Here is a 72,089-nt window from a genome sequence, read left to right on the forward strand (position 1 = left end):
ATTTGATAAAATCCTCTGAAAAGATTATTCAACTCCCCAGGTCAAGAGAGGTCAGGTCAACACTGGTAATTCAAGGACTTGGTGATGTGCCACAAACAGGCAAGTGAAAGTGACAGCAGGGATGGTTGCTTTGTTTTAAAATGGAGCTGATATTTAGGATTTACATTTTATTTTTTTAAAAAGCTTTCTACATTAACATTATATACTAATCTCTAATAAAAACAAGCCTAATTGCCTCCCATTTGGATACCAATCGTAAAGGTCTGGTTTTTCTATAAAACCACTGCTCATTCTTAGATTGCAGTGTATTCATAAACAAACTCCTTGATGTTATTTGTTCCATTTTTTCTAGTTATAGAGAATGTAGCATTTACTTGCATAAAACTGAACTCAAGCATTAAAGCTAAGTAGAATTAAACTGGAGAACATTTTGTTCTCCATACACAGCAGGAAGAGTGTAGCATGTCCATATTACGGCAAAGAGCAATGAAAATAAAAAATAAAATCACAACAATCTACATAAATATTAGAATTGTATTATTTTGTCTACCCAAAAGCTGTATTATTTTCTGACATAACAAAATCAATAACAAAATTCACAAACCTCTGCCTTGTGTTTAGAACATGTTTATATTTTTGTGGTGGTATGCCTTTTGAGAGCTAATAAAAACATCATGATTTGGGGGCCTGGACTGTCTTGCCTAGGGCTAACACTTGAATAAAAGAGGAAAGTTCAAAAGTTCACACAAACACAGTTCTGAGAAAGGGATCATTCCATTGTAGCGTTGAGTACATGAATACAAATGGTGCCATCACAACTTGTTCCTTGGACGTAAGCTCATCAAAGTTCAATTTTGTTTCAAATGAAAGAAAATTAATAGTAGGCTGCATTTGTCCTTAAATAACTCAAGTAAATTCCCTGAAAATGACTCAGCTCTTCCTTATTTTTATATCTTCCTCCCCCATTTCCCCACCCACACATGCCCCCCCCCCCAAATGAAAGCAATCTTATTGTTCAATAGCTTTTTTTTGCCTTTAGTCAAAAACATACTAAACCTTGCTTTGAGTGGTAATGCCAAATAACGGAGCCAAGGAGTAAGAGAAATAGAGACTAGGACAAAAAAATTTCAAGTTAAAGGAGGGCTTCTATATCACCACTGAATCTGAACGTGCTCTAAAATCCTCTCCAAAATATCTCAAGGATTGGGGACTGCTGTCAAACAACCTTATGCAATGCTTTCTAAATTAAAAAAAAAAAAAAAAAGTTACAGTTGCAAGGATTATTACTATCATAACTGAATGCTGAGTTTGAAGAGTCAAATGTGTAGAGCCTTTTACTCTTAGAGGAAAAAAAGACAAGAGTCAGAAAATTTAAATAGAATATATGAAATAATTGAATGTGGAATAGAGGGAACAAAAAATTTTCCACCTTTTAAACTAAGAAATAGGTGGCAACATACTTATTTTTCTCATTCATATTTTAACAGTTGAACTTTTCCCCAAAACTGGGGAGCAGCTGATGGCTTATGTCATCTAACTCTCTTATATGAAGTTAGCAAAAGGTTATTTTCTCTTCTGGAGAAATGAGGTTAATAATAATAACAATAACAGCTAAGTTTTATTGAAAGCTTACTGTCAGTCTCTTTACCTGAATCAATTAATGAGTTCTCTCAATGAGCTTATAAGGAATACTAGAATACTATATTCATTTGGCCAAAGAAACCAAATCTCAGAGAAGTCAGGTAACTTCTCCCAAGTTATAAAATTCAGAATCATAACCCAGGCTGACTTCCTTCCTCCAGAGCCCTCTTCTCCTTTCTCCTGCACAGCTCTTATCATTAAGCCTATGACCTTCCTTTGTACCATCCACCAAACCTGGAATTTTTCTCTTGTCCTTCTTTAAACTTTATTTTAAATGTGCATCACTCCTTAGTAATTATAAAAATTCCAGTAAATAAATTGAAGAACAGTTTCTGACGTTGCGTCTTTTCTATTACTAGGTTTGTTTGCCTTTGCTTCCTATTTCTTAGAATTGACAGAAATAGTACTATTTCTTTCAATGTTGCACCAACCGTCATCATAGGCAACATCCACAAAGATTTACTCCTACTGTTTGAAAACATTGATTTAGCAAATATAATGTTCTAAGCACTGTTGAATAAATTAATAGGTAAATAAAGAGATAGGCTAACACTAGTGTGTGAGGGAAATACGTGTCTTATTAAATTATGTCCTTGAAAGCAACAGCAATATTTTAAAAATTTAGTAGAGGAAAAGCATATTCTGATTTGATGATTGAAAAAAAAAATCACAAGAGTAGAAGAGTGAGACTGGATGCAGGGAAATCAATTAGGATTTTGCTGTCCAGTCTAGGCAAGAAATAATAAAGGTTGGATCTATATCACAGTAAGAGGACTTGAAAAGTAGGGTAGATACAAAATCTATTTAAGAGAACCCAAGTTGGAGAGAATCAGACTGAAGCCACATATTGATAATGAAGAGGAAAGATGCAAAATACATCTCAAGAACAGACATTAGTTCAACCAGCTCAGGGTCTCAAAACAATTAGCAACGTGGGTTTTCATGCCTGGGAAGAGAGCTAGACAAGAAAGATGAAAGGAATACAATCACCCAGAGCTATTTTTTCTTACCATAAACAGAGATTTAGCAGATTAGAAGATAAAAGTGAAAATAAGAGCCTCTTATCCTCCTACCTGCATTTCACCATAGTAACTCAAGTTTCACTTATCTTCATACTCCCCCTGGGCCAAAAGAGGACTGGGAATTTCTACTCTGTAGCCCAGGAAACACAGGAAGAAAAACGTGGGGCTAATTGTTTCTGCCTTAAAAGAAGTTTCCATGGCCTCCCCTCAGAAAAGACAATCCAAAGGCCAAGAGTAAGTTAGCCTTAGATGTTAAGTAAGCCCTGATGTTCTTGTAATGCAAGACAGAACACCTATCCAACTATCTACCACAAATGAGCACAATTCTAGCTGAGCTACCCCCCAAACTCTTGCCACATTTAACATTATTCTTTGAGCTCTAGAGAGTTAATTTTAAAAAGCTGAGATGAGGCCGGCCCGGTGGCTCAGGTGGTTAGAGCTCCATGCTCCTAACTCCGACGGCTGCCGGTTTGATTCCCACATGGGCCAGTGGGCTCTCAACCACAAGGTTGCCGGTTCAACTCCTCGAGTCCCGCAAGGGATGGTGGGCTTTGCCCCCTGCAACTAAGATTGAAAACAGCACCTTGAGCTGAGCTGTCTCCCAGATGGCTCAGTTGGTTGGAGAGCGGGCTCTCAAACACAAGGTTGCCAGTTCGATTGCTCAAGTCCGCAAGGGATGGTGGGCAATGCCCCCTGCAACTAGCAATGGCAACTGGACCTGGAGCTGAGCTGCGCCCTCCACAACTAAGACTGAAAGGACAACAACTTGAAGCTGAATGGCACCCTCCACAACGAAGATTGAAAGGACAACTCGACTTGGAAAAAAGTCCTGGAAATACACACTGTTCCCCAATAAAGTCCTGTTCCCCTTCCCCAATTAAAAAAAAACTTAAAAAAAAAAAGCTGAGATGACTTATTTAGTTTGCATAAAAGTTAATTTAAAAGGTTTCACTTCGTGTCTAGATAACATTATCAGATTAACTAAATCATTTTTAATTATAAATTGTTTCTTCCATTTTCCAATTGAACTACCTATATAAAACACAAAAATATAAAATCATAACAACACTAAAAGCTAAAATTGATGGACATTTTATTGTTAGAATCGATTACAAATCCCATGGATGAGATTTGAGAATCACAATGGTGGCAATCCCAGATTATCTAATTTTTTTGTTTGTTACTATCTCTTTTCTGTTAGGCTACATTATCAAAATAATATATTAAATTATATTAACAATAATGGAGAGAGGCACAATAGAGCGAAGGAAAAGAAAGTGAGATAAGTTATGGAATTTAAACCATGGGTTCTCAAATGACAATATTTAATTATTGAGTCTGACAATTAGATACAGACTAAAAAATTTTAATTTGAATATAACACTAGTGAAATTCTAAAATAAGGCATTTGCCATTACAAATACTGGAGAAACACATGACATTTAAAAAGACATACAAAAAGGAATATCAAAGAATTAACAAAAGAATTGCAGAAATACAACAGAACAGATATACCGATTGCACAGTAAACCTAAATGGCTGAAATTCTGCATTATAAAATCAGTTTAGCTAAAAAAATTAAACAAAATCGCACAAGTAATTTAAAAGAAAAATTACAGGCCAAATATATAGAAAAGGGCAAATAAAAAGAAAGAAAGGCGTCAATAGGAAAATTGGACAAAGGAAAAATCAAGGTAAATACCTGTAGTTAAATTACATAAGGAGGATCATTTTATATTGATAAACATTTCAATTCATAATAAAATGATGGCTATCATTAAGATTTCTGTACTGGATAATGTTCTTCTATAATGTCAAACATGAAAATTAGAATACACTAAAGAAATTGACAGAAATGATAGTATTATAAGTCTATAATCCCCACTTCTTTGGATTTGGGCAAATTTAGCAGGCAAAAATCAAGCTACAGAGGATATTAACTATGTATTCATTTCAGTTAATGCGTGTTATACAGACAATACATAGTATGTAGTATACCAGAAGTATCACTCTTTTAGTAATAAAATACATAATTCCAAAATCAATGAGTTTGACTAAATTAAATATCACAAACAAAAATAGGAATATTAGAATAATATTCGAATGAATAATATAGAAATGGAATAAATTAATTTTTGTAAAAAACTGAATTAAGAAAAACACTAGCAATCTAATAGAAAAATGAGCAAAGGACTGATTATACACAAAAGTAAAACAATTTATCTTTAAAAATACTGAATAAATGTAATTTTTAATTACTAAGCCAACTGAGGATGCCATAGGCTGAGCAGTCTCAAAAATTGCTGGTGGTAAAGCTTTCAGGGAAAAAATTGAAAATATTTGAGACTTAATGTTCACACGTTTCTTTTTTATTTAGTAGGTACCCCATGGAAAATGATACAAAGTACACAGAAGATGTAAGCACATGAATACTCATTGCAATGTTATTAACAAAAACAAAAAATATCTAAAACAAATCTATAATCTCTGATCTGAAGCCCTTGGAGAGGAATTTTTTTGAATACATCATTTTTTGGGTTTTAGAACACATAGACTAAACCTCTGAGGGTTTGGGGGAACACTCCATAATCCATTAATATTTCTGCTGTAAAATATATAACGTTAAGTGTGATCAACACAGATAATAAACATCTTCACATCAGTTTAGGTGAATCTTGCCACCAAATTAGATCAGGCCAGTTCAGGTGCTTTCAGGTGAGTTACAAAAACACTTTTATTTTTGCAGCTGTTTGGATTTTGAAATTATAGATAAAGGATTATAGATAAGGGATTTTGAAGTTATAGAAAAGGGAAGTGTATTAATGAAATATTTGAAGAATTCATGGGATAGAATATGAGTAGGCAAATAATAATTACATAGTCAAAATGTTTTATAGGACAGAAAAAGGCTCTTTTATATATATTTGGTGGAAATGTTAGTATTTGAAACTGTATATACAGTATAATTCCAATTTTTAAAAATATATATATGCATAAAAAGATGCAGATAAAATACTAAGTTAATGTTAACAGTAGTTCTCTCTGATTGTTAGGGTTATGATTGATTTTTTACTTATAAGTCTTATCTACATTTTCTAATTTTTTAAATAATATTTAATTCCTCTTATCTCTAAAAAAATACATGGTTAAAAGAAACAAAAAAATTGTGGAAGTAGCTATAGTGTAACTTAAAATGGTTCTCATGTATTTAAAGTGTTATTATTAGGATAAATCTAAGTAAGTATTCTTGAACTCATAAAAAAAGAGAAGCATGTATTTTGCAAAAAAGTCTTAATTTCTTGGCTATAAAGGTGATTAATAGCAATAGTAGTTCAGTAAGGAGTGTTTTGGAATCACTGTCCCTAGCCCTAAGGAAATTGAAATGTTTTACAACTCCTGCCTATATGCTTTTATTTATCATAAAGATGTGTTTTATGTTCCAACTTCCCCCTTTAGAAGAATGTTGATAAATTGGTGATGGTGTGCTATATAGAGTTTAAAGAAAAAAGAGTAAGGAATGAGAAATTAGCTTCAAGAGTCTTTCAACCCCTTTTTACTATTTTCATCCTGGAATGTGGAGAAATGATAACATAAGAAAGTACTAACCTGTGTGTTTGCTCAGTAAAGTTCTCCATTATTCAAAATGCTATCTTGAATATATACCACAACCTCTTTATGACCCTTCCTAGTTTCTTAGCATTTGAGTTCTCAGTCAAAAGCATTAAGCATTCATTTGCTTCTGTAATTTTCCTGTTCAACACATACCTCCCAAAAAGCTTTTTCTTTGAAGTGACAGAAAAGTTACCATGAATGACTCAGGCTCTCTGTTCTATAGAGACATTTGAATTGAAATACTCTTAAGACTGTCTCAAAGCAGTATCTCCCAGAGGGTACTAAATGTTCAATATTTGTTCCATTTCCCCAATCCTGTTGTAAATAACAGCTTATGATCTCATCTTGTTAGGCCATCATCACCACTTGACTCACACAGGGAGAGTTAGTAACTGGTTAGGAGTGAGCACCAACGCAGCTATTTTTAGATATTTAAAACACAGACCTCTAGCTAACCTGTATCAATCCAATGAATCACATTCACTTGGAAAGAAAACATGCAAAAGCTGCTCTCTAACCCTCCCAGATTCTTTTCACAAATTAAGTCTGCTCTAAGCCCCATGTTTAGGGCAGGTGACTCCTGGCTAGTTGTCACAACTTAATTGCAGAATGGCTTGAGGCATCTCCTTGTTTTGTTTTGTCTGTAGATTAATTCAGATACAGTTAATACAAATTGGTAAATGGGAGCCTCTCTGATGGTATATTTGAAGGTAGAAAGTAATCCTATGAAGGGGATATGATCATTTTTAATGAACTTTAACAATAAGAGTCTTTAGCAATAAGAGAAGATAAACTTGCAAAAGGGTGAAACATGTAGTTGCAGACTCCTTGGATTTTGGAAAGCCTGAGAATTTAAAGCTGTAGGTCCTAGAACTATAAATAGCTACCAAGAACCAAAGACACGTCTTAATACCAGGGGATGTTCTAGGCTAAGCAATGCATGCTGGAACCAGCTTGCACTGGCTCAGCACAATGACTGTGCTCATTTTTTTTTTGTAATTCCACATTCAGTGATGACACAGTGACAGCCTGAAATTGGCCATGGTTGGAGTGGTTAAACACAGAAATCATCAAACACTACAAATCAGGGCTCCCCCCAACCCCCCGCCGATGCCATAGTTAAGCATTTGCTAAACATAGTCCAAGGTTTATAGTTTTCAGAATTTTTAATAAAGTAATTAGTGGTAGGTATGATTGTACACTCTTTCAAAGTCAGTACTGTACAATGAAAAACAAGCTCTACACATGAAGCAGAATATAAACTCCACACATGAAGCAGAGGATGAAGGCATACTCTGATTAATTGAAGATATACATTGTAAACTCTAGGGCAACTACTAAAAAAATTTTTAAGAAGTACAAATAAAAAGTCAATAGTGAAGACAAAAATGGAATCATAAGAAAAATCCTCATTTAACTGAAGAGAAAACAGAAAAAGAGCATACGAGAAATGAAGAACCGATGGAACAAACAGAAATCAAGATCGTAGGTTTTAATCTAACCATACCAATAATGACAAAATGTAAATAATCTAAACATGCCAATTAAAAATAGAGATTGCCAGATTGGATTTTTTTAAAAGTATATTCTATTTGTAATAAACCCCATGAATATAAAACCACAGCTAGGTTAAAAATGAAAATGATGGGAAAAGATACACCATGAAAATGCCAATGAAAGAAAGCTGGAGTGCCTATAATATTATCACACAGTTACTTCAGAAACACTACCAATGTTTAAGAGGAATATTACATAATAATAAATTGGTCAAATTCTTCAAGAAGGCCGAGCAATTCTAAATGTGTACTCCCCAAACAACATAGCCTCAAAATACATTAAACAGAAACTGATAGTGCTGAAAAGAGAAATGGATAAATCCACAATTATAGTGTGACACTTCAACACTCTTCACTCAATAATTACTGGAACAAGCAGACAGGAAATCAGTAAAGATATAGGAAACATAAGCAACCCTATCAACCAATCTGTCAATATAATGTCATATTATTGAATTTATAGAACACTCTATCCAACATCTAAATAAGCATTTCTTTTAAGTGCAAATGTAACATTCAACAAGATAGATATATTGTGGTCCATAAGACAAACTTTGGAAAATTTAAAAAAACAGAAATCATACAAAATATGTCTTCAGACCATAATAGAATTAGGCAAATCAATAAGAGAAATATATCTAGAAAATTCCCAAATATTTAGAAATTAAAGCTGCAATGAATATCCTCATATATTCATCATTGCAACTGAGTGCTATGATTTTCTTAAACATGTGATTTTAAAAAGTATGATGACCCCTATAATGCAAACAAATTACTATTGGCATACGAAGTCTTTGTTACTGTTGTTATTTTATGGGACTAATTATACCACTTCTCAAAATGATTTTTGGCAGAGTTACCTCATTTTGAAACTAAAATTCAAGAACTTTTCTGACACCATCCCAACACATACCTTTTTCTACATGAGAACCTCGTAGTCATCCTTTTAGACATGACTCAAACATCCCTGAGATGGTCTATGCATGCCCACTCCTCATTATCCCCCCAAATTAGACTTTCCTTCCTCCATGTTCCCATAGCTCTCTGCACATACCTCTGGTAACACATCTGGTGTCCTCTGCCTGGTGAACGCCACTTGTCCGTCAAACTTCAGCTCCAGGTTCCATGCAAGCATTCCATGACTCCGCTCCCTTACTCACCTTTACTGGGTTGGGCACCCCTCTTACATAAACCCAAAACACTCAATGATTAGTGTAAGGTTTCTCAACAGAAGCACCATTGAACAGTCTAAGATGGACTAATAAACAGATAAATAAACTAATCACAGTCAGTATGATTAGTGGCACTAATTCAGTGGTTCTCCAGTGGGGAATATTTTGCTCCCCAGAGGACATTTGGCAATGTCTGGAGACAACTTTGATTGTCACAACTGGGGTATGTGGCATCTAGTGGGTAGAGACCAAGAATACTGCTAAACATCCTACAACGCACAGGACAGCCCTGAACAACAAAGAATTATCTAGTCCCAAATGTCAATAGTGTAAATGTCCACTTGTTCATTTGACCTATGCACCGAAATTGTCTAATCCTTGCTTTTATGGTTAGATCAATCAACAAAAGAATTTCTAATGTAAAGATGCTATAAAACTGACAGTTTATAATCCAGGATTTCAAGATACAATATGAGAAAGAAGAGGTGCCTATTTGGGGGGGGGGGAATATATATATATATATATATATATATATATATATATATATATATATATATATATATATGTGTATATATATATATACACACATATATACACATATATATGTAAATGGAGTATAGAATATTACAATTATAGATAGCCATCTACATATAAACTTTTCATAATTTATTTTAATGAATTTGTTTCTGCTTTAATAAACTGAATATAACAGAAATAAAAATGGTGGAACCAAAACTATAAAATGCTAGAAGAATAGAGAAAAACACATTCTACCTATTTTAAGATCCAGATTAAAATGCACATGATCAAGAGGGAAGAAAAAGATAGTAGATGAATTGTGATCCTATGGAGTGGTCTTTTTAATAATAATTATTTCCAGGAAGATTGTCTAGTATATAAGATGCTAGTCATGCATAGAATTATTATTAGGCAGAAAATACTTGTCTTTTATATCTTAATTTTACCAGGAAACATGCTCCATTAAAATTAATCAATTATAAAAACTAACCCATTAGATTAGGTAACTTTTTATCTAGTTTGTGATCTTCAAAAATTATTACAAAAGCAGCACATGTGCATTGTAGAAAATTAGAAAAATGTAATTAAATCAATCGTTCACCCCCAGAGCCACCACTACTCATTACCCTAATGTCTGTATTTCCAGGTCTTAAGACTATATTCAAAATTCCCTACTTAATCAAAAAATATTACATACAGTTGGTTGGTTCTTTTAAATACCAAATGTAGGATCAAACTTACATCCGGATTTTATGTCTCTTAAATTTCAATCACAATCTCTTTTTCACAATAATGACTTTCCAAAAAGCTCCATCCACTTATCTCCTACAGAATACCCCTAGGTTAGTCTGGTTTCTTTACTGTGCTATCATTTAACTTGTTAGTCTATATCCTGCATTTCTTATAAATGGCACATTATATTAGAGGCTTAATAACTCCAATTTAAATATTTTTGCCTATAATAATACATAGGCAATGATGTGTACTTCATGTGGCATTATATCAAAAGGCACATGGTATCTGATTAACAGCCATTGGTGATGCTATAATTGATTGATTCTTATACTGAGTTATTTTGTTTTTCCCTCCAGTATGCAGATAAGTTTTTCCCCTTGTGATTAAAAAACAATGTGTGAGGTTTACTTTTAGCAATTACCTAATGGCCAGTTTCTAATCAACCATTTACTTAGTGGTTTTGACAGCAATTACTAATCTTTCCCTTAATCTAGTAATATCATTCGGGTCTGTGAAATTATTTTTTTCTAATGCTACAATCCTCCTATGCTTTATAACTGGAATTTTTCTGTAAAATGGCATGTTTCCTCAAAATTTGGGATATTTGGTTACCCTGTCAGTGAGGATGTAAGCAACAGAATTCCAACAGACACCTGGTGGGAATATTTATACCACACCTTTGGAAAATAATCTGGCATTATCTAGGCAAGTTTAAGACACACACACATAAGCTAAGACCCAGCATTTCCATTTTAGGTATAGCACTTTCCACTTAGGTATTCCCCACTTAAAATAAGAAACCTATTTTTGTAAATTAGACATTTTAAAAATAAATCATTTATAGTATATTTCTCAATATTTTAAATAAGAAAATTATAACCTTTTATATATCAATTCAAAGCCACTGTCCTAAAACATAACTAACTCACAGTAAAATGCCTATATATAAATAACAAGCTGTTATGTTCAGATGTAAAATAACTGAAATGTTCATAAAATAATTAATAAGGTTATTTCAAACAGTTATTTTGTACGCAGCAACATGCTGTATTAGTTTGGTTCTCCACAGAAACAGAACCAAGTGGATATATGTAAAATGTCCAATTGATATATCTTATGATATATGATTTATTATATGGAACTGACTCACGTGATCATGGAGACAGAAATCGGAAGATCTATAGTTGAGACCCAGGAATCTGCTGAAGACCTAGGAAGCCAATGGTATAGTTCCAGTCCAAGTCCAAGTCTGAAGGCTGGAGAAAACCAATATTCCAATTAGAAGATAGAGCAAATTCTCCTTTACTCAGCGTTTTGTTCTATTCAGGCTTTCAATGAATTGCATGAGGCTCACCCACATTGCAGAGGGCAATGTGTTTTAACTCAGTCTATCCATTCAAATGCTAATCTCATCCAGAATCACCCACACAGCTATACCCAGAATAATGTTTAGTCAAATATCTGGATATGCCCTCAGTCAAATTGACACATATAATTAACTATCATATGATGCCCTTTGTTGATTCTGGCTGCACCTTTTGAAACATTAACACTCAATAATTCTATTTGGATATAATTCAAGACTTCCCCTCAGCTCGTCCCCAATATACATTGTTTCATTTAAAATGTAGTTTTGAGTTGAGGGACATAAATACGAATTGTTCATATTTTTATGAACAAGTGTATTGCAAAGACACCGACCTACATTCTAAAATTTGGATATCAAAATCCAAGAGATGTTTCACTAGGGAAATGTTAAAGTATGCCAGTACCTACCCTAAACACATGTAAACATATGCACCAGAATACACATGTAAGAATATTTGTAGTAGCATTATTTATAGTAACCAAAAACTGCAAACAACCCAAATGTCCACTTATAGCAACATGAGTTGTGAAATACAATGGAATAGTATATCACTAATAAAATGGCATGGCCAAATCCTGTATAGTATGGATGACATTGCAAATACAATATTAAACAAAAGAAGATGGATACAAATAATTCCAACAGTATGATTCCATGTATACTAAGTTGAAAGCACCAAAGCAGACCACTGTTTAGGGATGCATATATAGGTTATAAAAACATCAAGAAAAAGGTATGATTAGTATTTTGACAAAAGCATTTGCAAAGGCGCTTGCACTTAGAAAGTGCTCAAAATTGTCACAGAGCCAGAACAATGGATACTTCCAGGGTGAAGGGATAGGGTTATAATTAGCCACGAACTAGGTGAGTGTTCTTGGATGCTGCCAAAGTTCTATTTTTTTAACTGGTTTACACAAGTATTTGTTTTATAAGTATTCATTAAACAATACAGATATATTTTATGAATGCTTCAGTAAGTATATATATGTTGTATAATAAGAAAAGAAAAAGAAACGGAAAAAGTTAGGTTAGGCCTTGATATAGGAGATATGATTGCAGGATGCTGCTGGAGGGCACCAATCTCTGCTTGCTGTATCTGACCATGTGTCAACACATATACAATTGAACTGAAGAAGATAAAAAAAAAAAAAAAAAAAAAAGGCAGTTAAAATAAGCCAGGGACAAAAGCATTTGCAAAGGAGCTTGCACTTGGAAAATGCTAAAAAATAACATTTTTTGGATTGGAACTTGACAGATGAAAAATCTTTCATATGAATGAAAAGCTTAGAAAACTTGTCTAGAAAGATAAAAACCGAACGCCTTAGTGGGAACATAATAGGCGCTCATAAAATCATAAAATGGAAGAATACTGTAAACATGGCTTTGTACAATAAATTCTGCAGTTTTCAAAATACGAGAATGCCAATGACATTCAAAAGAAGTTATTTTCAACAATTAAAGAAATTGTATTACACAGAAGGCCATAAATTTACAGTTCATTATTACTACATATCCTTAAATTTTTGTACGTGACAGAAAAAAATGAAATAGTCAAAATATTCAGCATCAAAGAAAGTGTTCCATCACTTCATAACTGTTTTAAAATTGAGTTAAAATAAATGTTTCTCAACATTTGAACCAGGCTCTGGCACGTGAGGCAGAAGTTGAGAAACATTCTCCTAGAGACTTTTGATTTCCCATAGAGTGCTGCCCTCTGCTGGGAGAGCTATGTCACATCCGGTTCCATAAAGACCATTTTTCTGTGGTACTTGATTTTTGAAAAAATTTCCACGTTCATTTTCATGAATGAAACATATCTATTTTCCTCCTCAAACACTTCATTTGAAATTACTGTCAGTTGTAAACAAGGTGGAAATGACTATGATGTTTTCAAGTATACTAAGAAAATCAATCTGTTTTTACATTTACAAAAAAAAACCCATAAAATGGTAAACTATATTATCTATTGTACTGCATTACTCCGAGTACAAGAACTAAAATCTAAAATATTTTAAAGTAATTTTAAAAACCGGTGGTCAAGGCTAGATATCTGAGGAATTAAAATGGATTTTAAAATAACATGTTCTTAAATATATGGTTTAAATTACTATTTTATAATTCAGCAGCCATCACAAGAAACACTTTTCTTATTTCAATGATGCTACCATTACTCAAAACCAGTTTTGAACAGTTTGTATAAAACTGCCTTTAAAAGATATTTAGAATAAGCATAAGAATTTTATAATTACTTTTTTTTTTTGCTAAAAACATTACTAAATTTTATTGTCAGCATTATTTACAAACTTAATTTTAAATGTAATTCTTATTTTAAACCAGATATGATTTTTGGAACTAAAGATTTCCTGTCACTGAGGGTATTCAAAAGAATATGATGAATGATTTTAAGAAATTCTGAAAGAGGGATTTCAAATAAGCTTTTCTTGTCAGTAACTATAATTTTTATCAATAACTACAGCATACATATGTGTATATATGTATGCTGAAAGGGAAAATAATCATTTATATGTAAACTGTCAGGTGTCAGTATGAATGTAGATATATATAAGAGAATGTCATTCCTATTGTAACAATAACAAGCCAGATAACCTATAAAATCATAGTTTATTAAAAATTCATCAGAATGCTAAGGATAGGGGGAAAATATCTAATGAAGTAAAATCTAGAAAGTAAAATCCAGAAAGTGAAGAGATCCAATAGGTCCTTTCATGCTTAGTGAAGTAGTAAGAAAGGAGAAAGCTGTCAGATACACGATAAGAAGAAAACTGCTGAACTTTCAAGGAATGTTGGAAGACTAAGTGTGGGCTGGCATGATGGTTTAAAACCCTTAGGACATAGAGTGTGCCATTTATCAACACTTTTTCATAGGCCTTCACAGATTGGTCATAGTGGGGGCAGGATCAGAATGCTGCGAGAAACTTTTAAGCACCTGGGCTTCACACTGATACCAGGCAACAGGCCCCTAACTTCAGTGGAAGAGGGGCAGGAATGCTGAGAGCATCCTGCTCCACCAAGGGACAGTGTGCAGGACCGTATGAACTTTGAGGGCAAGAAAGGAAAACTAGGACAAGCTCTGTAAGTTCTCTAGGTCTTACATAAGTGAGAGGCAGTGATAACCTATGGCTGGGAGAAGGGCAGGAAAGCTGAGAGAGACTCTTCTCTGCGGCGTAAGCATGGGGTTGCAGGCTGAAAGCAGCATAGGAAAACTAAACTGAACTCTTTAGGTACTTGGGGACTCAGTGGGTACAAAACAATGACTGATTTTGGATGGGGCAGAGGCAAGAGAACTGAGAGATATCTCTCTGAGATGCAGACAAGCAGGGTCTAAGAAAGGTTAACGTAAAGCAAGAGAATGGAAAGAAGTCCTCCAGAGACTTAGGTCCCAAGTATGGCTAAAAAGAAAATTCTGGCCCTTTGTACAAATTATTTGAAGGCTGTGATGAAATAAATAGGTAAAAAAAAAAAAAATAGCCAAGTCCAGACTTGACTATTTTGAACTAGATTGATTCATCTCTCAACATTAGTGGCCTGTCAGAAGGGATGTGCCCTTTTCTGGGTATAAATCTTATTTGCCTCAGTTTCTATTGTTCTATTATCAATATCAAACCACCAATCAAAAACATGAGACATGAATTAAGTGTTAGAATTATCAAAGAGGACTTTAAAATAACAACAATAAACATGTTAAGGAACCTCATGGAAAAAGTGGATAGAACATGTGAACAGATAGGACATTTTAGCATGAAGATCAAAACTATAAAAAAGAGCCAGATGGTAATCCTAAAAATGAAAAATAAAAGACAAAGGATTAATTTAACAAACATATCAAATGAAAGACTCAGTGAATTTGAAGACAATAGAAGTAATCAGAATTAAACACAAAGAGAAAAACACTTAAAGAGAAAGGGGATCAAAACATCCAATAACTGAAAAATAATATTAAGTAGGCTTTCATTTGTGTAGTTGGAGTACCAGAAGAAAAAAGAACAAAGCAGAAGAAATATTTGAAGAGATAATGACTGACAATCTTGCAAAACTGATAAAAGATATCAACCCAGAGACCTAAGAAGTTTAGTGAAACCCAATAAGAATAAATACAAAGAAAACCACACCCACTAAGTATATCATGGTCATGCTGCTGAAATCTAATGGATAAAGATAAATCTTGAAATCAAAGAAAAAAAGAAATATTGCATACAATGAACAATGATGAGAATAACGGCTGACTTCTTATCAGAAAAAAATGAAGAGGACAAGCAATGGAATGGCATCTTTAAAGTACTTGAAAAACTGCTAATCTCAAATTCTGTATCTAGTAAAACTATCCTTTAAAAATGAAGTCAAAGTAAAGACATTTGGAAGCAGGCAAAAACTGAAAGGATTCATCTCATGTCCAATAGACCTGCACTGTAAGAAATAATAAATACTCACCAATGCTTTTTCGGGGTTTTTTTTCAGTCATTTTTCTGTTTCATTTGTATAGTTTTGCTATGTCACCAACTTCAATAATCATTTCTTCTGCAATGTCTAATCTATTGTGTTTCCCTGAAAATAAGACCTAATCAGAAAATAAGCCCTAGCATGATTTTTCAGCATGACATCCCCTGAACATAAGCCCTAATGCATCTTTTGGAGCAAAAATTAATGTAGACCCAGTCTTATTTTGGGGGAAACATGGTATCATTAATCTCATCCAGTATACTTTTTTTCATTTCACACTGTAGTTTGCACCCCTAGAAGTCCAATTTGAGTCTTTTAAACATCTTCTGTCTTTACCTAACGTGCACAATATTTATTCCAGCTTTTTGAACATTGGGAATGTAGTTACAGGAATTGTTTATTGTCCTGGTTTACTATCTTCTGTATCACATCTGGATTTTGATTAATTGATGATTTTTTTCCTCCTTATGGATCATAGTATCTTGCTTCTTTGCATGATAATTTTTATTGGATACAAGACATTATGAATTTTATCTTGTTGGCTTCTGTATATTTTTGCATTCCTATAAATATCTTGAGCTTTATTCTGGGATGCTGTTAAGTTACTTAGAACCAGCTTGATCCATTCAGGTCTTGCTTATAAGCCCAAGGCAGCATTTAGTTTAGGGTTGATTTTGCTGAGGCAAAACACTTTTGAGGACTCTACCCGACACTCCATAAATTAGTAGGAGTTTCTCCCTTCAGCTGGTGACTTCTGTAAGCCATGGATATTATTCCCTCTAATCCTTTTTGGTGGTTCTTTCTCCAGTCTCAGTTTCCTCACCCACGTGCACTGATCAGTCAGGTGGACTCACAGAGGAATCTGCAGATCTCCAGAGATCTCTCTCCCTCTCTCTGCATGGCTCTCTTCTCCATGATACTCTGCCCTGTGAATTTTGGCTTCTTTGGCTCCCTTGGACTCCCAGCTTTATCTTCTCAACTCAGGGAGACCACCAGGCTTTGTCTGGGTTCTCTCCCCCTGGTTGCCTAGGAAATCTGCAGACAATCAGCTGGAGTGGTTGGTTATAGGTCTCATCTCATTTCTTCATATAGTGAAGGGAATCACAACCCTTCTTTGCCTAATGTTGTATGTCTTGAAAACTGTTGTTTCATGTATTTTATTCAGTTTTTGTGGTTTAGATAGGAAAGTAAATCTTGTCCCTCTGAATTTACCCTCCATCTTGGCTAAAAACATAAATCTTTGTATCATGGATTTTGTTTAACATTCTAAATCTATGTTGTCTGCACATTATGACTGAAATGCTGATTTTTCCTTTCAGACACTATCAAGGAGGAATCCTTCTGTGTCCTATATGATATAAAATTTAGAAAACAATGTAACTAGTAAGTATGGACTTTTCAGTGAGTGAAACTTCAAAAGCAGAGGCACACACACAGAAAGAAAAGGCATAATGACAGGACATTGGTCCTACAATATTCACCAGTTTACCTACTTCCTTCTTCTTTGACCTTTAGGATTAGATGCTCATGCATTCCCTGTGATTGCTTTCACTCTGGGGAGGGAGTAGCTTAGGATGTCTAAAAACCCTTTTAGACATCAAACATTTTGCAACTTTGCAAACTCTGTTTTGTGCAGGAAATGTTGCCTTGTACACTTTCTCTAGAATTTCTCTAGAAGTGAAGAAACACAAACATACACAATTCACGCACAATCTATTGATTCCATATTAAGTTAGTGTCTATGTTTTAAGAATTTAATTACCTGAAACTAATCACTGATGCCTTTTTTTGTACAGCTCTCCTTCACTTCCAACAAACATATTCATCACAATCAATAATTACGAAGTGATTCAAATAAAAAGTACCATCCTGTCTTCTTAAATACACTGAAAATAAGGCAACATGAGCAGTTTACAAATGCTTCTATTATTTGCAGTAGTGAGAATAGGCTACCAGCTGGTGTTCTACTAACTAAATCATTTTACTGACAGTTCAGAAAAGAAGGATTGGCTAGATGTGGGTTATGCGTTACGATTACATGATTCAGTGCTATGCTTAGGGTTTGTTGCTTTGAAGAGAGTGGTTATACAACTCCAATGACTAAGCATCTTAATTTGAAATTTATGTGTTGCATGCCAATGAAATAGAAAAAATAAGGGGACTGTAGAACATCCATAGTAAAGTATTTTTTCTATTGCTTCCATCTCCCATTTTAAACAATATTTTAACAGCCTCTCATGAAGTTTTTACTCTTCAAAATATTTCTAAATTTACCATTTTAAAGTAAGAATAGCATATATTAAATTGTTCTTTTAAACATTTTTTAGAAGTCAAGCAGTTTAATTTTGCCTCTCTCAACTATGTTTGGATCTATTAAAGCAAAATGAAGTTTAAAAATGAGAAGACTATTTGGATAAATTCAGGAAACACTTTCTTCTGTGGCATTTGAAGAAAAAAAAATGTAGAAACTAAATAATCTTTGGCTTCTATATTAAAGAACTTTATTGAATGCTGTGACTCTGGATTTCTCCACATCATTCCCTTTTTAGCCATATTCTATAATTGACCTCTGCATTTGGAGGACAGTCAGGCCTATTGGTCAAATATCAGATTAAAATTTAGGATCCTTGGAGCTGGAATGCTAGTTTTCTATTTCAGAGCTTTTCAACTTTTGTTCATCTTCGACAAACGAAGGATGATGCTCCCAAGGATAACACAAGGCATTCGCATTATCTAGACTTGCCTGCTGTAAAGTCCAATTCTCTGTCTTTCTAGAAAATATTGGGAGGCAAGTGAACTAAATGACTTTATTACAGGATTAAACTTGAATCTTATAATTTCTTATAGAGTACATCATCGGGTAGAAAATAATTGATGTGTGGTAGTTTCCAAGTACTCTACGAGGCAGGCTCTCCCAGAGGTAACAGAAGGGCCCATAGACCATATTAAGATCATTGAATCACTTGGTTAGTTGAATCAATTGAAAATATACAGCAAGGATCCAGGGGAAAGAAATGAGGTAGGTTAATATACCTAGGATAGGGTTCAAGCAGGATAAAGATACCATGCTACCTGGATCCTACGTCACGCAATGTTCATATGTCCTCTCTTTCTCTCCCTCTCCCTCTTCCTGTCTCTCCCACTCTTCTTTCTCTCTCTCCCTCCCCACCCCTCTCTCCCTCTCTCCTCCTTCCCCACCTCTCTCTCTTTTCTCTCTGCTACATCAGCCTTCTCTGGTCCTTACAGTAAGGACCAGAGTTAAAGGTGAGAAAGGGGATTCAGCAAATGGAAGGTGCCTGAAACCAACACACACTGCTCTGTTAGATGCAGAAGGAAGTATTCCTGGTCAGTAACCTGCCTCAGCAGGCCAATAACCTGCTGAGGTGCCCAAGTAAAAAACATTTGTGGCCAGAATGGTGTCGATAGTGGGTAACCAATTTAAGGATATCATAACTGTCTTGAATATTTCATGCTTTATGAATGTTAGATGCCTACTTTTTCCTTCTATCCCTCCCTATATTTGTTCAGCACACATATGAAGTCTGACAATTAAGTTCGTGAACTCATCCTACAGAAAGTGCTACATACCTCATTGCTGAATATCACTATGGTCACCTTTGAAGTACTCCCCTTGGGAAGCTATGCATCGATGCCAGCACCTAGTCCACCCTTCAAAGCAATTTTGGAACTCTTTTTCTGGAATGGCTATCAGAGCTGTCATCGTATTACCCTTGATGTCCTGAATGTCATCCAAATGTCTTCCTTTCACTATTTCCTATATCTTGGGGTAAAGAAAGAAGTCATTGGGAACCAGATCAGGTGAGTAGGGAAGGTGTTCCAATACAGTTATTTGTTTACTGGCTAAAAACTCCCTCACAGACAGTATAGTGGGAGCTGGTGCATTGTCATGATGCAAGAGCCATGAATTGTTGGCGAAAAGTTCAGGTTGTCTAACTTTTTTCATGCAGCCTTTCAGCACTTGCAAATAGTAAACTTGGTTAACTGTTTGTCCAGTTGGTACAAATTCATAATGAATAATCCCTCTGATCACAAAAAAAGGTTAGCAACATCATTGCAACAAGTTCACGAACTTAATTGTCAGACATCGTATGCACTAATTTATCTATGCCTATTGTATCCCACAGGATACATGTTTAGTTTTATCTAAGAAAAAAATATTCTTAAATGATGCAGCAAATATGCACAAACATCATTTGCAAAATAACTATAACACACCAGTATATCATTCTTCTATTTTAAGAAAATGTTACTTGATCACCTGTCAGTACCAGTGACTTGTCTGTGTTGAAGATTTGACAACGAAAGACACAAACATGCTTACCCTTTCAGAGCTTACATTTTAGTGAAAGCAGCATGGTGAAGGAACACTTCTCCAGTTCGTATGTGTGTGGGTCTGGATGTCTGCATATGCATTCACATATGTGTACATTTGGGTGGCTGTACCTGTGTGTGTGTTTGTATGTCTGTGTGTATTGAACACTTAAACTTTTGATTAGCCAAGTTCTACTACTATGTATAAAGCCACAAGACCAAGCTCTAGAAGTATTTGAGTACTGAGGCTAATAATGAATTACATTGCACTTTCCTAACATACTGTGTTTCCATGACTATAGAATACATGGGTTTGAGTACTGGCTCTGCCACTTACTATTTGGGTGTCTATGGAAAGTCACTTAATCTTGATGAGTCTTATATTATACATACAGTTTCTGTAAGGATTTAATGAGATATTATGAGGGATGTGGTGGGTAAACTAGAAAATTACGTACAAATACAAGGGAATTTCCATATTATTATGCCAATATGTGAAATAAGCAGTAGTGACTTATAGAGATATATCTACACATAGATACATAGATATTTATCTATATATAGCTATACATACGCATCTAGATACATACATAAATTTTTGTCACTATTTTGTTCCTAGTCCCAAACTAGTAAGTTAATATTTTTTTTTTTGCTTATATTGTATCCTCTAAGTTTAAGTTTATATTTCCTTGTGTACCCAAATCTTCAGGTTTATTTCTTTGCTCTTTAATAAAGACATGAGATCACCTGGAAGTGGGGTTAGGGAAGTCACATAATGAAAATGCATCATTTAGCTTCATTCAGTCCCATTTTTGGTTTTCATCAATAGTCACCAAAGTCAGTAAGAAAATTCTTACCAATCTTAGGCTCACTCTATTATCTCAACTTTCTCTGCCCCATCCAAATGCCCCCACATTCTTCTAGCGTCATCCTATTTGAACCCTCTAAGTAGACTGTGCTCCATGTTGAACATTTTTTCCTTTTGTAACCCTACGATTTGCCTGCATCATTACATAAAAAGGCGTAACCTCAGAGAACCAAAGCAGTACTCTTATTTCATTAGCATTCCCTTTGCACCACTAGACTACTAATTAAGAAATTCATAAGTATTCATATTTATTCAGGCTATTCTACATTTTATTTGCTACATTTGGTTAGAAACATTTAGACACATTAAACCTGTTCTTCCAGTCAGAACAGATATTTGCTGTATTTGTAGATAAACCAATTGATCCACAAATACAGCAAATGATTTGTTCCCATTTTCAGTTTTCGTTTATTTCTTTACCTAAGTCTTTGTATTTGGACGAAGAGGAGTAATTGTTCTAAGAATGAATTTTTGAATTGTTACTGTTAGCTTCTTTCAATGGTAATATCCTCAAGTTATATTGGGAAATACAGTACAGAAATCTATGAACCTGTGAAGTTAGCATCTTTGATAAAGAGATGAGATGAGATGGAGGGAGGGAGGGGTGACTTGAAGCTCCACCACCTAAGGAATGGTTGAAAAACTGATGGATGATTATTCCAGAGAAAAGAAAATTGTATGGGCTAGGAAACAGCTTTTGTTAGAACATAAAAGAGGAATTTGATTTACTCTACGTTGTCTCAGGAGGCACAACTAGAATTGACATGTGGAAATTATAAGGAAGGAAATTGCAGCTCAAAAAAAGGAAGACTTGCTTAACAATTATATTTTTTTCAAAATTAAGTTATCTGATTTTGGAATCCTACCAATGGGGCCACTTAAATTACAATCCATACATCTTCTGCATACCATACAGATCACAGAGAATGAATAAAACCAGCAGTGACCAATGCCTGCAGCATGACTAAAACAGAATAAGACTTCAGTTTTCATGTAACCAGGAAAATAAATATGTAGAAACCAGGAGAGCCACTCCCGGAGCCCTGTATAGAGGAGCAAGTGGACACTTGAGGTGTGGAATACAAATATAATCATTTTCCAAAAGACAGGCTCCCACCCTGAAGGCAGAAATGCTGAGAATAAATCTTATATCTGGATGTTCAGAGTTCTGGCTATGGGGAATTGAGACAGAGGGCCTTGAAAGTGCATACAAAGTTGGAAATTGTACCCCTTCTCTGAAAGAGTATGAAAGACGTGGAAGCGGGAATGGCTTTGAAGAAGAAGGATTCCCAGGGATTTGGGGGGGTAAAAGGGACGAAGGAAAAAAGTAGTAGAAATCAAAGGTTCTACAGTATCAAATGACTATCGCAACTTCAGAAGACATTAGCCTCTCCTGCAGCCCCAACTAATGAAGGAATCTGCACTTCACCATACCAGCAGAAGAGGGCACTCCTGAGCTAAGAAAGAAAAAAGCCACCAAACATCTTTTTCTACATACAACTGTTAATTGCTGGCCTAGGAAAATATAAGATGTTCCAAAATTAACAAAAAATAAAAGACAACACACATACTAAAGCTATTTTAATATAAAACAAAAAAAGCAAAACATTTCAGATGATGAAAAGTATTCCTAAAAATACCACAAAGGAAAAATTATAACAAAAAAATGCCAATCTAAATGAAATATCCATAAACAATCATTTGCAGGTGCGAAAAAATATCTCAAATATATTTAAAACTTCAAAATAAAAATGAACATAAAAACAGGAAGATGTGAAATGAGAGTTGACTGTACTCGGGAACAAAATTGAAGAAAAATAAAAAAATCACCTCTGAAATAAACAAATTAGATGACATCCAAGAAAGAACAGCTTAGGCTGAGAATACAATAAGGAATACATGCAAAAGTTAAAAGTGACAAAACAATGAAAATGAAACAGAGAAGTAAAAAGGATCTGCAAGAAAGTGACCGGGAAGACAGGAAAAAAGTGTAAGTAAAACGATGAGCATTAATGAAAGTATTAGTACAAAGATAACAAAAAGAACAAAACTGTAAATACAACATCTAAAATATGTATTTTATTTATATTTAACATGTGATATTAAATATTAAGATAGATAACATATAAAAACATACAGAAAACATAAAAAAATACAATATATAATACACAGTAAATATTACTTAAAATAATATGTAATAATATCAATAAATAAAAATGGACTTAACTGATCTATTAAATAAAAAACAATTTCAGACTGGCTCATGTAGCAAAACCCAATTGCTGCTAAACAAACACAACTGTTAAATAAACAGACCCATTTAAAACAAACTAATTCATAAAAGCTAGACCAGGTAAATGCAAGTAAATTTTTAAAATCCAGATATTCCATAAGGGAGACTTTAAGCTTAAAAATATTAAATAAGACAGAGAGTTTACTTCATAATGGTAAAGGATACAATTCACAGTGAAGAAATAATGGCTATGAATACATATTCACCAAATAATGCAGTAACTTCCTTAATAAAGCATAAATTACAGAAAATACAAGGAGAAACAGACAGAAGTACCATAATACTAGGGGACTTTAATACTTCACTTTCATTCAAAAACAAATCAAAAGAACGGAAAAAAAAGTAAATATATACAACCTAAATAATATAATCAATAAGGTAAACATTACTGACACATACCAAAAAGAAAATATCTTCCTCTCAAGTGTACATAAAATATTCAATGAATTTGACCATCTATAAGAGCACCACAAAACCTCTAAGTTCCGTAAAGTAAAATAAATACCACATTCACTGATTACAAATCAACACCAAAAAATTAATTAAAAACAAAAAACAAAATATCCTTTAATGGAAAAGTTAAAACCTTCTATTAAACAAGTCTCTGGAAAAGAGGATAAACATTTCAGAATTTCTAAAGAATTATCATAATAAAAACACTACATTAAAGAAACTATGGAATACAATATAAGCAGTGATCAGAAGAAAATTCATACCCTTAAATACTTACAAGAATAAAATGAAAATAAATTCCCAACAAAGAAAGTTAGAAAGAAACACAATAAATAAACCTAAGGAAAGTAGAAAAACAAAAATAACAGCAGACATTAATGAGGTGCAAAAGAGAAGATAAATATACTGAAAACTCAAAACACTGGTTCTTGAAAAAGTAAGCAGTAATATAGACAAAGCAATAGCCAACTTAGTTAAGAAGGGAAAAAGGAGAAAGCATACAAATACAAAACAAGAAATGATAAATTTATCATTGAAGATTTATTTAAAAATCGTAAGATAGTAGTTTACAAATATCTATGCAAGTAAACTAGAAAACCTAGATGAAATAAATTTTTTAGGATTATATATAATCTTTAAATATATTCTGTGAAAAAGGATTAAGTATGAGAAATGCTCCACAGTAAATAAGCTTCTTTGATTCACATGTTATATCAGCATATTAAAGGTTCTAAGATGTCCTGTGAACCTGCTTAACTTTATATTTAACCCACTAAGATCTAGTGTTATGTTGACTCAGTTATAAAGGAAATTACTATACTTTAGAATACACTTTAGAAAATGCTACTGAAAATCCAATCTGGTCAAAATTGTAAAAGTTGAAATAGCTTTTTTGTTGGTCACAAATTGTCTTTCTGTATGTAGCAATAGTACCACCTTCTGGAAATCTAGGGATAGCACTGCCATATTTTTCAGAATTTAAGAGTAGTCATCTGTTTGTTACAGCATCATTTGACAAATAAGCTAAGACTTTGTACTTTTACATTCCCTTATATTAAAACAAGACAACACACAAAACAAATAAAAAGTATTGTCCTTATGCCATCATTGATATGTAGTTCTTAGAACCATACAGGAACTAAACCATTAACAGACGTGTTGGTATGGTATATTTTTCTATTAAAAATATATCGGAAAATAAAATTATGGGACTGACCTCAATAAGTGTGTAAAATGAGGAACAAACTATTTTACCTGTAACTCTTGAATTTTCCTTAAATAAGATGCAGAAAAGCAGTAAAAGTAGAAAATAAAACATGACTTCCAATCTACTCTGGTATAAAACGGATAGTGCTATTTATGACAAACAGAAAAATTAAATATTCCTTTGCCAAATTTCTATTTTAATTAAAATTTCTACATTTTTGTGAAAAAATAAAGAGCCTTATAGTCCCCTCAATTATTTTATCATATCTATTTACTGATAGATTTCTATGTGCCTTCCTAAATATATGGGGCTTTTTACATTAAGTTTTTCTTGTGAGACCAAAAATAAGAATTAATTTTGGTAATGGTGTTGTTCTGTGCATCAAAACTTATTTATTGAACAAACTCTTTTAGAGCACTTTTTTGTATCAGTCATTCTCCTAAGTGTGTTAAAATATGAATTTATTTAAAGCTTTTAAGAAACCTGTGAGGTAGGTATTATTAGTTATCTTCATTTTATAATTAGGGAAATTCAGGCACACAGAAAATGAGAAACATGCCCAAGATCACACAGTAATTAAGATCTGAACCCAGACTAATCTGGTTTTAGGGTCCATGTACTTAATGACTTAGCTATGCTGCCTCTAACAATTTATTATACAGATGTGTAAAAGAAAAAGCAGCTAGAAAATTTTAAATATAGGAAGTGTAATTTGTTGAGACTGTAACAAGGGCCAGTCCTCATGTTACGCAAACTTGCTTAGGACTTATACCAAGGGTCACAGAATACGAAGGCACACATAATCCATCAAAAAAAAAAAAAAAGTGAAAAACTGTCACACTATATAGTAAAAATGAAATCATGATGAAAGTCATGAGGAAAATGAGACTACATGAAAACTTTTCACAATATGTAACAAATACTCAATAATTAAATAAATATGATTCAGCTACTGTGTGCAGATACAATGCTACAAATTTTTTTTCCTTGTAAACAACAGAAATTTGTTTCTCACAGTTCTGGAGGTTGGAAAGTACAAGATCAAGGTGTCAGCAAATTCGGTGTCTGACAAGGGCCCACTTTCTGGTTCATAGTTCATTTCTCACTGTGTCTTTACATGGAGGAAGGGACAAGGGAGCTCTCTGGGGTCTATTTTATAAGGACACTAATCCCATTCCTGACGGCTATATCCTCCTAACAACCTCCCAGTACCATCACATTAGGGATCAGGTTTCAATACATAAATTTTGGGGGTCATAAACATTCAGTCTATAGCATTCTGCCCCTGTCCCCCAGAAATTCATTCTTTTTGCTTACAAATTCCTTCATTTAATCACAATAGCCCCCAGAGTCTTAACTCATTCCAGCAGCAATTCAAAAATGTAAAATCCTGAAGCTAAAGCTAAATAATACTGTATGTCAACTATAATTTAATATACAGTCACAGGATATGGAGTACAGCACAGACTAGTCAATGGAATTATAACAGATTTATACGATGTCAGAGGGGCAATAGATTGGGGGATGGGAATTATCACTTTGTGAGGGGTGAAATATGTACTACATTGTTTTGTACACCTGAAACTAAAAAAAATTAAAAAAATAAAAACAGTTCTGGAAATCTGTTGCACAGCAATGTGAATATGTTACTGAACTGTACACTTAAAAATGGCTAAGATGGCAAATTTTATGTGTTTTTAACACAATTAAAAAATATTTTTTAAAAAGTGTCAAGTCCAAAATCTCATCTAAATATCATCTAAATCAGATGTGGGTAAGACTCAAGGTATGATTCATTCTGAGGCCAATTTCTTTCCAGTTGTGAATCTGAGAAGTTCTGTTTCTTTTCTGCTTACCACTTCCATCTTTAAGTTTTTCTCTCTTCTTGACTTTTACTATAAGCAGTCAGGAAGAGCTAAGCGGCACCTTCAACACTTTGCTTAGAAATATCTTCAGCTAAAGATCCAATTTCATCACTCACCAGTACTACCTTCCACAAAACCTTAGAACACAAACAATTCAGCCAAGCCCTTTGCAAGTTCATAACAAGGACGGCTGTTCTTCCAGTTTCCAGTAACATGTTCCTCATTTCTACCTGGAACCTCTTCATAATGGCTTTTACGGGCCATATTTCTTCCATCATTCTCCTCAAGATTACCTTGGTATTTTCTAAGAAGTTTGTGGCTTTCTCTACAATTCTCCTTTCTGAGCTCTCATCAGAATTAAGGAGGCATTCCTGGCAATTTAGGCTTTTTCTATCATGTACCTCAAAACTCTTCTAGTCTCAACCCATTACCTGGTTCCAACGGCTCCACATTTTTAGCTGTTTGTTATAGCAGCATCCCACGTTAACAATTTTATCTTAGTCCGTTCCGGTTGCTATAACAAAAATACCAGAGACTGGGTGCCTTACAATCAACAAACATTTCTCACTGTCCTGGAGGCTGGAGGGAAGTCCAAGATCAAGGCATCAGCAAATTTTGTGTCTCTCTTCCTGGTTCACAGACATTTCACTGTGTGCTCACATGGCCTAAGGCGCTACAAATGTTTTAATAAATGAACATTGTGATTTAGTAGATCATAAGGTGTTTAAAATACAATGTAAAATCCACTAGAGTTTTGCTTTCAGATAGTACATAGAAAGTCACAAAAGATTGTTAACTGCAACAAGAAAACACAGGATAAAATGAAAATTATACTTTAAGCCATTGAAGAATAGTAGGTACAAAGACTAAATAAACTAAATTCCAAAGAGAAACAGGTGTTTTTTGGTGATCAAAGAGCTATGCTGCTGTATGGGACAAATTGCCTATGCTGGGTATCTACGGGTGGAAGAGCAGGCCTATCACAGGAAGAGGTTTTGCTGGGATGAGAAAAATACCACTGACGTTTTCAATGACAATATGACTGGTATAATAGATTGTAAACAAAAGAACTCCAAATGTGAAAATGAATTGTTGAGCCCAACAATTCTCCCCCACAGGAATTTTGGCAAGAGACAAAGAGGACAAATCTGAAAATCAGAAAATTGTCTCATTGTTTATTAGGTGCTTCAGTTTCAGGGCCATGCTGGAGTCACACTTAGAGATGAAAGGAAACTGAGTACATAGGCAACTCAAACCCTTTCCAGATTATAATATCAATAAAATCAGCTCCTTGGTGGTGGCACAGATTATAGTATCAATAAAATCATTCCCTTGGTGGGAATTAGTATAAAGGAAATGAGAGATATAATCTGATTTGAAAAGGTAAATTAAATAAAGATATGGCTCAGCTCTAACTCACCCTGGCTGACTGATAAAAAAGGATGGATTAACCTGCATGAAAAACAAAAGATACACAAAAAAGTATTATCTAGTTTACAGTCTACTATTCTCTTAAAGAAAAATTCCCTGCATATGTATTTTTTAATTGAGACATATGAATAGGAAAAATGTAGCCCCAAATCAAGAGAAAAATAGTCAACAGAGGTGTGCTCACAGATAACCTAGAAGTAGAAAATGATTTTTAAAATAATTATTTAATATGTTAAAGAATGTAGTGGAAAAGATAGAATGACTGAAGAGACAATTTTAGCAGAAAAAGGAAAGTGCTAAAAGAGATCGAAATGAAATTTTAGAACAAAAAGATGACTAAAATTTTCATGGATGGATATAAGAGACTAGACAGAATAGGAAAAAAAGAACAGTAAATTCAAAGACAGGTCAAAAAAAATAATTAAACTGAAAAATGAAGAGAAAAAAATAAAATTAAAAACAACATCATCAGAGACCTGTGGGACAATATCAAATGATCTAATATATACGCAACTGCAGTTCCAGAAGCTATGGAGAGAAATAATTGGGCAGAGGAAATATTTAAAGATACTGGCTAAACTTTTTCCAAAATTGATGAAAGACAGTCAACGAAAGATCCATGAGGTTTAGTTCTTTACTTTAGTTCAAAACTTAAAAAAAAAAGCAAAAAACAATAACAACAAAAATCACACCTAGACACATCAAAGTCAAACTGATGGAAATTAAAAATAAAGAAAAAAATTTAAAGCAGCCAGGGAAGCATGACACACTCAATTTAGGGAACAAAAATAGCAATGATGGCTGACACTGTCAGCAATAATGCAAGCCAAAGGTAATGGAATTATATCTTCAAAGTGCTGAAAAGAAAAAAAAAGTCAACCTAAGATTCTATTTCCATATGTATATTATAATCCCTAGAGCCACCACTGAAACAATAATGCAAAGAGATAGACAAAATGCCAGAATGTTCTTGGTTTTGGGAAAGGCTCAACAATTTCCTACTGGACTAACTCTTCAAAGGACGTAATTAAAAAAGGCAGCTACCTTACACCACTGAATAGTGAAGAGAAGCAGGCAAATTCTGGTGGGAAGCATGCATTCAAAGGAGGGAAGTTCTACAGAGTAATTTCCCATTATTTTTTAACTTGTAGTTTGGGGGTAGGCATTGTGGGTACACATCGTAGCATGGGGATCTGGTAAAATAATCACAGCCTTTCTGGCCTTGGGAATGAGAAGTACTGACACAAGGCAATTGCAGCCACTAGGGAGAAAAAGGGAATCTTAGAAAAGAAAAAGCCAGGAAGGGAATCCCCAAATTCTGTCTGCATCTTTGGCTGAACCTTTTGTGCAAAAACAACTCAAGCCACTCACTTAAAGAAAAAAGATACGAACTGAGATTAGACCTGTTGCCCAAGGAACAGAGTTTGCAATTTATGTTTAACCATGTTAATTGTTTAAACAAAAGAAGTATCACTCACTGGGGAAAAAAGCAGAATTCAGAGTTTCTATAACTTAGCATTCATATTTTCCAGGATACAAAATTCTGCTACAAAGAAAAATGAGAATGACAATCATTCCCTTAGTAAAAGAAAACCAACTAAAACCCTTCCAGATTTTGGAATTAGCAAACAAGGATTTTTTTTTAGAGCAGGAATTACAACCATTCTCAGTGATATAAAGGAACATATGCTCTCAGTGAAAAAAGGAAATCTAAGAAGAAACATAGAACAAAAAGAACCAGAAGGAAACTGTAGAACCAATACAATATCTAAACTGAAAATTCATGGGATTGGTTTAACAGGAAAAGAGAGATGAAATAGAAAACAGTTTAGGAACTTGAAGACTTATCAACTGAAATGGTCCCAACTAAAGAATAGAAAGAAACACGATTGAAAAAAATGAACAAAGCCCCAGGGACAGGTTAAATAATAACAAATGGTGTAACACTTGTATTATACAATAGAGACTCAAGGGGAAAAAGAGAAGAGAATAGGAAGAAAATATATTTGACAAAATTATGAGCCAAAATTTCCCAAACTTGGTGAATGACATAAATTTCTGAATAACCCCCAGGCTGGACGAATATAAAGGTGGCCTGACTAGGGACACTGTAGTGAAACTATTAAAAACCAAGACAAAGGGTAAACTTGAAAACAGGAAAAAAATAGACAAATTACATACAAGGAAATAAAGATGCAATTAGTGAATGATTTAGAAATTAGAGGCTAAAAGAGAACAAAAGAACATCTTGAAAGAACTGAAAGAATAAAACTGTCAACCCAGGATTTTATATATCTACTGTCATTTTTTTCTTTTAATTTCTTTATAATATACATGACTGTATCAGCAAAAACAGGAATATTGTCTTCTGGAATTTATAACATTTATAGTTGTAACACATTTAACAGCAGTAACAAAAAAAGTGGTGAAAAGAATAATTGGACCTACATAATTGAAACATTTCTACATATTACAAAAATTGGTACAATATTAAGAAAATTTTGAAAAGTTAAGAATATGTTGCAATCACTACAGCAACCTCTAAAAATGCAAAAAAAACTAATAGAAAAATTTACACGGATTTTAAAAAATATTAAAATAATCCAAAATAGACAGGAAAGAAGGAATGGAGAACCAAATGGTGAAAAAGGGAAAAATAAAAAAAACACACAATAAAATGGTAGATCTTAACCCAATCATATCAATAATCACATTAAGTGGTCTAAACATTCTAATTAAAATGTAGGTATTGCCAGAAGAGAAAAAAACAAGATTTATTATACTCTACTTACAAAAGATACACTTACAATACAGATTCAAGTTGACTATGAATAGAAAAGATGTACCAATATATATATATATATATATATATATATATATATATATATATATATATTTATAGCTGAAGTGGTTATATTACTATTAGAGAATGGATTTCAAGACAATGAGTATAATCAGCAAAAAGAAGGACATTTCACAATTATAAGAGGGCCAATTCATTGGGAAAATAAAACAATCATATTTATGTGGTACTAAGAGCATACTGCAAATGAAGAAACATTAAAAAAAAAAAATCCACTAACACGCAATTAACAGCAAGGCTCTCTGGGATTTTAACTAAGACTCACTCTAGTTTCCCTCCTTCAACTCAGCAAGATGGAAACTCCAATCTAGACTACAGCAACCCAGGAAACAGGATTGCTTCGCCACGACTTCCTGGGAGGAGCAAGATGTCAGTGCTTCTCATCCTGCCCCCAACTACAAGTTGCTGAAGCTACATTCTGGGTAAGTGTACCTGGGATGTGGGGGCTCCCTTCTTTGGAACAGCACCCACTCATGGGATGAAGGCTATTATCTTGGGGGCAGCACCATAAAACATACTATTTTTATTATAATCTTAAAATTCCGCATTTCCAATGAGATAGGAGGGCTGTAATGTTTCCTCTGCCAAGTGCAAGCACTTTGTGAGGGGGAGGTCATAGGACCTTGTGAATCTCTGGAATGTTTTCTCTGTGAGTATGAAATAAAATTTGGTTTTAGTACCTTATGAGCTTTCAAAATTACTTGAAAATATCAAGAACTTCCAGGAAAAATTATTTTCACTGAATTAGTATTAAATATGATATAAAGTTAATTTCTACTGTTTCAGAAAAAAACAGAAATTGTATGGCCATAATATTAAATGCCATTCCAGAATATTCTAGTCTTTAAGCAATATATTTATTAAAAATAGATAAAAATTTCTTGTCTGATAACCATTTAAGGACCCTTGAAAAGAACCTATAGAAAGCTTAGCAAATTTGCTATTCCCCACTAGGGCTATCTTTGAACTGAGAAGAACAGAAGCCACAAAGAATGAGAGCCACAAACTTGTTTTGTATAGACTTTAATATTTAAAAAAAAAAGACAGAAAATATAAAAATTATCAAAAAAATCTTAAAGGGTTCATTTTGGGGCTAAATGCTAGCACTGCAACTTTTTTTCTTGTATTGATTTAAGGTAAAAAGCAAAAATCATGTTAAAAACACAGCAGCTACAGCTATCCAATATAAAGCCTACCTGCAAAAAGGCAGGACAAAATGAGCTGATTGAGCAAATATCCACATCATCACGACCTTTGTAACAAGTGTCATATGGTTTCAGTTCCCAAGGTCTAAAATGATCATCTTGCATGCTTGGATTGTACTTCTTCAAGAATCCACTGAATGCCATTCAAAAAACCAGTTAGAGTTTCAGCCTCTGTATCCTGGACCTATGAGCAGATAAGAGAGACCATTATCGGTAGGAAACTAAGTCCAAACTCTTATGAGGGACATTTCTGTAGACACTAAAAAAGCAAAAACAAAAACAAACAAACAAACAAAAACACTAAAAAAATCCCAGTAAACTTTGGATGAGTCACTCAAGTTTTGTCTTGTAGAGAACTTAAATAAAAAATACGATCTCTTATGTCATAATTATTACCAATATGAAGCTTATTACTTATCTTGGAACATGGGAAGATCACCATTTCCATAACTTGTTTGTATGTATAAGGCAAAAAAAATTCCTCCAAAAAGATCAACTTTGAAAAGGAAAACAGTTTTGAATGAATCCAGGTAGTCAGCGGATAAATATGATGCCTTATAAATATAAATATGATGATAAAAATGTGTCTTTAAGTCTGCCCCTCCTCCTAGGGTAAGCTAAAACTCCCACCACTCAGGAAGGCACACCTTTATTAGTAGCTTTCAAGCTGTGTTCCAAAGAGTCTCCAGGGCTTCATGGAATGGAGAGGGGAAAGAAGGAAGAAAATTCTCTAATTTTTTCAGCAAAAGTATTTCCAACATTAATTTTTCTTTATTATACCTAGGGACTTTCGTGTAAGGTTTCATTTGATGAAAAGATTCCATGTTAAAAGAAAATTTGGAGAGCAAGAAACTATAAGGTGGAATCTGTATTTTTGATGGCCCTTAACGCATAATACATAAATGCTGGAAAAAACCATGACAGTGGCATCTAAAATAAACAATCCCCAATTACTATCTCACTATATCCATGACAGGAGAGGCAAATGATCCGCTGTGACGTAAAAGATCAGAGAGGGAGCAAATGATCAGCTGAGACTTACTGACACCAATCAAATATCTCACACCAATTAAGCTATGAAAACTGACTTCAGAATGCTATTTCATTAAAGAGGGTAAGGAGGAAAGAATAAAATCAAATAAAAAGTAGAGTGAAATATAAAATAAGATTTTTCTCACTAGAGATGAAAGGATCTTACCATCCATGGTTGGTTTAGATGATTCAGATGCAGCTCATGGGCCAAATAAAAACAAGGCATTCTTTTTACACTTGCTTGAGAAATACAGGATAAAACCAGCATTGGTCTTTCTGAAGATCCAAAAGCTGGATCTGTCATTGCCATAATACGAGAAATTTCATCTTGCCATTGATGTCCTAAGGAATATAGTCAAAACTCTCAATTTGCATTACTTGCAATGATTTTTAAAATAATAAAATTAAAAATTAGCAAAATAAGGAAACCAAAAAATTACGTAACAAACTATCTCTATTGCTTTGTTCATTTGCTGATCTGTTATAAAATTACATTATGTAGCCTTACGAGGGTAGAAATTTAGGTGAAATCAGAGGGGGAAAAAAATCACGGTACCATTCAGATGTCTCTATAGTTTAAAAGCAAAAATACTTCAATGTATTTTCCTCTCAAATTCTGTAGCTATCACTACCCTTTACTTCAAAGATTTTAATTTCAAAAATTTAAACATATAATTGGGTGTAGCTTTTTTTCTGCAAACTGACAATCTTCGCCTTTCATGGGAGTGTGTAAATCACTGACATTTTGTGGTATGCAGAATTCTAAAATGATCCCCAATGACTTACACTCTTAAATAATCTCTTCCCCTTGAGTGTGGGGGCAGTCTGCAAATAGGATGGAATATCATTGCCGTGATTAGGCTGTATTAAAAGACACAGTTGACTTTAAGAAATGGATATTGTCTTAGTGAACCTGACCTAATCAAGTGAGCCCTTAAAAGGAATGAGGTTCTTCCTCCCTTGTGAGAGATTCTCCACTGGATTTGAAGACAGACGGAGTCACATGACAAGGAATGAAGATGGCCTCTAGAAGCTGAGAGCAGCCCCCAGCTAATAACCAGCAAGGAAACAGGGACCTCCGTCCTACAACATTAAGGAACTGAATTCAGCCAAAAAATAACTGAGAGAGCTAGGAAGCATATTTCCACCAGAGCCTCCAGAAAGGGATGCAACCATCGGATACTATAATTTCAGCCTGTAAGATCCTAAGCTGAGAACCAGGCCATGCCATGATTAGACTTCTGACACAAAGAACTGTGAGCTAATAAATAGGTGGTTTAAGTCACTAGGTTGGCGATGATCTGTTATATGCTAACAGAAAAACAAACATTTAATGTAATTATCAACACAGTACATTTAAATCTACCATAGACCTCTTGGATTTTGACTTGTTCCTCTGTTCTTTATTCTTTTTTCTCTTTTCTCCTGCCTTCTTACAGACTAAAGTTTTTAATGATTCCATTTTATCTTCACTACTGGCTTACTTAGTTATACCTCTGTTACACTTTTTTTTAGTGGTTGCTCAAGGATTTACATTTTAAACTTATACCAGCCTATCTTTAAGTAGTATTACATAACATCATATATAGAAGAAGCTTGTAATAGTATATTTCCATTTCTTCCCTTTCATGCTGTGTATTGTTATCATGTTTTACTTAAAAATATCATCTGCCCACAATACATTGGTAGGTACTATTTTCCTTCATATAATTATATTATTAAACTAAAATTAGAGAAAAAAGCTTTGATATATAGCTATTTGTTTCCATCCCAGAGTTCATTTCTTTTTGTAGATGCAATTTTCCAACTCGTATTGCATTGTCTTGCCTGAAGAGCTTACTTTTAATACTTCTTCCAGCACACATCTGCTGATAATGAATTTTCTCAGGTTTTATTTGCCTTCATTTTTAATAGATTTCCTTAATGGATATAAGATTTTCACCTCTTTGCAATATTACAAAGATTTCCCTTCATTGCCTTCTAGCTTACAGCAATTCTGTCAAGTCTCTGTCCTTATCTTTGTCCCTCTATATGGATATTTCCTTTCACTTCGGCTATCTTTTAGATATTCTCTTTGTCTTTGGTTTTCATCAGTTTCGCTATGATATATCTAGATGTGTTTTTTATTTATCAGGTTTGGCATTCTCTGAGCATCTTGGATCTGTGGCTTATTGTCTTTTAGTAATTTCAAAATAATTTTGGCCATTATGTGTTCAAATTTTCTTTTTCCCTATTCTTACTCCCTTAGTTTGGGACTCCAATTATATACAAAAGTTAGACCAGGGGTTGGCATACTACATTCTGTAGATCTGTTTCTATAAATAAAAGTTTTTGGAAAACACCCATGCTCATTAATTTACAAATGGTCTATGGCTACTCTTGTGCTATATAACAGCAGAACTGAGTAACTCTGAGAGATCACATGGCTCATATGTCTAAAATATTTACTACCTGGCCCTTCAAGAAAAAGTTTGCTGATCTGAGTTAGATCACTTGATAGGTTCTCCCAGCTCTTTGAGACTCTGTTCCCCACTCCTACTCTTTTTCTTCTTTGTGTTTTAATTTGTATAATTTCAACTTATCTATCTTCAAGTACACTGAAGGTTTCCTTTGTTGATAAGTCCACTGAAGGAACTGTTCACCTGCTATTATATTTTTCATATTGAGCATTTCCCTTTTACTCTTTCATAGCTTCTCTCTGCTGAAAATCCCTATCTGTTCACACATATTGTCCACCTTTTTCACTAGATTCTTTAATATTATTCATAGTTATTTTAATGTTCCTTTCTGAGAGTGCCAACATCCAGGTGATCTCTGGGTCTGGTTCCATTGATGGCTTTATCTCTTGACAATGGTCATTTCATTTTGATTTTTTTGTCTCTACTATCTGGATAATTAAAACAATGGTAAAATTTTTCAGTTATCTGCATGAATTATTTGAATACGGCTAGAAGCAGTCAAAACAGCAATAAAAAGTGCAGAAGCATACAACAAAAAAAATTCTATGTAGTTATAGTATCTATTTTTGGTATGCATCAGAATTCTGCAGGTGCTTGTTTAAAAAAAACAGATGCCCAAGAAACAATCCAAATCTATGAGTCATAATCCACGAGGGTAGGAATCAGGCAGCTGTGTGTTTAACAAGCTCCGCAGGTGATCATAATGCACATCAAGGTTTAAGAACCCACTATTAACAGGAATGGTCATAGAATCACATTGATAAAATTAACCAGTATATTCTTAAGAAGCCACAGTAAAGCCTAAAAACACATTCTCATTTGCTTTGCAAAGAAAGTACTTTTAAAAAGAAAATAAGATAATGCTTACTTTTATGAGCTTCAGCATTTGCAACATAGATGAACCCATCAACAACTTCGCACACCTTCCGGATTTGTGGAATTACACTGTACTGGGTTCCTAGTTGATCATCCCCTTCATTCTGTAGACTGAACATCTTGTTAACTGCACTTGTTTGCTCTTCTCTTGCTCTATCTCTTTCCTTTCTACAAGAAAAATATAAATGTAAAAGATAAGCAGACACCTAACAGGCTACATCCTTCAAAAATATTCCAGTGCTGATGTCTCAGGTAAGCCACCAAGTAGGTAGCCTTACCTGGTAGTTGAATATAATATAAGGATGTTGAATTTATGTTGATTGCTCAATTGAAAATTGACTCCTGATCCAATACCTAAAGGAGAAAATTACATTTATCAAAACAAGTCATTAATAAAGACAGCAAAAAATCAAACTGAAAAAAAAAAGTACCCAGTGTAAGCAAGAAGAGCAAACAAAAAATTCTAACAAGTTACATATAGTTTTAGAATGAAATGTTCATGTTGGAAAAAAGATGCTGTTTGCAATTTCCATTCACATTAGTAATAAAAATATCAAGAACAAAAAACTGCTAAGCTTATAACATTCATTTCCCTATCGTCATCACTATCATCATTAACTTTATTATCATATCCATAGCAGCTGTGTCATAACAGCTATTACTATTTATCCTCAGGACTAAGACTCATTTTCATGTTTCTCATTAGTTTTACACTACATGTATACAATCAATGAAATGACTTTTTCACCCCTCTGAAAAAGTGGTTTTAAATTAGTGGGGAGTCACCAAATGGCAATTTAGAAAATTGAGGAAATATGGCCAATTTTTGGAATTAGACTTGGGTTAGAATCTTGAATTTGTCACATATAGCGATGGTTTTTTTTTTTTTTCCTTAGGTTTTCTTGGGGAAGAGGAACAGGATTTTATTGGGGAACAGTGTGTACTTCCAGGACTTTTTTCCAAGTCAAGTTGTCCTTTCAATCTTAGTTGTGGAGGGTGCCGTTCAGCTTCAAGATGTTGTCCTTTCAGTCTTAGTTGTGAACGGTGCAGCTCAGCTCCAGGTCCAGTTGCCGGGGGCGCTGCCCACCATCCCTTGCGGGAGTCGAACCGGCAACCTTGTGGGAGTTGAACTGGCAACCTTGTGGTTGAGAGGATGTGCTCCAACCAACTGAGCCATCCGGGAGCTCAGCGGCAGCTCAGGTCAAGGAGCCGTGTTCAATCTTAGTTGCAGGGGCACTGCCCACCATCTCTTGCAGGACTCAAGGAATCGAACTGGCAACCTTGTGGTTCAGAGCCCACTGGCCCATATGGGAATCGAACCGGCAGCCTTCGGAGTTAGGAGCACAGAGCTCTAACCGCCTGAGACACCGAGCCGGCCCCTAGCCATGTTTTTGTAAGCCTCAGTTTTGTCATCAAAATATAGAAATAATACAAACTTCTTAGAATTTTTGTAAGCATTAAAAGAGATTACATATGTAAAAGTCCTATTAGAGTGACGGGTAAATAACAAGTGCTAAATAGTACTAGTTTCTTATTACTTTGTATCAGAATCATTCGACATTGTTAGTTGTCCTTCTTCCTAAACCTCTTCCTTCGTTTGGATGTGTTAACATTCAGGGGCTGATTCTCCTCTTGCCTCTCAGGAAGATCCTTCTCTTCTTCCATGGCTCTACTTCTCTTGGATACATAAATGTCCTCTTAGATCGCTCCATTTCTCTCCATCCTCACTCCCATCTTTTAGTCATTACCTCTCACCTAGACTCCTGCAATCACTTCAAACCAGTTTCTACATCCACTTTTGCCCCCTGCTACCATTCTTCTGACAGCAGTTGGAGAGTCATTAAAAATGCCTATCTAATTATGTCTCTTCCTCTCAAAGCCACTGCTCTTCAGATAAACAAAACGTTAATATAATCCGCCCCTACTTGCCTCATTAGGACAACTCTATCTTTCATATCCTAGTCCCTGCATTATCATCAATACAGTTATCCAAGTAAGCCATGCCATCTTATGTCACCATTCCAGGCAACAATATACCGAGATTTTGGTGGCTGGTACTGCAAGCAGATCAGACCAAGTGACTGACTCCTCTAACCACAAGGTCTGGTGTACAACTACCCCCCCACACACACACACACTTCCCCCAAAGAGATCACAGAAACAAATTCTACCATGATCTTTGTTTTCATTGGTTTGATTTCCAGAGATTACCCTCTCAACACATCTAACCTCAGCCCAGTATGCTCGTCATGCTGTTCTGTACCATCTTGCCAATGACCCATCCCTCTGTTCCTCCCTGATCTTGCAGGGTTTGAGGCATAATTAGATTGACATTTTCAAACAATTACTGCAGCTACTGTTTGGAGAATGAAATTGCCATTTCATAATCAGCAAATTTCCCCATATCCCGAATCTCGTCTTGAAGCGTTCCTTCCATCTCATGGCCTTACCTGAAATCGGCCTGCCCCTGAGTACTGCTTCTCTTGCAGTTGACTTTCAAGTAGCAAGGTTGCTCATTCTCTCACATCTCAAGGCTCTCTTTACTCCCCAGTAGTATGTCTTAACCATTATTCACCAATTCCATCTCTTTGAGACAAACACACCATTCAGCTATAGTACCATCTCCACTTCCTTGACCTTGTGATTTATAAATCTCTCTTTGATACTCTCTTCCTCCCAACAGTCACCAAAGATTTCAGTCCCTGGTTCACAATCTTCCTCTCCATTCTCAGAAACTTCCAAGTCCATAAGGACTCAATGATTCCTAAATCTTGATTTCTAGCCCAGATCTTGCTCTTGAAATCTGGATGCACAAAGTAATCCAAAGTCATTTGTTCATTCATATTTTCAAATATATATGGAGTGCCTACTGTGTGCATGGCACCTCAGATACAGCTAAGAATAAAGCTGACAAGATTCCTGCCCTAAGAGACTTTCCATTCAAATGGATTGCTTACAGCAGGCAGCTGTACTTATATCTCTCGGCATTAACAAAGTCAACATATTCCAAAGAATGGCTGTCATTCTCCCTATACAGATTCCTCAAAAGCTTCTCTTTCTCTTCCTGTGTTTCCTTATCCTAGGGAATGGCACTATTATCCAATATGAAAACCACACCACAAACCTGGAATTACCCTCATTACTGCTAATTCTATATCCCTCATATTTTTGTCACAATATCATAGTGGTTTCTTAATGGCTCTACATGTCTTTACAAACCCTTCTAATCAATTTCCTACTAAAGCACCAGAGTGATCTTTCTAAAATGCAATCTGACCATCTCACTCCTCAGCTTAAAATCTTTCAACAGCTTCCAAAGGCATAAGCATGGTATACAAGTGCCTTCTCACCTGGCCCCACTATAGACACACAAAGCTACTTCTCACCTAGCCCCACTATGGACACACAAAGCTACTTCTCACCTAGCCCCACTATAGACACACAAAGCTACTTCAAATGTGTCATGCACACTGAACTTTGTGCTTTTAGAAATGTATTAGGTTGGTGCAAAAGTTACTGCAGTTTTTGCAATTATTTTTAACCTTTTAAACTGCAATTACTTTTGCACCAACCTAATAGTTCTGTGCCTAGAATACTTTTACCCTTTTTGTTTCATTGCCTACTCCTTCTCATCCTAATGACTCATGTGAGGCATCTTCTTCAATGTGGAGTCTTCTCTGACGCTTATCTTTTTACCCAGTAGCTGATTATGTTATATTCGAATCACCTATACACTTGTCTCTGCCCTCACCTAGAGCAAGTATCTTCAGGGCAGACAAAGACTTTTGATGTGGCTTGTTTTAAATCCCTGCATCTTAGCATCTAATAGGTGCTCTAAATAAATTAATAAGTGTAAGCCAGATTATACTGTTATTTATATTTATTATACATCCTGCTTAGCAACTAACTACATGGTTGCTACTGGTTTCTTTCCATAGAAAGAAGGGGAAGGTAATAATTTAGCTTTTTTGAAATTTCAATGTATAGTATATGAAAGTACTTTGCACGTAATTGATACTGAATGGTTTTCGCTGTTAACATTCTTTTAAAATATGGTACATACTGTACATATACAACATTTTGGCAACATACAATTTACTTTCACAAAATCTTATATTCTGGATTACACAGACTTGAGGAAATAAGAGGAAGCTTACCTCTTATAAAAAGTAAATTAATTATTTCAGTCCATTGGGAACTGGGGGGGCTCCCACTCACCAAATCATTGAATTTCATAACATGAAAAAGTTAATTAAAATGACTTACTTTCTATTTAACATTAGTGTCAAACTCCAAGTGTTGAATTATTATGTACTGTAGATTAATATAAAAATTACCATCAATCTGCCTCTGAGGCAAGCCAGCTGTTGGGCAAAGTTCCTCAGAAGACATCAAACTCAACACCAAAGATGTATTCAGTTCTTCCAAACCTGGTCCAAACATAGCAAATCGTGGTTCATTCTGAATGATCAACGAGTGTAAAAATGAGGTGACAGCTCCATACATAGGACGGCTAGATTTCGACGATCTTCTGGTATATGGACAGCACATTTTATAGCTGTATAAAATTGTCGCAATTAGAAAATTAACACAGAAAAAACTTACTAAGCCAGTTATTCACTCAACTATAATTTATTGAGAATTTGCTAGACACACCGGCTACAATAACTATACAGTTCTAATCCTCATGGAAGGCAGTGGAGGACAGACCCCATTATAACATGTATGCCAAGTGCCGTGACAGGAAAAACTTTCCTTTAGATTCTCTCATGGAACACTGGGTCTAGCACTTGTTTTAATGGTTGAAATCCACTACAAGAGCAGTGATTCTCAATCTGGGGAGATTTTGCTTCCCCTATCTGCCCCACCCAGGAAATTTTTGGCAATGTCTGGAGACATCACAACAGGGGGGTTGTGGGGCGGTACTATGGGTATCTAGCAGGGAGAGGCCGGGAATGATGCATCCTACATTGCACATGACAGTTCCCATAACATCTGGTCCAAAATGTCAATAGCGCCAAGATTGAGGAACATTGCACTAAAGATAAACTACACAGGTAATTGGCACAAATGTCCCTAGCAGTTAAAAAAAAGAAATAACTAAGGGGACCGATACAACCAAATTTCTTAGGTACTTCCTATTAACAGCCTCAAATGTAACACTTCAGTAAGTGTTAAGTATGCAGGGAGGCTCAAATAGTCCTTACAGATAACCTAGCAAATTAAGAATCATGTAAAAGAAACAACTCAGTTCTTTTCAATAGCTACAAATTTCTAAACTAGCAATTCCACATGTTACTAAAAATTACAACAAAATTACCCAAGTCAAAATAAAACCTGAAGTCCTTTAACTAAATCAACAAGGTTAAGACAATTACTAACTTAACAATATAATCATCTTTATTTAGGAATCCTGTAACTCAAAAATTAAGTAAAAAAAAAAAAACAATTTTGAAGCTAGGTAGATCTGCCCAAGCCTCACCACTTTAATTATATAAGCCACTTATAGTCTGAACTTCAGTTTTTTTCAATTGCATTATATACGCAATAACAATCAACCCAGCGTTGTAAGGATGAGAAATAATTTTTAAGCTCACAAAGGTAGTTACTACAATTATTACTATCCCCGGGGAAAATGTGGTTCCACAGCATCTGATACACTTGATGCTATGGTTGGTTGTGGGAGAATAAAGAGGTAATGACCACCAAGTGAGAGTACCATAGCACTTGTTGAAATTATATGTAACAATACATAATGTGCTTTTTAATCAAGCAGTCTCACAAGACTTGATATAATGCCTTCTGGAGTAGAATAAGGAAATATCCTGAATAACTTAAATAAAATATGTAGAAAAATCCTGTGTGTAGCTACTAAATCTAGCACAGCAAAACAATTCTTAACTAACGCATAAATATTCTTTTCATTGTATTTACAATGCCTTAAATGTGGGGCTTTCAATAAAGCAGGTTATATCCAGATCCAAAGACGTTAGATTTTTAAGATAGCATGATGAGGTTCTGATCTGAATAGCCCCTATGAGCTATATGACCTTAGGCAAACCCATAACCACTCTGAACCTCAATTCCATATGCACAACACATGGATAATACCTCCGTATTAGGCAAGGATTAAATAAATGTACATAAAGCAACCCTCATAGAATCTAGTTGCTCAATAACATTAATTATCTCACCTACATGATATCTGAAGATGTTAGTGCTTTGGGTAGTAACAAAAATCTCATTTCCCAGAAGCTTGAGAATGATTTTCTTTCCTGCCAAAGAACTGCTCTCTGATCTCTGGCCATTCCTTTTCTGGATACGGAAAAGTATTTACTATTTAACAAAATGACAAGTGTTCTAAGGATAATGAAATTTTTAAGAAGAGTTTCACTTCTTGCCATATGAACTATCTATATTATTCAAATACTCTAGTCAGGCATCACAGAGAAATAACAAAATGTGAAAGTTGAAAGGGTTCCATGAAGGAAGTAATTTAACTTAACCCCCAATTTTTACAAAAGGACACTTAAACCCAAAATCTATGAAACAAATTAGTACCCTGTTTCCCCGAAAATAAGACCTAGCTGGACAATCAGCTCTAATGCGTCTTTTGGAACAAAAATTAATGTAAGACCCGGTATTATATTATATTATATAAAGCCCGGTCTTATTTTACTATTTTACTATACTATATTTTATTATTTTACTGTAAAATAGTAAAATAAGACCCGGTCTTATATCAATTTTTGCTCCAAAAGATGCATTAGAGCTGATTGTCCGGCTAGGTCTTATTTTTGGGGAAACACAGTAGCAGTACTACTGCCTTGCAATACAGCCAAATTAAATATCTTCTCTTTAAATTCACAAAACTATATACTTACGCTGCCATGTAGTCAAACAATGTACCGTCAGTGACCTCAGATACAGGCTTTTTTAAGATTTCTAGATCAGGAAGAGACTTCCAGTCAACAGAAGACCAAGAAGGAAGGTCCCGCAACAGAAAATATCTCCACAGAATTGGATCTCGTACAGTTTCATTCCAATAATGACTTGTACTTCCCAACTGACACAGATCATGAGGTGAAAGAAATGACAAAATATGCAGCTGTACATCAATCTGAAACAGAGGAAAGCAAGTAGATAAAAGGGATGACTAATTTGGAAATTAATCTTTGCACATTTTTTGACAATTACAAAAAATTACATTACACTAGGGAAATCAAAGGTCAACTGAACAGTCTGTCTTGTTATTCAAATCTATCATGACAAATTACAAAATTAAAGAAGAATTATTAGATAACCAAAAACCAACTTAACAGTATTTTTAATAATTAAATATATCATTCTGAAGTTATTTTCCTACCATCAAGAGAGAGTCATAACTGAACACTTAATTTCTGAAACACTGAAAAACATTCCTGAAAAACCAACCAATGTTCTGGTGTTTTTCAAGCAAAATAATGAGCTCATTTTCTTCTCATGGATGTTTTTCCACACCATTTGAGTAAATTACTTAAGGAAATAATTTATTCTTCAACATAAAATCTTTATCCAGCAGATAAACTTGTGATTTTATCATTAAAGAATAAATCTGTCATCTGAGTTCCTCTATAAAATCTATTAATCTCCAAAGAGTTCTGCAAAGGGGAGAACCTTGGAGGCATTCCAAGCCTGCAGTTTTCAATTTCTGAAGGACGTCAGAGGGAGGTATCAATAGTCCAGGTGAGATACATAATTTTAATAATTTCTAAGAATTTCTCCTCTCTCCATTTTCCGATCTACCTGAGAAGTTTCACAATAAAGGATGTGTATGATTCTTGTGGCCTGTTGTAACTTGAGGCATTTGTAACTTAGTCATTTATTTTCAAATGAGTGGAAATTCTGTTACTTGAAGTACATGCTAAGGTAACAGCTTCAATATCCTCTGAGTGTTTTTCGTTACTGCCCTGTGTTTCGGTACACTGAGCTTTGGATAAAGGATGCTGAGAACACGGGATGCTTTCCCCAAGCTAACCAGAAAGTCTGGAATGGTCTCCGTATCTTCTTAACCTGACGTTCAGGGTGTCCTAGTCCCAACACCTGTTTTGGGGGTTGAAAACCTGAGGGCTCGATACCAGGGAGCCCCCTAAAGGTGAGTTTCGCTGCCACCTTCGGCCCGGTGCAGAGCTCCGGACACAACGCCAGGGCGTTTCTGGTCAACTGTTGCTCCCAGGTAACGACACTGCCCGGAAGGGCTGCAGGGAAGAGGTCGGACACCGACCGGGGCGCTGGGAGGTCCCCAGGCCCCTAGAGGTCGCCCGAGCGAGAACCCCACCCAGCCCGGCCGCTTGGTTCTCCGCGGCGGGCGGCCAACGCTTACCGGCAACCGCGTCAGGGTATTGGCCTCCACATCCACTTCCTCATCCGCCTCCTCACGGGGGACGCTCGGCGCCGTCCGCTCCTTGCCCACCGACTGCCAGAAACTCCTCCAGCCGCTGAGGATCGCCGCCTCCAAGCGACCCCAGTCGCTGTGATGGGGCTGAGGGGAGACGCCTCCGCTGCGCGGCTCGCTTCCCGCCATGGCTGCCGGCGCCGCGCGTGAATCACCGCAGGTTCACACCGACGTGTCCGCCTCCGGGGCCCGCCCGCCGCCCGCTTCTCCAGCTGGTCAGCTTCTTCCAGCGGGTCCGCCTCCAGAGCCCGGAAAGGAACGAAGGAGCCGTGGCGCAGCTGGGCGTGGCTGCGATCCACGCTGGAAGCTCTCGCCGGCGATCACTGCCCCTTCACTTCAGACTTTAACCTCTGCCACCTAACTTCACCCCTCGCTATAAAAGTCTCTTGCTCCTTTATAACGTCGTTTCTTCACCCAAGATTTCCCCCGTCTGGGTCCCGTTTCCACTTTGCCTGGACCTAGGCAACTCAACTCCTACGTGTTTAATAGATGGGCCTTTTATTATCATTGGTATAATAACCAATTACTTCTCAGCACAGCCATACTAGAATAGGTATGGGTTTTTGCTTTGTTTTTTTGAATGGTGGTTTTCCAATTTACCATTTGTTTTCTTGAGGATTAACAAAAATTGAGACCAGAAAGGCGATCGGAAGCTCCACCGTAAAGGACCTTATGCCAAAATGAGTCTAGTTCCACTATATTTATAAAAATAATAAGTACGTTTTAAAAATTGCTGAACATATGTATTGTAAGTGTGAAATTCAGGGAATCTATAACGCAGTTAGACTTAGCTAGTTTGCAGTGACTCACCGCATAGCTTGCTATCTAGCCACCTGTAATTAGACTTAGTTTGTTTGCAGTTTGATTCATCCTGATAATCGTGTTTTCTTTGTTTCTCCCCTCACCGATTAAGTGAAGAACTCTGTTTGTTCCCTTTCTCAAGTAAACCCGTACCTCGTTAATTAACAACATCCTAACCTGGGAAAAAGCAATTTCTTAATCCTCAGGCACCTAGACACTGGAATCAAATTTACAACTTCTTGCAGTTTTTACTTGTGATGCATTAAAGTCCCAGGCCTCCATGGCCGAGTCCAAGTCCAGAGTCCGGAGATAACATCATCTTCAAACAAACCAGACCCCAAGAAGGATGTCAGTCCTCAACTTGCCTAACCAACTCCGCCCTTCCTATACAAGAAAAAGCTAACCTGAAGTTAGATGCAGCTGTCCACTCTCAGACTCTGGGCTCTGCCCAGGCAACCCCACACCCCTCCAGTGTTTCTCTCCTTACTACCTGAGGCAGCCGTCATCTTTGGACACTGCCATGGGCATTTCTCTCTGCCCTAACTTTAATAAAACCTTTCTTTACTCTCCCACTTTATAGTCAGTGAATGCTTGCACCTTTTGCGAATGACCAGGGGTTAATTCCATGCCAGGACATTTTGGTGATCTCATAAAAGGGTACCAAAATATGCTATGGTGTTTCCCCAAAAATAAGACCTAGCTGGACAATGAGCTCTATTGCGTCTTTTGGAGCAAAAATTAATATAAGACCCGGTCTTATTTTTGTATAAGACCGGGTCTTATATAAGACTGGGTATAATATAATGTAATACCGGGTCTTACATTAATTTTTGCTCCAAAAGACGCATTATAGCTGATTGTCCGGCTAGGTCTTATTTTCGGGGAAACACGGTATGTAGCATAAGAAACTAGATACGGTATTGTTGAAATCCCACTAGTGAGATTTTATCTCTTAAAACTTGTCCATTTTACTCCCTTTATCTAGCCTTACTTTAAAAGGGCTTTAAGAAACTATACCATACCCCACCTTATCTATTATATTGAAACGGTATGGTCTCTATTGGTAGGAAGGACACAAATACTTATGTGTCAGTCATTTTCAAATAGATTACCTCATTTACTCTAATCCCAGAACACTGTTCAAGAACCAGATCTCTGCTCCTTAAAGGAACACTTCAATCTGATGTTATAAATAGCATATAATTTAAAGTCTTTAGGATTATTCAATAAAGAACAAGACAGCATTATCTGTTATACCATCCAATAAGAAAAATAACCCAGTGGTTTTAAAAGTTCCAGTCCTAAGAATGGACATAGTAATAGTTACATAGAATCTCTGCAACATCATCTGGTTTCGGCTCATTGTCAATCAGTAACTGCTTACAATATCCAGGACATGTAAGTTTCCATTCTTTGCGAAGATAATTCAAATATGGAAATTCTAAATTTTCCAATCAACTGCTGTCCACCATTGTTTTATCATCTCAATTGTCAAAATATTCTCTCACATGTAACCCAAATCACTGGTTAAAAATTAATTCCATTTTTTATAGTCTTCATAATATAAGACTGGATCAGCGACTTCATAAACTTAACATCCTTAAGGATCATGATAGGCTATAGGGAACATATACATAAATTGTGTGTATATATACAAATATTTAAATACATACATAACCTATTTAACATAATATATATTCACCTCTACTTCTCTCCATATCTGTTATATCTGGGGATCTAAATGCGAAATAACAAAATCCAGTAAAGCCCAATAACTGAAGTTCTGTGAGATCTGAATTTGAAGTTTCATTATTTGTCTTGCATGCTACTGCCAGAAACCAATAACCAATGCAATTGCACGCTTAGTTCTGAGAGGCTATCCGGAGAAGAAAAAGAACCATGAAATGATTTAACCATTTGGCATTTCTCCTCCCTCTGTAAGAGCAAGAAAGAACTAGCACAAGAAAAAAATACCAGTTCAAGTATGAAGTAGTGAAATGATTCTTGGGTCTCTTACAAAGAAATGCATTTGTAAATGAATGGGTTAGAATTCTCATTATGGCAAATTTTGATTATACATAGGAAAGTGCATAATAAAACCCCAAGTAACCACTAGAAAAGAGTCAACAGTTAGCAACTTGGTCAATCTTGCTCCATCACTATCTCCACCTAATACACACATCCCCAAATCTGGATTATTATTTTTAAGCAAATCCCACACATATCTTTTCGTCCCAGTATGTCTTTAAAAAATAAGGTAACTTTTAAGAAACATAAGCACTGTGTCATTTATCAAACCTAAACAACTTTCTTTAAAATCACCAAATATCAGGTCAGTGATTAACTTCCCCATCAGCCTTGAATTTTGTTTTTCACATTTGGTTTGTTTGAATCATGACCCAGAGAAGATCCACGTTGCATTTGGTTGACATATTCCTAAAACTTTTTCATTCTATTGGTTCCCCCTCCTTTATTTTTCCCTTGCAATTTGTCAAGTCTTTTCCAGACTTTCTTCATGATTCCAATGGTGTCTTTAACACATTCCTCTAACCCAGGCTTGATCAAATTTAGGTTGGTTTTGTAAAATATCTTGGATTGGGAGCTGCTCGTCATTCTTAATATTCAGACTGATCAGTGGTTTCAAAAGCCTCATCCATTCATTATCTAATTTCCCGTAAGCTTTTCCCCTCAAGGATTTAACAATTAACAATGACTATTTGTTTACAAGTTGCAAAATGTTACTATTCTAATTTTATAATTCCCCTTATTAGATAAATTAAAGAAAAATGGTCCCTTATCTACCATTTGATTGCCTTGCCCAAGATCCAGAATCAGCTTTATCTCTGGGGAGCCCTGGTTCATTTTAATGGGAAATTATGTTTGGACATTATTTAGTAGTCTTTATATGAGAAAATATGAGTTCATACTATTATTTCCCAAGTTTAGAATTACAGAACATTTACTTATCTTGATTTCTTATCAGTGTCCCTTTTCCCTCACACTGAAAATTCTCATTTCTAAGTACATTAGCATCGTTATTAACAATATAATTATTGAGGAGTTTTCTTTCCAGCTCTTTTTGCCCTTGGGGATATTCCCTAGGGATGCCCAGAAAAATTACCGTGCTTTAAAGATAACTGAAACATTCCTATGTATTTAAGCCACCAACTTGATACACAAAGCACCTCATTAGTTTCATTTTGCTTTGGATTTTTAGGTGTTGCTTTTCTTTAATTTTGATTAATTTCGCTTTATAAAAATATACTACATGGTTCCAAAGTAAAATGTACAAAATTCAAGGTATATTCGGAGAAGTCTAGCTTTCATCCTGGTCCCCTCCAACTGGTTCCTCTCCCACCTCCCATTCCACCATAGGTAACTTTTTAAAAGTCTGGGGGTGTTTTTTAAAAAATAAGCAACAACAAAAAAATATAAGCAACAATGTTATACATACACATTCATTCCCTTTTTTTAAACAGTACTACACACCATCTCCACCTTGTTTTTCACTTAATAAGACCACCCCACAGTATTATACAGGAATACTCCTCTTTGCTTTTTACACCTACATACTACTCAATCGTGTGGATTTACTATGGCTTAATCTATTTTAAAATAAGGTATATATTATATTTAGATGAGTAATATTTCAATAAATACATCTGACTTGCGAGTTAAGAGTGAGACCAAAAGGTACCAGAAGCAAAGTCAATCCAGCTGATTGGTAAATGTAGAAGTTGGCATGCAGAGGGTATATACATTGGAGACTAGACCTGAAAATTTTCTGGAAAATGTAGGTTTTCTTCTGGCCATACGTATAACAAAACATTTGAGAGTCCTATCTAGCCCATGATTTCTTCTCTGAAACCTGCTTCCTTTTAGAATGGCCAGCACCACTTGAACTGGGGACAGGGCAGTGAGGGACTGCTCACCGGCCAGAGCAAGAGTTTGTCAATATTATTCTGGCTCGCATTATAGTTTTCAGCATGATGAACAAATTATGCTGATACACTGAACTATACATTAAGGAAAATACAGTAATAACTCTTTTGATCTCTTACCACGTGCTAGACATTGAACTAAGTATTTTGAACATTAATGCACTCTTCAATAACCTGTTAGGTAGGCACTAGTATTATTACTCCTTTGTTAAAATATTAATGCACAAAAAGGCTAAGTATTTTATGTACAGCCACACAGCTAGGAAATGACAGGGCTGGGATTTAGCCTCAGGCCTCAGGGTCCAGAGCTCATATTCCTAACCACCATGCTACCCTGTCAGAAAGTTATTAGGACCAGAAGAAATAATATGCAGATGTCAATAGTAAACTGAGATGATAAAAGTTTTCTTTCTGACACAATATCCAGATATAAAACAAAGAACAAGATATAAATAGGGGGACATGGTATTTTTTTTTAATTTATATGCTCCATAAAATTTTGACTAGAATTAGGAAAACAAACAACAAACACCAGCATGAATACATAATGTACACTTTAATTGTGGATACATTAAATGTATTTTAATGTAATGCTTTCGTAACATGATATCTCATATTGTGTTAAAAATACAAGAAAGTGATACTAAAGAACTACAGAATCCTGGATTCTGTGGCAGATGGGGTATCCTTATGGGAGCCAGAAAAGGAACCCTGAAAGCTGGAGAGAGAGAAGTGATAAGCAATCTAAAACTAACATGTCAACCAGCTGTGGGGTTTTAAACATGCCATTAAAATGAATCTGAGAATACCTTTAGACACAGCTCCCACTTTAATGGCTTCAGAGAATTCAGTGGGGTTGTAAAGGTAGGGACGTAACTTTATTGTGGGATTTAGCCAGGACTTCCCACCCCCTCTTCTGTATGCAAAGGAATAAGGGAAAGTCTTTAGTCATGATTTGCATCTTAATCAGCATCAAATAACTCACAGTAGCTAGAAACCCTATAAATGAAGCAAAGGGGACAGGCCAGTTAAACCTCAGAGCCTAGTTGACATCTGAAAATTCATACTGGGAAAGAACAATACAAATTTAAGGATTATGAAAAATCCATTAACAGATTTTAACTTTTAGTAAATACTAGAGAACTGAAAAGGGAAAGAAACCCCGAGTGTAACGTAATAAATCCATCAAGGCCTTTAGGTTCTCACTCACCTATTAGTAAATCTCATACTGGAGAGAAACCCCTTAATGTAATAAAAATGACAAGGTCTTACGTGATGCCTCACTCCTTAATTCAGTATCAGAACTTCCATAAGAAAGAGAAACTTTATAAATGTACTGAATGTGCAAGGCATTTAACCAAATGGGGGGAATTTAAAAAGGCAAGTGCTAAAGTAGGTGCTTTCCCAACCATCCTAAATAGCACTCCTCTCCAGGGTCACACTAGTCCCTTCCCCTACTTTATCTTTCATAGCACTCAAAATGTGTTAACCTCCTCTACTAGAATACAAGTTCTGAAAGAGGGTGTTTTACAAAGCTATATATCCTCAGTGCCTAGGACAAAACCCGGCATGTAGTAGGCACATAGTAATTGTTGTTGAGTGAATTATAGTACTTTTCTTATGTGGAGTATTTAGTATCTTGAAGTTACTTCATTCTAAATGAAACAGAATTTACTTAATAGACTTTAAACATACAAAAACGTGTTGTTCATTATTTTGTAATACACCAGAGTAAAAAGCATTATAACTATTATGGCCTACAAAGTGTTCTCCAATTGTGTAGAGAATGGGGAAGTTGTACAAAAAGCACCCAGTAGTACCCTCACAGCTGTGGTACAGCTGTGAGACCCAAGTGATTCACAACGGTCATAAAGGCAAAATGGAAGTTCCCAACTTTCTAAGAGAAAGTCCTCGTCTTCTCAGGTTCCAAATCTAAATACTCCTCTGAGGAGTAATTTCCCTATCTGCCTTGTCTACCACTAGTGTAGAGGGCATGGCAGTTTGGAATCTAGTAGCAGCCACCTTTTTATGCAGAGTTCGGCATTTAGAGTCATGTCTCTTATTAATTTAAAAAAACCTTTACTAATGCCCTACCATTCATTAAGCATTATGTATAAAGAAAAAAATTTAAAATATGGAATTCACCAACTTATAAGGAAAATAACTATAAAGCAATGTGATCGCTGTGACAACGTGGGAGGGCAAGACTAAGGGAGCAGAAGCAAAGGAGCATCTACTTTTGACTGGAAAGGGCTGAAAAAAGCTGTGTGGAGCTGAGCTGAGTCCTACAGGATAAGTAGTTCTTCTCTTGGCCACACAGAAGGGCAAAGCATTCCAGGTGGAAGGAATGCAGTCTCTAAGGATATTGAGGAAAAAACACACACAGCACATTGGAGGAGATTCGAAGTACTTGATCATGATGCTCCAAATTAGGGGGTGAGGGGGAGACGGGGAAAGGCAGTCTATGGTTCTACAAACCATATTAAAAATGATTCAAATCTTTATACTTAGAAAGCATAAGATATTTTCATAGTAAAACTTGTTAAAAATCTAAGTTAAATAAAAATCTTCTTAGCTGTATAAGGATAAGCAAGGAGATGGGGGAGAGATTCTACTTGTCCCAAAAGGCTCTATCAGAATATTTATGCTTATCAAAAAGGAGCCTAGGTTTTAAATGTTTGAGGAACAATAGACTAGAACACGGTCACACAGGATGAATTGCAGCGATGAGGCTGGGAAGGTAGGCAGAAGCTAGGTTACAGCATTCTGCCTAGTCCTGCTCTGTGGAAGATCGAAGAAAGAGAAAACGTGAAAGGGAAAAAATTTTAGATGAAAGAAGGGGACTAGTGGTTTGGACATACTGAATTTAAAATTACTATGGGATGTCTAGGTGAAGATAATTTAATAGGCAGTTAGGAATTAGGTTTAGAGAACAGGAGAGAAGCTGGGATTCAAGTTACAGGTTTGGGAGTCAGCCTAACGTTATAGGTGGTAGAAGCAGCCATGTCTATGAATGACATCACATAAGAAGAGTACTTAAAGTAAAAAGAAAAGGAGAAAGAAGGAAGGAAAAAGGGGAGGAAGAGAAAAAGAAACTCTAGGGAAGATCGATACCTAAAGGGTTGGTAGGAAGAGAGAAGCCCCTGGGGAAACGAGTAAGATGGCAGAGAGGAAAGGTGGAAGAGATTGGTCTTCAAGAGTAAGCAGGCTACCTCTTTTCCTCTAAAAAAAGGAGAAAATGCGTAGGGCAAAGCGGGTAAATAGGAATTGAACTCCTCAGTCTTGATTTTCTGTAAGACGGGACCAAAGGCCATATGTTAGGGGAGGGGACAGAGGGCCTGAAGAAAGTCATGAGGAAAGTTAGTGGTTTGGATTAGCCATAGTGGAAAAGAGAAAGGGGCAACACTGGTACAAAACAAAAGGTTTATATTGAGGGCTCCTCTAAAGTTAAAGACGAAATACTTATAGCAATTCCACTTTGAAGGACTGCATGTACTTCACATGGGACTTAGCATCCAGAAAAGGTGGATGATAGAATTAATTCAATTTGAGGGCTTGCAGAATAATTAGGCTGAAGACCAATTTGAAGGGAGTGTAGAGAACACTTCATTTGGTGCCTCATAAAGCTGAGGCTGGATAAGGAAGAAAGAACATCTTAAAGGGGCTGATAGTTTAGGAGAAAAAGTAGCAGTCAAGCAGAGAAGGCTGTGAAGAAGCAAAAGAGAGCAGAATAAAGGAGAGAAAAATCAATAAAAATGAGGAAGGGAAAAAGCTAAGAAGATGAGAATTATTAGTTATTAAAATTTAAGATTTCAGAAAGAGAAACTGAGGATGGTGATATTTAAGATGTGGTCACGGGAGTAAGTTCCGGGAATGTGACGAAGTCACTGGCATAAAAGTCAAGAATATCAGCAAGGTATCAGACAGATCTTTCCAAGATCACAATAGGAGCTGAGGTAGATAGTAAGACTGTAAGCAAGATAGCCAGTTAGGGTCTCTGGCCTTTATCACTCATCCCTACTATTAAAGACAAAAAAAAATACATACGTGTGTGTGTGTGTGTGTGTACACACACATATATATACTATATATGTATATATATACATATATATGTATTAAAATTTTGATACATATGAAAAGGTATGCCTTAAAGACATATGAGCTAACAGTGGACTAATGGTGGACTAACCTAACTTGGTTTTTGTCTTCATTAAGCATTTGATAGGTCATGATATTCTTTAAAACAAGATTATAAAATGCCTAATAAAAATTTTAAATGCCATTTGTAGTACATGGTAAAATAATTAAACAATTCTTTTGTGAAGTCTTTTATTATCTTATTCTGGAAATCGAAGCTGAATATTACTTATAATTTTGCCATAGCATATATCCAAAGCAGTGAGATGACTCGATTTTAACCTTTGAAGCATAGCAAACTTCAAGACAGGGAGATTGAAAAATAATCTAAAAATAGTTAAAATGGTCAACTTTAAGTATATTTTACCACAATGAAAAAAAAAAAATAATCTGAAGTAATAGGGAAAAAAAAACCTTTGGAAAGCTAAATTGGAATCATCCTTAGTATTAGTTATGGGTTATCTGTAGTTCAGGCTGAGTTAGAATAACATACATGCTATTTTAGAAATTATTGTTCCTTCACAGGTTTAAGAATATAGTGAAAGATGGTGAGGGCATTTAAAAACGGTTAACCATGCTGGACATCTTTATGTAGTGTGACGCTCTTAAATTCAGTGTCAACATGTCTTCTTTTCTAGGACTCTTCCATTTCATGGGTCTTTTGTTTTTCTGTTCAATAAGGACCAGATGAACTTACTAGTTAGAGCGATGCTGAAAGAAGTTTAAAATTTGTTTTGCATTTGTTGTATTCCATTCTTGTTCTTTCAAGGGTCCTTCGCACACAGATACATACTTTTTCAAAATTTTTTCTCCTACTTCTCGGAAATCCAAGGGTTCTTTGTGTGTAGTGTAGCTTGCTCCAGAAACACCAGTATCCACTTCATGATTTTCTGGCTGTTGATCTGCACAATGCTTCAATCCCCAGTAACACATTTCTCCACTGTACATCATAGCCAGCAAATGAATGTCACTAAATATTCCTGGGAAAGTCATTTAGGTTGAGAGATTAGAATTTAAAACTCTAATAAATTCCTTTTATATCATTAATCATTTTCCCAACTCATTTAACAGCTACACTTAAAAGGCCAAATATCACTAAGATAATCCTCATGTAATGGGCACTTCTATTTTTATTTTACCTATAAGGAAGCTCACTGCCCTTCACCCCCCAACCACCACCACCACCACCACCACCCCAAAAAACCAAAACAAAACAGAGTATTATCAGATAATTTTTTTAAAAGATCACTTAGGTCAGTGTACCCTTAACCTTTTGGGGATAGCTTCAGGACCTGCTGAAGAATCTAATCAATGGAAGCTCGCCTAGAACACAGACCTCAAATTCTGCATACAATTTCAGAGTACTCAGAGTCTCCCTGAAGGCCATCAGGATCACAACTTTTAATTTAGGGTGTGCTCTAGGATCAATGTTATAGTTCCAGTCAAGTATCCAAGAACTCCTACATTTCTACAAGAGTCTACAGAAATTATCATGTTAAAAAACATGACCCTAATGTATTTCTAAATTGTCAAAGATGTTAAATTATATCTAAGTAGTTTTATGTTCCCAGGAAAAGGGAATACATGCAGGATTTTTATCAGAAATTTAATGTATTCTTATTATGGAATAGACAATTACATAATTAAACATCGGAGGCACACAAAATATATATATTAATTTGGTAGAAAGACAAGCAGACCAAGAATCAAAAAGATCTGGACATAAATTATTGACTATTATGTAAATACCAAAAAGTTAACTTCTTACAGCCACATTAAAATACACTAAAATGATTTATTCTAATATACAGATACTTGTGTGATTAGAAAAGTTTACCTCAAATAAATAAGCATCATAATCTCAGTTGCTTACCTAATATGGCTCATCAGAAATGACTGATGATACTAGAGACACAAAAATAGAAGAAAAATTCACCTTCCCAAACTGTTGCAGTTTCTATCATCTTGAATCTATTGTAAGCTTTTTATTGCCTCAGATTTTGTTCCCACAGCTATCCTCTTTACGTCACCTCAAATTCAGCTGATAAATACAGAGGGGGCCAAAAATATGTATATACATTTTTAAGAAAGGAAAAAAAACTGTATTAAAATTATGCTAATGGTAACCACTTGGAGCACCTCTTGTAATTTGAGAAATCAAATATGACTTGTATTTATCTTTTGTTATCGGTATATATTGAGTATTACAATTTTAATACAGCTTTTTTCCTTTCTTAAAATATGTACACATTTTTTTGGCATCCTCTGCAGTAGTAAGAGAAGAAACAGGTTTAGCAAAAGAGCTGACTCATTAAACTGTTATACTGATAAAAGAAATAATCATTTAAGAGCAGAATCTGAGGCTTGCATTCATGAAAATGAGATGGGCTACACTATATTAATTATGCTTCCTATGTATAAGAGAACATTCACTTAATAAGTAAAATGCATATTACGTACAATCATTTCTTTTTGTTTTATTCCTTTATAGTTAAAAGATCATAGACCTCAGAGCAAAAGCTGAATGCAGCATTAGATGTTATACAGAATTATATTTTGTATTAGACGCATTTCACTGAATGCATATCCTTTTTATTTTTTGTGATCCTACATCCTGTCTAGTTATTCCTAAAAAGATTGGTGGAGGGGAGTAGAAAGAAAGATATAGAGGGAAGGTTGAACTTTTAAGCAGACTAGACCCTTGGGAGGAGGAGCTGAAGTATGTCCTGAAAAGCGAAGCTACTTGGGAAGGGTAAGAATGTTGCCTAAGGGAGAGCTGAGATCCAATTTATGCCCAACTCCAAATTAGCCTCATTATTTTAACAAGGAGTGACTGCTGAATAAAGGACCCAAATATCCTATGGGAAGATGTAACCAGGGAAAGAATGAATGGCTATATGATAAAATGTGGTTCTCATATGTTAGCCTGCATTAGAATTACCTGAAGGATCTGCTAAAATACTAATTGCTGGGACCCCACCTCCAGAATTTCAGATTTAGGTATGAATTTGAATTTTTACCAAAGTCCTGGGACCTAGGGTGATGCTGATGCTGCTGGTCCATAGCCTACACTAAGCTACTGCATTAAAATATCCTGCATTAAAAGGATGAACAACATGAAAATTAGGCACTTTCTCGCTCTCTATCCCTCAAGGAATCTACTACTCTGTAGCTATAGTCTTTGCCAATTTTCCTGGCTGCAAATTTTCCTTGCTATTTTATTTTTTCTGTTAATGCTCAGCATGGTTTTCGATAAAATACTTCACTTTACATTGTGCATGTCCTTGGTGAATACACATGTCATAGTGGGGGATGCAGGGAGAGTGAGGGAGACTAACCCAAGAAGGGAGTGAGGGCAGAAAGATGACTTGCACAGAAAAAAAGTGGCCACCACACTGGCATCCCCTAGAAATTCTGAGGTCTATATCTGGCTGCATAATTATGAGCTTATTAAAAATAGATTCCTATATTCCATATATTGAATCAGAACCTGCAGCTTGTACACAGAAATCTGCATTTTTAATCAGCTACGCAGGCAATCAGTGCTGCCACTTTAGAGCTAGCTGTTCCTTTACAGGATCTGAATTCCAGTTTCTGGGTTAAGCAATCGGCCAAACGGCAGCTGGAAAGGGGTGGTCCTCAGTGGTATAAAAAGGGCATAAACCAAGGGTGTGCAAAGCTCAATAGTATTTTGATTTAACCTATTTAACTCCAGGGTTATTCTGACCGGCTATTTTTATAAAAGCCCACAGAGGAATGAGGCTTAGAGAGAGGTAAAGAGGTTTACTGAACACATTGCTTGGTAATTTTTAAAAGCTGAAAATTTAATGACATACAGGCAGTGTTCAAGGGACAATATGATTATCTTACCATGGAAAACGAAAAAAAAAAATCTCACCAAGTATACACTGTTTGGAGTTTTATGTAAAATTAGATAAACTATCATTAAGAGCTGGCCCCAAAAATACTTTGATGACTCCTACAGAATTTTCTTCCCTAATGAGTACTGAGGATTCTTCAGAATTATGTTTTATATTGGCTAACAAAAGAAATGAAAACATAATTAGACATCTCCGACAGGGTCTTAGAGGTAATTCAGCCTATCAAAAGTAGGCTTCTTGGCTGCTAATTGTCTTGACAGAGATGAATTACAGAAGAGAAAACTGTTTTAGATGTGACCAAGACGACAACAGCAAAAGCGGGCTAAGTACTATGGTAAAGCTGCTGTGGAACCAATATTGTTTTCTTTTTTCTGGAAAAAAGGGACCTCATTTATCCCTTTTGGTTCCCTTGTAGAAGCAATAGAAGCTAGGGGCTAGTGCAATCAAATTACGATCTAAGAGAACACACCAGTATCCCATGCATTTTGAAGAAAAAGTCTCAGGGCTTGAGAGCATCTTACTTTATGACTAGAGATGGGAAAGGGAAATTGGTGATCTGTGCCACTTCCTTTGGTTCTAAGTAGGCTTTAATGCCCACTCCTGCTTTTTCTTTTAAATCAATCCATGTGGGTGGGTAAAGAGATTTTAGAAAGGCCATTTTCAATGCAGTTAATCAGTTTACTAGTTATACGGAATACTTCCATCAATAAATCAAAACACCCCATGTTTGTCAAAATGTCATGCCTACTGAAGGAGCACTTTGCATTCACAATAAGCTTTTTTATTAGGACACACTATTTGCCTGAATTAACTGAAAGTAACAATTTTTAGACACCACGTATATGACTATATGTTAATAACACTTAAATCATGCTTTTTTTTCTATGCGATATTTTTGAATAGAAAAGCCTACAGGAGCTAACAGAGGAAGAATAATTAAAACATAATTAGCATATTATTAATAGAGAATTTTCTGTAAAAAAACTTTCTTCTTTTCCCGATATTTTATTTTTATCCATCAACATTTCAGATGAAGTATAAAAGAGATTACACACATGATCACGTACATCATTTGTCAGCTATGTTACCTTGAACAGTTCATCTGGTTTATCAAGACCTCAGTTCCTCCATTTGTAAAAAGAGATGGTAAAAACAAGCGGTTCTTCCTTCCTGCACTTCAGTCTAAAACCCAGATGATGCTCTATATCCAGTTCTTAACATTTTTAAGCGCACATTGTTTGTGGCAGAAACTAACAGTTGCCACCCAATATTCATTCTCACCCCCCCACCTTTTTTTCTTTCTTCTTTTTTTTAGTAAAGAAACTATTTATTTGGGATGACAATGTATCATGTAAAAGACTATACACTCCAGGTTCCCTTGTAGCCACATGAATCCATGTGATTAAATTCTGGCCAGTGAAATGTAGGTGGAAGTGCTATATGTATTGTAAGAAACTTCTGAGGAAGTTGCTCCAAAGGAGCAGACTTGGGTGAAAGAAACATCCTTTGCCATTCCTACAGACTGAAACATAGGTGAGATGGAAGGAGTGGGAGCATCAAGGGATACTGAGAATGGAAGCAATGTCCCCATAGGGATGGCTGTTGCACAACTCTGGGAAGTACTGTTCACATGGTATTCCATATAAAGAACCTCCCTCGGAAGCTGAAGGGCTCTTGTTCTAAAGACGATGGAAGAAAACGATAGGCACCTGATGACACCATGGAGCCAAAATAACCAGCTTTGGACCTTTTTAATGTGAAAGAGCAATAAAGTTCTATCTTGTTCAAAACTTACTTCCAGTTTATGTTACAAGTAGTAGTGGAACCTAGTACCTGATTGGGGTTATGTGGGGATGCAAAATAAGTAAAAGTAACATGATATATAACTCTCCCCAAATTACAAAACAGAGTTTAGCAGTACTTTTCTACATTACACGAGAAGATCTTTGAATCTTTAAAAGCTGTTTTAGTAGTTTTGTGTACAATGTAACTTGAAATTAAATCAGAGTGAAATATAATAAACTTCTGAAAATTTTAAAAAGCTTTAAAAACAAAAATATTACCTTCACTCAGTAACTTAGCTGTGTCTAGGTCTTGGAAAGAAACTCCTTCATTTAATTGGATAGGACACCGATAATTTAGCATCTGTAGCAAGTAACTGATTCCATCAACAAGGTACTAAATGAAAGTCAAAGCCAAAGAATTCAAAGTATTATACACAGAGCTATAGAAACTTCAAATGTTAATTTTCCCCCCATCGTTTATTACTCAAGAGAAAATGGGATAATATATAGATGTATCTTATGGCTATTACATTTCGATTAATATTTAAGAATCCACCACCCCAAAACTTTTACAATATATATTATAAAGTGTAACCCTCTAAATGCTCTAATTACTAACAGTATGAAAGAAAAACAAAACAACCAAGAACACATGATTCAGTAATATCCTTGTCAAAAATTTTATCAGAGGGAAAGGATAAGGATAATCAAGGTATATTCAAAAACAATTTATTAAAAATATGCATGTACTTATAATTTAGAAGTAATATGATCAAAGTTTTACATCTAAAAGTGTGATATATCACTTCCTGGCCCAGATAAACCACATGTAAAATAAACCTAAGAATCCTTAGTGATAAAATACTAGACAGGGTCTTGAGATTTACTGATTTGATCTGAGGAGTCAGACTAAATTAGAGAGCCACAATTTTCTAGGAACAGTGTCATGTGAGTTCTTTAGGAGTAATCTGCTAAAAGAGACAGGCTCACAACCAAGTTTATTTTATTTAGGCCAAAAAATATGCTTAAAAATTAATATACGCTGATATTTTAAAAAATAAAAATCCTGAACTTATAAAAAGCATGGAGAACTTCCCAATTTACAAAGGGCTTTCACATGTTATCTTATTTAAGCTTCACAATTCCAATTTGTTTAATTACACAGCTAGTAAGTAAAAAACATGGAATACAAACCCAGGCCCTTTGATTCCATTACTCTTAATATTAACCAAAGACAGCTTATTGAAACCTATAACTATCAACAATCAAAAATATATGAGGAATGCCTTTTTACCTCTTTAAGCAAACTAGATTTTCTTGTGAGCCACTCTCTCCTTTTGGTCAGAGAATGACAATACATATAAAGTAGGGCTCCTCGTCGCCAAGAAAGACATTCCAGGAGTTCATCCCCAAGCAATTCGCAGTGCTAAAATACAACAAAGACACAGCTAAGAAGAGAAACTTGATGTTTATAAAAATCAAAGTTAAATTTCAAAATACTGAGCAATCAAAAACACTCACACAAAATTTGCCCTTCGTTTAGCTATTTACACAGGAATGCCTTACTTTGAAACAATTAGAAATACAGAAATCTATTGCTACATGGAAATTAAAATAACTACTCCCATTTACAAATACTTTTTAGAAAACATTGTTTAAGTGTTTAGTAGCAAATTCTAACATATCTGAAATATAAGTATTCCATAATCTGATTAAAAAGATAACTTTTCAGAAATACTGTTATTTAAAACAAGATCTTACCTATTTCTATTATTGCTAGAATAAGTAAAAAGATATACACAAAAGCAGTTTTAATAAATTAAACTTTTATTGCTGAGTCATTTAAAATTTGGGATTATTTGTTTCCACAGTTAGCATCCCCTCATAAACGCAAAGAGCACAAAAGATATCTAGTAGAAGATAAGCAGCAGGCAGTTAGAGATGAGAAATTATTTGCTTGAAAGCATAGCCACAGCTTGAGACAAAAATCTTGGAATCATCTAAATAGCGATGGCAGTAAAAAGCATGTGAACAGATTGTAAAGCAAAGACAGAAACAACCATCAGAAGACTAAGGAAACATCCATAGGCGTGTCTATATTTCCAGAATGGGAGAAATGGGAGCTGTTACAGAAAGAGTAAGAGCAAGGCTTCTCAAGATGAAGAGGAGGAGCATGCAATGCCTTGGAGGGATAGGTTGATCAATGGGGAGAAAGGCAGCAAAAGTCCAGGAGGATGAGGACTGTAAAAAGAACAAGGTATGTGGTAATTAGGCTACTGGGGACCTTCAAGAAAATATCACATCTGCAAAAGTAAAGGGAACAGAAATAGAAAATATCTGTGTTTAGAAAATTGTCAGGCACTGTAATTACAATACAATTCCATCGTGCAAATGTTCTGACACATATTTAGTAAAATACAATACTTTAGTTATGACGTTGGTCTGAAGTGTTAAACTCTCATATATCCCTCCTTCCATCTTAATTTAAAACAGAGACAAAGACACATTCAAGAAAAAATACAGACTCTACAGAGCAGGACATATAGCAAGAATTAGCAGCATTCCATCATAATTCATGAGTGTAAAACTTACTTTTGGATGTATATTATTTTCTTTAACTAAAATTTCTGGTTCAGAAAGAAAACCGATCAGCTCTTTTACTTTCTCTGAAGAATCTTCAGGAAAATCTTCATCTACTAGTTTGTTCTCCTCAAAATATGTCATGTCCAAAATAGCCTGATTACAAAAGAAAACAATTATCTTTAAATGACTTAAACCTGAATGAATAACTCTTATAGTTTAACCTTACATATATAGATGCTTTAGTAGACATTTAAGTTTTCTAGCACAGTATTTAAATTTGAAAAGTAACCAAAATGTCTAGCTGTAAACAATCTTAGATGGACTCTGTGGAAAACTTCATAGCTATTTTACTAAAATACTAAATTAGACTCTTCCTTCCCTCAATAAATAAAATGGTGATTTATGTTTTAATTAAGATAAGCTAAACATATACAATATTAATTATGAAAAGTATATTATGTTATACACACACGGTACACACACGCGCACACACTGAACATTTTCTAAATGGCTGATGTATATAAAGTGAAGGTCACTACCACTAGTTTTGTAAATTGAATCTTTAAAGGAATTGTTTTCCTAAATGTAGATTCAGCATTTGGGGGATATGTATCCTGCCACTCAATAAAGGCAGCAAGCATATTACTAACATTATGCAATTCAAACACTAAGTCCTCAGCATTTTTAAATACAAGACACTCCGTTTAAGCACCTTAAAACTCCCCAAGCCTTTTTAAAATCTATTGGAGTAAGTCCAACGAAACTATGTTCTAGTATCAGTACTACCACTAACCACCTTACTAATCAAAGGAGAAGTCGATTTTACGTTTTTGAGCCTCAATTTCTTCATGGTAGAATAAAGAAATTGGACTAAATGACTTTCAAAGTTCCTTGCTCTGAGGATAAACTGAATTAACATATGTAAAGCACTTGGAATGTTACCTAGCACACACACTGCTGAAGTGATAAGTGTTTTTGTGTGTAAGCAAAGCTTAAGCCAGGAAGGGCGTCCCACAGAGAATGACCTGTTGACCAGAATCATAAGTAGGTTCCAAAGGGGTCTGGGGAATGTAAATTTGCATCTCTAGGTCTTTTGCCTTATTCCTGGCAATAGAGTGTTTAGAACTCTCCTATGTGGAAGAAAAGAGACAAGCAGGGAGCTTTTTAAAAGAAAAGAAAGCCAGCAAAGTTCTGCCAAATTATAACAGCTCTTTGGAGTTTGTGAGTAGTTCTTATAGACTCATTCAACCATGACGTTTGAAGGCAGAAACCATCTTTATGTACCTCCTAACAGAAAGCACAGTGCCAGGCACTGAAGTGCTATAAATGTGCACTCCGGAAGCTTAACTAAGTTTACTTTACTTTCTATAACCATGTCATCTTTAGTATTCCTTAGTGATCAAGTAAAGGCATATGAAGCACTCTATCAACTATAAACTGCTATATGAATGTTAATTACTATAATGAAATTATGTTTAATGTCAACTTGCCTCAGCAGTATTTGAGAAAACCAAGAAAACAGGTCTTGTCCATACAGAGGCCTGATTTGAGAGCAAAGTAAAAGAAAAAAAGGGAACAGAACAATATTATAGATGTTCATGACAATAGCAGGGGGAGTCATGTTGAGAATCCTAAGGAAAGGTGAGTTTCAGGGGGAAAAAAAATAACTGGGGCCCTTATAAAGTCCTCCATTCCCTGTGAATACCTTGTAAGAACTTGGAAATTCCATACATTCCTGTTTTGCTTCAGTATCTATAAAGGGAAGCAAGTTTGTTATGTGCAAGATTTTTTTCCTGACTCTTCTTATCAACACATCTCAAAACCCTTTTTTTTTTTGTTTTTTTGTTAACAGTACTTTATTGGGGGAACAGTGTGTGCTTCCAGGACTTTTTTCCAAGTCAAGTTGTTGTCCTTTCAATCTTAGTTGTGGAGGGTGCTGTTCAGCTTCAAGTTGTCCTTTCAATCTTAGTTGTGGAGGGCGCAGCTCAGCTCCAGGTCCAGTTGCCCTTGCTAGTTGCAGGGGGCGCAGCCCACCATCCCTTGTGGGAGTCGAACCAGCAACCTGTGGTCGAGAGGATGCGCTCCAACCAACTGAGCCATCTGGGAGCTCAGCGGCAGCTCAGCTCAACGTGCCTGTGTTCAATCTTAGTTGCAGGGGGCGGAGCCCACCATCCCTTGCGGGACTCAAGGAATCGAACTGGCAACCTTGTGGTTCAGAGCTCACTGGCCCATATGGGAATCGAACCGGCAGCCTTCGGAGTTAGGAGCATGGAGCTCTAACCACCTGAGCCACCGCCCGGCCCACATCTCATAAATCTTGTTTGCATATTGGATCAATGTTTCAAGTCTATATGTTTTATACATACAGTTTTTTGAACAAAATTAAACACTTTAAATAGAGAATAAACTAATTTCATTACACCTAAATTTTGGAATCAACCATTTAAATAAGCAATCTGCACCCATAACATGTCTGAAACCACATCTGTTTCAATACCTGTGTGTACAGTTCTAGTAGATTTGATGGTCTTGAACATTCTTTGTCTTCTCCACACAAGAGTTTCAATTTTTCTAGAGCTGCAGAGGCCCGAATTAAAAAGTGATCTGGAAGAGATAAAAACATGATTACTTCACATAGTTTCGGAGTGTTATCCAAACAAAAAAAGTTATGGATCTCAAATGATTAAGTGAAATTATGTTGTGGTATTGGACAGGCAGCATGATCATAATATCTTATGTAAAACAAAGGGATATCATCATGCTTAATCCCTATTAAGCTAATTTACCATGGAAATTTATCCTGGAAAGATAGACTAAAAACTTTCACTGTTGCCATTTCTTAAATGCAGTCTGTATTTTCATATTGCTTCTTTTATGATGTTGATACACTCAAAATGCTTAAATATTAAATTTAAAACTTTTACTGCAATAGTACAAATGATATACATAAACCTACAGAAAGTGCTTCCATTAAAAACTTACCATTTCATAAAAGTATTTTCCAAAAAAATATTATTGATTTAATTCAAATGTCTCACAAAACATCACCACTCTGAGCAACTAAAACTTTAACATAGTTGTTTATGTATTTATGTATGTAATAGCAATTACAATTAAAATTACATAACACATGTGTATATTATTTAAAAAACCCAGATATGGAACAAATCCCTTCAAATCCTGGAAGAACTAGAACTAAATACTTCTGATATGGCCCCCCCAACATTGTCCCGATTTCTTCCCTTTCTTCTACATCATGTTCCCCTTGCTTCTATGATTGTACCTTTTCTTACGAATTTTCCCTCCCTAAGGGACTACAAAGTGTCCACACCAAGGTGCTATCCACCCTTCTGCATTACCTCGTGTAATCCAATTTAGATATGCCCATCATAAAGACACAAACATCCCTGCGTTTGTCCCTCTATGCTTCCCTCCTGAAATATATATCCTTTCGTCCTAACTGGCCAATGGACAGAAAACATAGCACTTGGTGCGGGCTCATCTGGTTCAGCCTCAGCACGTACACAGATAAGCTCTTCAGTGCTGGAGTGAAAGCACATGACAACTTAAGTTATGTCTGTTGGCAATCATATGACCTTAAGTTTTCCCAGGTGAGGCGTAAGCCCTATCTAGACCAGATTTTGATTACTATAAGGTCCACTATTTACCTGAATTGATACTTCTTTAGCACTGCCCTCCCATCTCTCCCCAGCCTGCAAGTATCATCTATACAACCCAGAAAAAAAAGATTCTACCATAAACTGAAATTGTGTAGAACATGGCACGCCTTATTTGCTTCTTTAGAGACTGCACTGACATTTTCTACTTAATTTGCAGGATTATTTTAAATGTAAAGATTTGCACTGAATTCAGTAAACCACTGCTGAAGGAGTATCTCACGTGAATTCATGACATAATTCCTGTGGGTGAGGGGGTAATAATAGCTCACATTTTAGAAAATTTTTATGAAATGCAGTATTTTTACTAGAACCATTCAGTCAAAGTAATGACTGGCAAGACAAAAGTGGTTCTTACATAATGAGAGGAAAAAGTTCCTCTCATGGCATACTTCCATATAATAAACATATTGTGCTTGTACATTGAGAACTCAATGAACAATGAAATGTTGTGAGAAATGAAAAGGAGAGCATTCTTAGATGGAATAATGTCTGGCTGTATCTGACCTAATTTGAAGAAGACAGCAGGAACTATCAATCCCTATAACCTAATATATATAGTTGTTACATTACTGGACAGATTTTAAATGCATATTATTTTTGTTGTGTGAGGAAAGAAGGCCAAGTTCAATTCAAATACATACAACCACATCTTAAACTTTATATAATTTAGAAAGTTATACAAATAATACTAATAACTCATAATATAGACGAGTATTATTTTTAGTAAATTTTCAGAATTATAAAGCTTTCAAACATGTATATATACCACATGACTTTTATGTCCAGTCTTCATTTTAGACTAGATTAAATAACTCTTCCATTGAAAAATGAGAATGACTTTTGGGTTCAATAAGTGAATAAAAACCATTCTTTGATCTCTTTAGACTGGTTCAAATGGAGTGGGTGAGGTGGAGGTCACTAAATAGCTTATTTAGAAGTATCTTAGATACACTTTCAGGTAATAGCTACTACTGCCTATGAAGTATTCATGTGAATCCTGGGATTCACTTACCACAAACCAAAAAAGACAGCTTCTGAGTGTTCTGTGGGTTCTAGCAAATAATCTTCACTAGAACTAGAGGCATTTCATAATAGACCTTGTTCGATAAATTCAGCAACCATTCAGTCGCTGGGGTAAACGTCCCGCTACTATTTTCCTACGAGTCCGATGACAATGAGTCAGTCCACAAAAATTTTACAACCGATCGGTAGTAAACTCAAAAAGAAATCATGTAAAACCTACAGGCAGCTGGGAAATAATGAAAGAGAATTAAAATCAGAAGTCGAGGTAATTCTCTGAGCCAGTTTTTTGTAAGGAAACATCTTGGACACTTTCAAAGAGCCGTTCTATCCTGACAGAGCCCTTGTGAGAACTAAGGTGATGTATGTGAAAGAATCGTCTAAATTATACCAATGTAGATCTTTTCCGTAGAATCCTGTTTACAGTTGAGTTTAGAATCCAAAACGTAAAGAGAAATTTACAAAATAGAAATAAAAAAGTGAAACTGTTACACTCTCCTAGCTATCTTTACTGCACATCGAACAACCATTACTTATTTGCGTGCTATCACTCAGCTTTCACCACTCATTTAAGCTTTCCTGTGTACTCTTATCAGGATTTTGCCCTTTTCTCAATCGCTACCGGCAAGTAGCACCGATTTGACTTGAGATATATGCGGTTTTCATCGGTTATGAAAAACGAGGTTTCAGCGCAAACGCCTTGGTTTACGGCAATGTGAGTTCTTCGAAGTGGACAACTGACCGTGCAGCTAGTCAGAAGCGCAGCACCTTCGGTAGTTCTGGCACTGGATACACACGACCCGCAGGCCGCAGCCGCAAGTCCCCACGGCTGTAGAGCACCAGCTCTGAGCCACTGTCCGCCCTCCCGCCTCCCTCTCCCCGGCTCCCTCACCGTCTTCACCGGCGGCTTCGCTAAGTTGCTGTATGTGGGCCTGAGCTAGGTCCCCGAGTTCCTCCACTCGGCTCACAACACTAGAGCCTGAGGCCGCCATAGCCACAACAAGCGGGCGCGCCCCAACCACGTGACCGCGCGGGTCCGTGGTCACCTGATGCCCGGTGAGGGCGGGGTGTGGGGCGGAGCTCGTTTGGTTGGTGGACGGGGACCCCAGCTTCTGAGAAGGGCAGGCCCTGGCTCGCAAAGGTCGTTCCGGGTTATTTTCTTCTCCTGGAACTTCCCCTCCCTCCCATAATCCTGAGCAACAAGGATACTTTAGGGATGGGTGTGACGTCAGGGCACGCCTTTCTCCCGCCCCTGCTTTCAACCAATCGGGAGCCATCCATGGCCTCATGCTGATCCAATGGGAAGTCAGCACTCTCCGCGGGGTGCTGGGAAGAGAAAAGTTGGCCGCAGCTGCATGGTGGACGGGTGGTATGCAATACCTTGCTCGTGCTCTATCCTGCGCTGCAGCGGTAGTCTTTAGAGCCGTCAGACAGGCCCGGAAAAAGGACTGTTGGTTTTGGTCTTGTAGTGAGGACGTTGCGTAATTATAATTTCCTGGTCAGAAATGGAAAGTCTGGCGGGCCCCATGTAGCTGACCCAAGTCGCCGAGAGGTACTTGGGCATATGAGTGGGGACCTCCAAACACTAGTAGGCGTTCCCAGTCCACGTGGTCGAGTGTCGCCTTACTAAATCTTAATTTTAGCAGCTGCGTATATTTTATTTCTGATCTACTTTGGCTGGCTCACATTTGACGTACTTTAACCATCTCGTGTCCAATAATACCAAAATATTGCATTTACAAAATTTTTTGTAATACATCTCAAGACCCTTCCTTAAAGCGCTCATTGTGTGTAAACTTCATCCTCTCAACTGTGTGAGTTTCAAAGCACTTAGTCAAGGAGTCCAACTTCCATTTTGCATTCCCTGTTTTCTTTCCTCTGGCCAAACAAATTTTTAACTCAGTGTTTTCGTTTTTCAGTTTGACACAGTGCATTTTGAATAATCTCCATTCTAGCTTATCTCTTATGGAAGATAGTTTTTTATTTAATAGGAACTACTAAAAATAAGGAATTGGTGTATTGTGATTTATAAGTGATTGACCACAATGGCTTTCTAACACCTTTGTAACACTTGTTTCTTCCTCCTTCAATTCACCCTAAACATATGGGGCAGGATTCATGTATTCTGTGTCCTCAGTGCCTCCTACAGTGCCTGGCACATAACAAGTACTGAAAAACTGTTTATTAATTGAACAAAACTCCATGTTATCTTGTCAATACCGGGGGTGCCAAAAAAATGTATACTCGTGACTTGCATTCATCTTTTGTTATCAGTATATATTGAGTATTACAATTTAAATACAGTTTTTTTCCTTTCTTAAAATGTGTATACATTTTTTTGGCACCCTCTGTATATTATTTTCTAATCAAGAAGCTGAAGGCCAAGAAAGTTGCATTATATGATCAATGTGGGCTAAAGAATCAAAACTAATAATCACTTGACATCTCAAAATGCCAAACCTCACTGTGTACATTTTAAATAAAATTTACAATTCCAGTGATTCATTAAACAACCATGGACTTGCAGCAGGAAACATACTTGATGCTTGGAATTAATGCTCAGGTGATGGCTCAAGTGTATGCATTGTGCATGTCTTCAGAGTTGGAAGGGATCTGAGAGAGCCTGTAGTACAGCCCTCATTTCCAAATGAACAAACTTGACAGTGCAATTGTTAACAGCACCAAACCCTAGAATACACGATTCTGTGATTTTTCCAAGATCATGCTAAAGTAACCACATGTAGAAGATTGTCTCACCATAGATATAAACAGCCAGCCCTCACCAATGCACACTAAAGAAAACGCTTCAAGCCAGAGAACCCCTGTCCTAGAAAAGAAGAAATATGAGTAATTTTCTCCAATTTTACAGTTAACTATTTTTACTTCTGGAAACCTACATGAATAGAAAAAATCATGTTACATTTTGAAAACTCAGAAATTAATAACTGATTATGAATCTACCAAAAATTATCTTCTAAAATAAATAATTGATTTCATTTGCACCATTTTCCTCCTCACTGGTATATTAATGGATAAAATCCAGTTAGCTAAGAAATTCATTTCTCAGGATATTTATAAAAAACATAGTCTTTTTGAAAATAAAATTATTGATTACCTTTGAATTACTAGTACTTACAACTTGTCCATTTTGGGGAAACTTCCCTGTATAGCTTTATATATTTTGTGTGGGTATTATTTTCTCATATAAATTTGCGAATCTCCTGTGAACAGGAATTGAGTTTGATTTTTTTTTTCAGTTGCATATCACAGGACCTCGTTAAAGATTTACTCCCCTTTTCATTTAATGACCCATTGTTGGGTCATGAACTATGATAGGCACTGGGGTTATAGCAGTAAATAAACATGATCACTACCCTCTTGGAGCCTATTATCTAGTGGGGGGAAGACAGAAACATAATCTCACAAATGAATGCGTAATTTTAAAATTGTGGAAGATCATATGAATGAAAAGGAAACGGATGAATGAAAAGGAAACGGATATAATGAAAAGGAAACGGATATAATTTGAGATATCAGAGAACACTTCTCTGAGGAAATGACGTTGACACCTAAAGAACAAATAAAATTAGCCAGGTAAGAGTAGGGTTGTGTATCAGTCTGGGATTCCAATCAGGAGAGAGAAACCACGTGGTAATTTGAACAGGGAAAGAATTTGATATAAAGAATTATTAACTAAAACGGGACTGGAGTTGCAATGGATTAACTAGGAAGAAGTAGGAATAGAGGAATAGCAGAGATAAGAAATACCCCTGCGACAGACATCCAGACAGAGCTCATGGTTATGGGTAGCTGGATGGCAGGGAAGTCACTATAGTGCACACCAGTGGAACTTGCTGGAACTCCACCTCCTGGAACTTGCAAGAAATCTGCCCTCCAGGGTGCTGGGGGAAGCTGCACATGGCAACATATCTCACGGGAGGCACTCTGCTACAAAACTCCCAGGTGTGCCAGGGAAGCTGCATGTGTGGCAGGAGCGCGATGCCAAAGAAGCTGCCCATGCTGCAGGAGCCTGCCAACAAAGGAAACCATTAAGTAGGAAGCAAGGCCTTTCGCCTCCTGCAATATCTCTCTAGCTCCCTCTACTGACAAAGTTTAACACTGTGTCTACTGACAAAGGAAAAAAAAGACCCCGACATATTTTCAGAAAACTGGCAAAAAAGATAAATTTGGTGCTGAGCGGTAATCAATCTACAACCAGCACAGTGGAGAACATATCATGCACTGTGAATAGCATATGCAAAGAGTCTGAGTTTGGGAAGAGGTTGACAGTTTGGAGGACGAAGGAAGGCCAAAGACGGCTGAGATGAGGGGGAAAGTAGACCAAAGTGAGGCTGGCGAGCATGTGTAGAGATTATCTCCTGAGGTGGACGCCTCATTCACAACCACTGGAAATGGATCACAAACCCTGAAGTGAGCACCCATTGGCCATGTCTGTATTAACTGACCCTGTCTTCTGACCATAGCCAATTCATTTCTTCAATTAGGTGGCCATTGGTTCTATATTTAGTGAGCACTTACTCTATGCCAGGCACAGGTTATATGGTAATAAACAAGATAGATCCAAGGGTAGATACTAGATAGATTCGGGGTAAAAATCTGACAGATGCCAAGCCAATCAGATTCTTTCTCCTGGTAATTTGAAACATTGAAGAAGAGAGAAGCACAGAGACAAGACTACTCACATTAAATGTCATCAATCCAGAGAGACAAATCCATTAGGTGTTGCTGAGGTTCCTGGGGAGAACTCAACTCTCTAAGTCTTGGTTGCTCAACCTTGCCTTGATACTTGATAGTCTTCTGTATCTATTCTGAAACTACTTAGAGTCAATTTCTGTTGCT

At 35.8% G+C, this 72,089-nt stretch overlaps 2 protein-coding genes across 4 annotated transcripts; both read right to left on the reverse strand.

Moving 5' to 3' along the window:
• Positions 1–32,403: 32,403 nt before the first annotated feature.
• On the reverse strand, positions 32,404–45,641 carry FBXO4 (F-box protein 4). The gene is made up of 7 exons (XM_019748539.2): positions 45,331–45,641; positions 43,853–44,088; positions 41,306–41,526; positions 37,247–37,322; positions 36,961–37,136; positions 33,800–33,975; positions 32,404–32,785 (listed from the first exon to the last, which is right to left on the reverse strand). Exons 1-7 carry the CDS (start codon positions 45,529–45,531, stop codon positions 32,696–32,698), a joined length of 1,176 nt encoding a protein of 391 aa, XP_019604098.1. The 5' UTR covers positions 45,532–45,641; the 3' UTR covers positions 32,404–32,695.
• Positions 45,642–54,469: 8,828 nt separating this feature from the next.
• RIMOC1 (RAB7A interacting MON1-CCZ1 complex subunit 1) lies at positions 54,470–68,622 on the reverse strand. Of its 3 annotated transcripts, XM_019748542.2 has the most exons (7): positions 68,122–68,447; positions 65,027–65,133; positions 64,020–64,070; positions 62,539–62,682; positions 61,241–61,372; positions 60,226–60,340; positions 54,470–55,261 (listed from the first exon to the last, which is right to left on the reverse strand). In XM_019748542.2, the coding sequence occupies exons 1-7, from the start codon at positions 68,219–68,221 to the stop codon at positions 54,978–54,980; spliced, it is 933 nt and encodes a 310-aa protein (XP_019604101.1). In that variant the 5' UTR covers positions 68,222–68,447; the 3' UTR covers positions 54,470–54,977. The 3 variants fall into 3 exon arrangements, with proteins under 3 accessions (XP_019604101.1, XP_019604102.1, XP_074185066.1); XM_019748543.2 differs by lacking the exon at positions 64,020–64,070 and having other exon boundaries at positions 68,122–68,430; XM_074328965.1 differs by lacking the exons at positions 54,470–55,261; positions 60,226–60,340; positions 61,241–61,372 and adding an exon at positions 61,911–62,187 and having other exon boundaries at positions 68,122–68,622.
• Positions 68,623–72,089: the final 3,467 nt, after the last annotated feature.

This window comes from Rhinolophus sinicus, linkage group LG03 (genome assembly GCF_036562045.2).
Source record: "Rhinolophus sinicus isolate RSC01 linkage group LG03, ASM3656204v1, whole genome shotgun sequence".
In the NCBI taxonomy this organism is placed as follows: Eukaryota; Metazoa; Chordata; class Mammalia; order Chiroptera; family Rhinolophidae; genus Rhinolophus; species Rhinolophus sinicus.

Excerpts from the sequence above, each read along its gene's own strand:
- FBXO4 (XM_019748539.2), bottom strand. The coding sequence starts at position 45,531 with ATGGCGGGAAGCGAGCCGCGCAGCGGAGGCGTCTCCCCTCAGCCCCAT. Across the intron at positions 44,089-45,330 it reads ATACCCTGACGCGGTTGCCG|ATTGATGTACAGCTGCATAT; the intron begins GTAAGCGTTGGC and ends CCTCTGTTTCAG. Across the intron at positions 41,527-43,852 it reads TTGTTTGACTACATGGCAGC|CTATAAAATGTGCTGTCCAT; the intron begins GTAAGTATATAG and ends AATTTTATACAG.
- RIMOC1 (XM_019748542.2), bottom strand. The coding sequence starts at position 68,221 with ATGGCGGCCTCAGGCTCTAGTGTTGTGAGCCGAGTGGAGGAACTCGGG. Across the intron at positions 64,071-65,026 it reads TACTAGAACTGTACACACAG|GCCTCTGTATGGACAAGACC; the intron begins GTATTGAAACAG and ends CTCTCAAATCAG. Across the intron at positions 55,262-60,225 it reads AGCTAAGTTACTGAGTGAAG|GAATATTTAGTGACATTCAT; the intron begins GTAATATTTTTG and ends TGACTTTCCCAG.